This window comes from Gracilinanus agilis, chromosome 5 (assembly GCF_016433145.1).
Source record: "Gracilinanus agilis isolate LMUSP501 chromosome 5, AgileGrace, whole genome shotgun sequence".
Taxonomy (NCBI): Eukaryota; Metazoa; Chordata; class Mammalia; order Didelphimorphia; family Didelphidae; genus Gracilinanus; species Gracilinanus agilis.
Genome location: NC_058134.1, coordinates 90799371 through 90871459, shown reverse-complemented (window position 1 = coordinate 90871459; position 72089 = coordinate 90799371).

The window sequence follows — 72089 nt, the reverse complement described above, 5'->3', positions numbered from 1 at the left end:
TTTTGTTCACGTACCAATAACTCTTTGGTCTCTATCTTGATATACAAAGACATTTGCACTTACTAAATCAAATTAATATTTTTATAACATTAGAATTAGATTCAATGAAATTAAGATCTAGTTATTAATATGTTTTTCAATGGAACTACATATAATATATTATGTAATATGTTTATTTATATAAAATGTCATTCATATACATCAATATTTTGGTTTGACTCACTCTTTAAATTGGAATTGTACTTAGTTCTATTTAGGGAAAATGATAATGAGTTCATAGCTATACAAAAACATAATGGACTTATACTATAGCTCTGAGAAAAATTAATATTTTATATTAATTGTTCTTGACATTATTGTGTAGGTGTCATGTTTTAAATAGAGAATTATTTTCCATGTGGAAATCAAATACCAATGTTCTTTCTGTATTTAGGTCTATTTTATAAAATTATTATATATGAAGAAGCCATAAGTATGGAACTGAATTAAATGTTTTGTGATGATGAATAATGGAAGAAGAAGTATTATGGTGCTTTCAGGTGGCTTGTTCAATAATTATCAAATAGATAATAAATTGACTCTTTGGTATACCCTTTCATTCCTTAGTCAATACATAGATTTCTTATGTGTGTGTATATACACCTTTTGATGGTAAGTATGTGATGCCTCTTGTAAAGAAATACAGACTCAGACTTGTGTGAGGGACCTTGGTAAAAATCTTTGCTATTAATTTGTAGATTGTTCAAAATAATTATGGATTTTATCTGAGCCCTTCTCCTTTCCAGTTGCTTAGAGAGCATGAATTTCAGTCATTTCTATCCTGTTGGGCTTCTTACAACTATATAGATGACTAAAATTTTTCCATGTATTTCTTTGTGAGTTCCCTTTCTCCTCTTATTTTTTGCTCCTCATACCTCTTATTAATATTTTTCTCTTACTTTGTTATCAATAGCCTCCCTGCCATGGCATGAGCCATGGATTTGACTTTGAAGAATCTAATTATTGTTATTATTCAACTGTTTTTGTATAGCTTTGTTCAAAGATGCAACAAGAACCTAAAGGTTGATGTTAGAATTATATTAATATGACTGTCATTATTTCTTTTTCAATTTATAGCTTTTGCCTAATACTTTTATTAAGTATACATCTAAACCCAAAAGGACCCGTTTTAAACATTATTCATTGAAATCACTTTCATTTTAAGGGTAGTCTACATTTATGGGGCATCTATATTATGACTTTAATTTCTATGGTATTTTTAATTGTCTGGTCTAGTGAAAAGACTATTGAAATCAGAGTCAGGAAACTTGAGTCTTCTTGGCTCAGATATAAATCATTTGAAAGATTTAGGGCAAGTCAGTTATCTCCTTTGAGCCTCAATTGCCTCTTTTTAAAAATGGACATAAAGATACTTTGGTGATTTACCTCCCAGTATTTGATGTAATGATTAATGGCAAAATAAAAAGATTAACACTCTGGAGCATGGTGCTTTGTGCAGAGTAGATTCTCAACAGATATTTGTTGAAAGAATGAATTCTTAGAAAAGTAAAACTCTCTATAGAATTGAAAAATATAATTTTATTAACATTATTCCTATATAATTATTGACTGTCTTGAACTCTTTTTTTTAACATTTGCTTTTCGCTTCTTTGGAATGTCTTTCTTCCTTAGATTTTTATCATTATTCTCTTACGAAGACATTTTGATTTCTGGTTCTTCCCTGCTTCCCCTCCCTCCCTGCCCTCAAATGTAGGTGTAATTGGTTCTGTGATGATTAGCATGTCTTTTGGGATTCTTTACCTAATTCCAGAGTGAACTGATTTTATTCCTTCTTCCCATTACAGCAGGCTCATTAGGCTTTGGAATTTCTCAGGGTTTGTTTTGAGTGACAAGCACTTTGTACTGACACACCTTTATAATGAAGGCTTACCTCATCACGAAGAAGTATATAACTGGGCTGAGCACCTATGAGAACAAATCTACTTCCTGCCCTTTCCTCAGTTTATCCAGGCTCTCCTTAATCACCCATGTACTTTCCCTCTTCCACAGCATTGCTGAAGAGTTAATTCCTCTAAGAAACCTTCTTAAACTAATCCCACCTGACTCTGATTATTCCAGATATTCCCTTGGTCTTTGTACACAAATATTTATAATTGGCTGTGTACATTTTCTTTAATATAGTTCAGGAAGCATTTATTAGTTACTGACTATGGGCCAGACACAGTGCTGGGTTAGGAATATACAAGACAAAAACAAAACAATCTTTGTCTTTGAGGAGCTTCTTAGCATGACACAATATAAGCAAAGAAGCTAATATAAAGCACATACAAAGTAGTTTCGAGAGAGAGAAAGTATTTATTTGTCCTTATTTGTCAAAATGTTATCTGGCCGCCTTCTTTGTCTTTGATTAGCAAATTCTATAAAAGTAAAGACTAGATCCACTGTTTCCTCTATATTTCCCCATAATTACATATTTTGTGGGGACTCCACTGGTGTTTAGCGACTAATCAAATTAGTTAGGATTTCAAGTTTTGCCTTTCTTGACTTTATTACTTTGGACAAGGCACTTAACTTAAACTAGGGGCATAATTACAGGAGGCTTCTGATTATTTATATTAAAAAAAAACTAGAGGAAGACCCTGAGTGCCTTGGATAGAAGCTCTTTGAAGGTCTATTAGGATGATTCCAAGAAACTGTAGCTTGGGCAGTGGCCACACCCTGGCAAAACCATCTTGTCAAACAAACTAAACCAGATTGAGGGTAATTGATGGGCCAAATATCTGTCAGTGAGTTAGGAGAGGTATCTATCCCTCTGTGAAAAATTCCCTCAGTGGGAATGAGTGGATGAAAGCAATTTGTTCCAATGGTCATGGAAGTGGCAGAAGCAGGTTTTGTGGAATGTTTAGAGCATGGTTAGATCTGGAAAAAGGCGAAATCATCCACTGCATCCTGAGCTATGATCAGTTGTCTTGATTTTTGTCTTGCCACTGGACTTTGATGACTCTGGAAGAGAGAGTGAGTGACAATTTTGTGCAACTCTGCTTCCCTTAAATTCAAAATTATGCTTGAGTCAAGACACCTGGTGATATCATTAGTTGTCTTTGAAATCAAAGGCAACCTTTTCCCTTTATCCTCTGTAACTGCCACTTCTCCAAATCTCTTTTGTTGTTGAGGAAGTAATAATTCATGTTATATACTACTTCAGTATTTTCAAAGTTCTTTCCTCCAAACATCCCCAGGGGGTTGGCCATGCAATTATTATGACTATTTCTCTTGAGAAAATGGAATTGGACTGGTGATGGTAACATCACAAGTAATTAAAATCTAGGACTTGAACACAGATCTTTTGACTCCAAGTTCCATGTTCATTCTGCTCCATCACAGCTGCCTCTTAGAGTGGGTCTGATAAAACACGAAGGTGCTAGGAATTTCAAATATAAATAACTAGTTCACAGGGTCATAGACTTGCATTTGGAAGGAACTTTAAAGATCAATGAATTTAGCCCCCTAATTTTACATATGAGGAAACAGAGTTCCTGAGGGATGAAGTGTTTTGTCCATATGTATCTCCTTGCAATAACATTCGTGTATTGAAAGAGAGCCCTAGTGAAGGAATCAATCACTGAGTAGAATTTTAATTATGTTACTTGGATGAGAATGATTTTGGGAGTTGGTAGGAAAGGAATTTCCTGACCCACCTCCATTTCAAGGGTCTGCACTTTTATTGATGGAATCCTTTCTTTACTGATTAGTAAATTACATAGAGGGATTATATTCTTTCTATGACTTGGCAGATGGTCTTCTAAAATTGTGATAATCCAAAAAAATTATCGATCTGCAACCTGGTTTCAATGACACAGCTAGTTCTAAAAAATAGATATGAATGAAATCTTGGGAAGGCATCATTGTATAGAGTAAAGAACACTAGTTTTGGAATCAGAAGACCTGATAAACCAATATTTAATAAATGCCTACTTTGATCTGCAGGGCTCTGTCCTAGGTATTAGGAGGAAGATCAATGCATCATAAAATCACCGTGATGATTGTATCCATTACAGATTTATGTGATCCAATCATAGATGGGCTATCATGGCAACAAGGTAATCTTTCTACTCCTTCCCAAGTAATTCCTTATCCTAGTTACCAGAGCATCTGTTATAAACCTAATGATTACTTCTCCAGTCTCCCATAGCACCCTCTTGACACTTTCTCAGTTGAGGACCTCACAAAAAAAATGATCAATCATCTGTCAAGAATTCCCTTTTATATCCTTTTCCCCCTCACATGTTCTATCACCATCTCTTTCTTCACTCTAGTCTCCAATGAAGTGCAGGAATTCCATCCTGCCATCTTCTACATTACACCTTTTAACTTGCCAAGTCTAACCCACCCCTCTACATTCATCCCCTTCTATCTTCTCTAGTGGATTGCCTCTATCATCATCTGCACTCTTTCACTAATCTTCTAACTCTATCTACTCTGCTCCTTCTCTGTTACTTACAAATATGTCTTTTTCATACAGAAAACAAATTTGATCTTACCATACCTGCTCACTACCATTCTAAATCTTTTTCCATATTCCTTGAAAAATCATCTATACTTAGTGCTTCTATTTCCCCTCTTCTCTCTCTTTCCTAATCACTCTGCAGTATCATTTCTGACTTAATCATTTAATTAAAATTGTTCTCCCTAAAATTATCAATCATCATTTAATTGCTGAATCTGATGGCCTTTTCTAAATCCTCATTCTTCTTTCTGAAGCATTTGGCACTGTTGTCTACATTTTATATTATTTTACTCACCTCTATGGGTTTTCTTGATACTATTCCCTCTTTGTTCTCTTCTACCTATCCAACTGCTCCTCCATTTCCTTTGCTGGATCTTCAACCTTGTCTAACTGTTCTGTGTTTTCTTCTTTTTTCTTTTCCTAACCTCTTGCTTGGTGACCTTGTCAGTTCTAATGTGTTCAATTATCTTCTGTAAGTAGAGGATTCCCAGACCTGTATATCTAGTAAAAGCTTGATGGCCACTTGTGGATGCTTTTGAGAGGATTCTCAGTCAGATATGGGTTAGACTACATGATATCTTAGTTAATTCAATAATTACCATATAATTCTGAGGGTCTGTAATCTTTGCTAAAACTGGTGATGTTTCCTTTAAGACCTCTGTCTGTGCTAGACCCATTGAATGATCATGATCTTCTGCCTAGAGCTCCTCTAGAAGCAGAAACTAAGTCCCAGATAGAATAAGGGATTTGTCCAAAGTCACCCAGTAACTGACAGAGGTAGAATTTGAACCCATATCTTCTCATTCCAGAGTCAACAGTCTATATGCGTATATTATAAAGTAGCTGTCCAAAATGTACCTTCTTCTTCACCTGTTATTCAAGGACCAGATTAATTAGCTTTCGAGAAACTTGTTACCAGATGGCTGGTTACCAAGTGATGATTAAAAAAACAACAACATTCTATTCAAAACTATTAGGGGAAGAAGTATGGTACAATGGAGATAGCATTGGTTTTGTAGTTATAGAACTTGGATTCAAATCCTACCTCTGACTCTATGTGGCATTGGATGAATCACTTAGTCTCCATGATCCTTATTTTTCTTACTTGTAAATGAAGCAGTGGGACCAGAGGGCTTCTGAGGTCCCTTCAAACTCTTACTCTGAAATCCTCTGATGCCATAAACTTGTAATGATCATCTTCTCAGGTGAGGATGGATTGTGGTCTGAATCAGTGAAGTGGTTTCCTACATATGAAATCATGACTTCAAGGAGTGAAAGCCATGGGAGGAGGCAAACGGGCCATTTGAACTCACAATAACTGCTATGGAATGCCTCTCGAAAAGTGCTTTTTATTCCTCTAAAAACATTCTCCTACAAATGATACTGCCAGACCACTCAAGAATAACTGCAAGATGACAAAATATGAATAAGCTACTAAATCGAACAGAATAAAATCCACAGGGGGAATCTGCCAGTAATCCAATTCTGACACCAGAGACAGTAAATGACTAAAAATTCTAAATGAACAGAGGAAACGTCTGTCATGTCAGATAGCTTGACTGCGACAGTCCAATATATGTACTTAATTAAAATAATGAAACCATCTGTCCAAAAGAAAACTTTAATTAGTTGTCTTATTTATTTATGTGACAGAAAGAGAGACCCAGGAATCTTCCTCTGAAGATTTAAGAGATAAGATGGTGAAAATGAATAGCTTGTTGTTTTTTTTAAATGACATTTTAAGAAACAGAATAGAGGTTAGATATGTGACATTATGGTATGTCTTGATGCCATTAGAAAGCCATCTTGAATGGCAAAATCATCCAATGGACCATTTTTATAATGCTGGTATCAGGAGATGGATCTAACACCTGTCTTCAGAGCCATGTCTCCTAAGACCGTGGTGGTGCATAGTTCTTGGATTTGAGAAATCAATATGATGTAGTGAAAAGATCACCAGATTTAGAATCAGAGGGATTGGGATTAAGTCCTAGCTCTGCTAGTCAGAATTAATAAACGTTTATTAAGTACCTACTATGTACCAGGCTTTTCTAGGGATACAAATATGAAATTTAATGTTACTTTTCCCTATGTAAATTTTACCTCTCTGAGCTTTGATTTCCATATCTACAAAATTAGAGGATTAGGCAGGTTATCTCTAAGGTTCTTTTTAGTTCTAAATTCATGAGGCTATGATTATTTCACTTATGTGATAGCAAGCTATGATTGGTTCTTACTATATTTACCTAAAAAAAATCCACTATGGACCTTGAAAATTTTTGATATATCCAAAATTATGTAAAAATGAACTGCCTTACATGTTATTAAGAGATTGCCTCGGGTAGCATTTGAGAAGGAAAATCGAATTTTTAAAGTATAGTAGAAATTGTATTTTGGGGACTGTTAGTCTTCTGTAACTTTAGGCAAGTCACTTAATCTCTATTATGTCATTAATTAAAAGTTAATTAAATTTATTAAGTAAGTATTACACTATAATGTATGTAGCATAAATACTAGCAGATCTAGAATCAGGAGAAATGAATTCATATCCTGATTGTGCTATTAATTATCTTTTCTGCTTTGCGTAAATTATCTTACTTTTTCTATCCTCAGTTTCCTCATTTGTAAAATGAAAGAGTTGACAAAATCCTAGAGACCTGAGGGCCATTTAGTATTGTGCTTTATAGAGTTCCTTTCAGCTCTAAATCCTATCATTCCTCAATCCTTTAGGATTCTTTCCAGCTCAAAAGTTTCTTTGAAAGTTACCTTGAATTAAAAACAGTCAACAAACCATGATCACATCATGTTAATGGATATTAACTGTATATTAAAATGGATAAAACTGGATATTAAAAGAACAATCAGGAAAATTAGAAACAAGGATATCTGAGGTAGGAGAAAAACTAAAGTAGCTAGAAATTTCTAATCCAAACATTCCTAAATTCTTGCTACCATGTGCTTTAGCTAACATTAACTTCCCAATGAGTTCTGACATTATATGAGCAATCAAGAAAGTGAGACCCAGCATGACCTAGGTCCAGAAACATTAATTCCTAGCCAGCAGATACCCAAGTATGAAAATGGGAACAGTTGTTGAAGCTACTTTCATGGTGTTGCATAGTATTGAGATTATTCTAGCCAAGTTAGTATCCAAGAATTATTTTCCTCCATTAGTGTGGGATTGGAAAATTCCTCAAGCCAGTTTCAATTTTCCATTTGCGTAAATAATCCATTTGCCTTTTGTCAAAGCCATCAAGACTCATTTTTTTGGCATTTGCTGGAATATTTATCCTATTTCCGACACTTTTATGCATTGCCGAAGGGAGTCCCTGTTGGTTTTTGGGACAGTAGTAATAACCCAAACTTCTTGTTCCAATACTTGAAAATTGTGTGATCCCAGAAATGGGAGCCGTGGGATGGATTGGAAAAGTGTAGATGAATGACACTGGACTCTTACTGTACTAGGATGTACTAGGACATTATGTAATCATTCCAGATCCCAGTGATATTTATATAACATCTAATTTTGAAAGAAATCTTTTGGGCAACGAATTGGAGCTAAGTTGGCTATTTAAGAAAAAGTCCTTTTATTCTTTCATAGATTCAAAAAAAAAGTTAAAATGTCCTTTTCTTCCAAAGATCTAGATTTTTTAAGTCAACTCCTCTATTGAAATTGATGCCTGCCTAAGAACTGCTGACTTGTGCTATTACATACAAGTAGTCGAATTAAGACACCTAAGATTTATTTTTTTATTTTATTTTTTAAAATCCTTACTTTCCACCTTAGAATCAATACTATGTTATTGGTCCCAAGGCAGAAGAGTGGTAAGGGCTAGGCAATGGGGATTAGATGACTTGCCTAGGGTGACACAGCTAGGAAGTGTCTGAGGCAAGATTTGAGTCTAGAACCTCCCCTCTCTAGGCCTGGCAGTTTGTTTCTTATATGGTATCTATAGCCATCTTTAAACAATTCTGAATTTGATAATCATTAGCAGACAAATATTTCAATCTACAAAGAAAAACCAGAGGATTGTATATGAGCTCATATACTTGTCATACTGTTTATTTTTTAAAGTGTAGATGAAATTTCACAAAATAACAAATTGTCTTATTTGTCACTTTATTAACTTTTTGTTTTCTTTGGTGTATTTTTAATATTTTATTGATGTTCTTACATTTATTTGTATCCCTAACATCCACTAACTCATCATTCCTTCCATTTAGCTTTTCCTAGTAACATAAGGATAGTTGAGCAAAACACACCAACACACTGGTGATGGCAGAAGATATGATTCACATTCTTCTTCTCTATCTATTCTCTCCAGCATTTCTGTCAAGAGTCTCTATCTTTTTTGATAAAATGTTCATCACAGCAAACTCATTTTTATCTTGAATGATTGAGGAATGGCATATCTTGTTAACCAGAATGCTGTGGTTGAATGAGAATAAATATATGTAAATGTATATAATAGAATTATATGTAATTGTGAATTATATATATTTCATATTTATATATTGGTTATATTTATATACATTTGATATTTATTAGATATCTTTATATATTAGATATATTGCTTATTTATATGTTTTGAGCACACATATATTGAATATATATATAATAAACACATATAAAGAGTCAATTAAAATCATATAAATGATATTGAATCATGGTGGTATATATGACATTTCTATAATGTTTTATGATTTACAGAGTCTTTTAAATATATGATATGCCCTTAGGGCTATATCCTAAACTTGCACACAGAGCATGTAGGTCCTCCAGAGGTGTGGCCACCCTCAGGTTCAAGCTGGACTTGTTCCCCTAAAACTAAATCAAACTCCTTTTGGTGTGCTCACTCTTACTAGTCAGTTAATAGATATAATTAGCTTAAAGCAAAAGCATTTGCTGATATAGGATCATAAGAACAATGATAACAGATATTCTTCTAATCATTCTTTGGTACACTCTCCTACAGATATACGCATAGTTTTAGGAGGAGTGGGCGCATACATCCTAGACAGGCATACATGTAGAGAACACATGCGATCTGTACAACTTACACTTCCAGCAATGAAGGGTTCCAGTGTTCTTTCTCTTCTTCCAGTGTCCTCATGTTGCTCTCTTAGGTACAGAATTTTTCCTAAGCCACTCAGTTGGACATTCTGGACCTGCTCTTTGCAGCAACTTAACTTGGAAGAGTCAGAGTGGCTTCTTTTTAACTCATGATCAATCTCCTCGAAATTGTTTCCTGCTCTGACTGGACTGATTTTTTATTAGAGTATGTCTTGTTCTTTAAAAGACTTCCAAGGGTATGGCTGGGTTCTTATCCAACCAATGACTCCTTGCTCTCTAGTTTCATTAAGGAGAACTATATACCTCTTAAAGGGATAACATCATGAAAATATTTCTTTGCATTTCCTTTCAGACCTCTTTGTCCCTGTTACCTATTCCTTATGTGCTTGATTGGGGAGAAATTTGTTATCGTGGGCAAACTTGCTTCCCCATCATCCCCCTTCCATCTACATTTGTTTTATTTCATTGAGTCTCAGAACAACCTTATATAGTAGGTGTCATTGTTAGCTCCATTTTATAGTTGAAGAAAAAAGACTGAATTAAGTTAAGGAATTTCCCAGGGTCATATAGCGTCTGAGGCAAAATTTGAATCTAGGCAATTTTTATCCCTTGCCCTCTGTGTCAACTTCAAGCATCCAACTTCCAGGCTAGTGCCCTGAGACCAATTATATTGCTGCCTTTTTTTCTTACTCATGACCACGATGATAAGGATAACCATCAGCATTTACATGGAGGTGACTAAAATGTTTAATATAGGACCACTGTTCCTTCTTTCCATACCATTGATTTGTAGAGAGAGTTCTGTGGTTTATAGCAGGAATGCTTATGGTGTTTGGAGTGGTCTAATGCTTTTATTTAAAAATCTGAGGGAGCTGTTACTAGAGAGCATTCTTATCATAAAATATCTAGGGGTTTTAGTGGCCCACAAGCATATTGAGTCATCAGTCTAAAATTAAATTAGGCTTAGGCTGCACAGAGAGAAGTATAGTGTTCAGAGTAAGAGAGAGACCACACATAAGATATCTTGTCCAGTTCTGGCCACCACATTTAGGACAGAACACTGATGGGATTTAGAACCTCTAGACAAGGGTAATCAAGATGTTAAGGGGCCTCAAGGCTATAACATATAAGGATGGAAGGGTTTATGGTTGTTTAGCCTTAAAAAATAGGGCTTAATGAGCCTATGATTACTGCCTTCACATATATAAAAAGACCATCTTTTGAAAAGAATAATTAAAATTGCTCTTGTCTTCAATTAGCAAAACATAAGTAATGAATGGAGTTTAAGCTACATCTAGGTAGATTTTGGTTTAATGTAAAAGTAAACTTTAGAGTTAAATGGCCAATTAGAGCTAACTAAAAATGAAATGAAATGCCCTATGAAATAATAAGGTCTCTATCATTGAGAATTACCAAGCAGAGTCAGAGTTATTGAAGAGAGTGATAGTTGATATGGAACTTAGACAAGATGATTCCTGAGATCCCTGCAAATTTCCATATTTGGTTCTAGGGGCCAGAGCTTAGATGGCAGAGTGAACCAGAGCTTCTCCATGTCACCATGAGAATCCTCTCTGACCAAGATTAAAACATTACCACAAAATGAATATAACATAAAGAGGCATGAAAAATAATTATAGAGAGGGGGGAATAAGGGTGGTGATAGGCAATGCTTAAACTTTACTGGCTCAGAGAGGGAAAAACAAATATACTCAGTGGGATATAGAATTCTATCTTACCCTACCAAAAAGTGGAAGGGGAATAAGACAAGGGAAGAGGGATGTAATCAGAGGGAGGAGAAGTGGGGGGTGACAAAAGCAAAATACTGGTGAGGAGGAACAGAGAGAAAGGGAATAGAGCAGGACCTAAAAGGGATAATATGATGGAGGGCAATACAAAGTTAGTGATCATATTGCTGAATGTGATTGGAATGAACTCACCTAATAAACAGAGTGGATTAAAAAACAGAATCCTACTATATGTTGTTTGCAATAAACACATTTGAGGCAGGGTGACACATACAGATTCAAGGTAAAAGGCGGGAGCAGAATTTATTATGCATCATTTAAAGTAAATAAACCAGGAGAAGCAATCATGATACCAGACAAAGCTAAAGTAGAAATTGATCTGATTAAAAGAGATAAGGAATGAAATTACATTTTGCTGAAAGGTACTATAAACAATGAAGTGATATCATTGCTAAACATTTATGCACCAAATGGTTTAGCATCTGGATTTCTAAAGGAGAAATTAAAGGAGCTTAAGGAGGAAATAAATAGTAAGACCATATTAGTGGGGGATCTCAACCTTTCCCTTTCAGAATTAGATAAATCAAACCAAAAAATAAATAAGAAAGAAGCAAGGGAAATGAATGAAATGTTAGAAAAATTAGTTTATAGATATCTGGAGAAAACTGAACATGGATAAAAAGGAATATACCTTCCTCTCAGCAGTACATGATACATATACAAAGATCAACCAAGATATACTAGGGCATAGAAATATTGCAAACAAATGCAAAAAAGCAGAAATAATAAATGCACCTTTTCCAGATCATAATGTGGTAAAAATTGTAATTAGCAAGGGTCAATGGAAAGGCAAATTTAAAATTAATTTAAAACTAAATAATTTAATTCTTTTAAATTCGTGGGTCAAAAAAGAAATCATAGAAACAATTACAGACTTCATTAAAGAGAATGACATTGAGGAGACAACATATCAACGTCTATGGGATACAGCCAAAGCAGTACCCAGGGGAAATTTTATATCTCTGAGTGCTTATATCAGCTATACAGAGAGGGAGGAGATCAATGAATTGGGCTTGCAACTTAAAAAATTAGGGAAAAAACCAAATTAAAAATCCCCAGATAAAAACTAAGTTAGAAATCAAATTCTCAGATTCGGTTTTATGGTTAATGAAGATCAAAGGCAGCCTTGGAGAAAGATTTGTCTTTGAAATATTTGATATAAATAGGAAGGAGCAGTTCATAATTATGATGGTGGTGAAAATTGCTTGTAGACTGTATACAAATATGAATTTCATATATACATACATACATATAAATTATTAGAGCAACTTCCCTCGCCTTTTCTGGTTGTTTCCCTGAATCATTCACTAGTTGCCAAGCAGTGATAGAGGGAAAGAAGCACAAGGTAATGAAACTTGGGTTAATCTTCTCAATTTACCTTGTTGAATTGAGACCCTGATTCATACTGATTACCTGACTCATTTTTCTTAAGTCAGAATGACCAAATATGTCATGTATCGTCACCAATTGAATTTTAATGCCATGATTGAATGCATTTAGTTCTAAAACCAAGTAGAACACAAGAAAATCTTTCTCTTATGATTCAGAATTTACTCTGTATTTTGCAGTGACTTTGGCCATCATTATAAGCATCTATTCAATTAATGAATAGAAGTACCAATGACAAGAGTGTTTCAAACAGGAGAATCTGGATAGGTTTTTTTATATTTTTATAGAACACAGAATTTATCTGGTCATTTGAAATTTGCCTCACCTATATTTTTACTATCTATGTGGAAGCAGACAAAAAGTGTTTTCTGCTTCTGAGACTACTTTATCCCCAGGCCAATAACAAGGTAGTTTATAGAGCCATTTCAGTTTCATACCATTCTAGTTTAAAATGTATGATGCTGTGCCTTGGAAGTAAGATGGTAGATCTAGATCAGTGATTCCCAAAGTGGGTGTTACCACCCTCTGGTGGGTGCTCCAGCTATCCAGGAAGTTGTTGATGGCCAGAGGTGCATTTATCTTTCCTATTAATTGCTATTAAAATTTTAAAAAATTAATTTCCAGGGAGCTAAGTAATATTTTTTCTGGAAAGGGGGCAGTAGGTCAAAAAAGTTTGGGAACCACTGGTCTAGATCTAATTTAGATCTGGCTCTATAGGCTATCCTACTCTGAATCCATCACAGTACTTTATAGTTATTCCTGAAAGAGTAAGTTATCCTTTTGCCTGCTTCTCTAAAGGCACTAGGCTCATGACAAGAGAAATCCTTTTTTCTCATATTTTGCTAAATTTTGGCTATTATAAATAACTTGAATGGACATAAGTTATGTGTACAGTCTAGAAAAGAAGAAGATAACTAATAAACAGGGTTTAAAATTATTTCATTTTACAATTTATCACTTTATGCAAAGCCTTAGTCTACTCCACCAACAACCACCTCTACCCTAAGGATTATTTATCAGAGAGACATGGTGTTGTAACTAAATTCATCTTATTCAACCAGATTCCCAAGTGTCTGCTTAATAAAGAACTAACCAAACCTGTCATCTCCCTAAAGGCTTCATCAATAAAGGTGAAAAAAAATCCTACCAAAACATGAAGCTAGAGCTTATTTGAAATAGTTAACATATAAATAATGAAATAAATCCACAATTCTGAAGGTTGAGCATGAGCTTGTTTTGTTAACAGACTTAAAGCTCATTTTAATTGTTTATTGGAAGTAACTATCCTGTAAGAATTTTTAAAAGTTGAAGAAAGAGAATCTTTTGAAGCTAGAAGTCTTATATGAAATAGAAAATGAGATAAGATAGGATTAAGATAAGAACTAACAGAATGGAATAAAATATGAGAATTTATGACCTAGGCAATAAGATTTATGAGGGATTAAAGAAGGAGAGAGATTACTGTTTCTTGGAATTACTGGAGAAGGCTTGAATTCTATCTTAAAAGTTTGATAGGAAGTAGAAACCCCATAGAAGGTAGAAAGGACAAATGGAATTTCTTTATCTTTCCCTTCTTTCTCTTTCACTCATTCCCTTGATTCCCTTACCAAGTTCAAAATGTCAGATGGGTGGAACAGCATGATCAGAGATGAGAGAATGTGGCTATGTTAGTAAGTGTAATCATTCTCATGGCCATATTAGTAGGTGGGGTCATTTTAGTACCTTTTTTCTTCTGGTTTCTATCTACATTAATACCATAAAATTATCTTGCTTTCTCCAGTCATATTATAAACCTGTTAAGGATGGAAATCACCTTATTATACTTCCATTTTCCCCATGCCAGAAGTGTCAAAAACATGGGCTACATTGCTGCTGCCAATAGTCTATAAGCCAGTTTAAAATGTACTTGGGAAATATTTACCAAAATAAATAAAAATACATCAGAACATAGACAATGTTAATTTGTATTTTTCTAAGTCAATATGCAACCTATAGAAGTCCTTACATACAGTTTAGTGGCATCCATTTCTATTTGAGTTTGACACCACTATCCCATAGCACCTAAAAGGAATGAACATCACATAGCAGGTGTTCAATCAATATTCACTTGAATGAAATTTGTGTGAAAAAGAGAGTGTCTTTTATAATCTTGGGTGTGAAATGAGTGACAGGTCAAATTATTCTTTCTGCTGGATGAGGTGTAAATATAATAAATATATATTTTAGGACTCCTTCACTGCAGAAGACAACCTCAGCCATGAATTAGAAAATGCTTGCATCTTGGAAGGAAAACCATGACAGCTAGACATCACCTTGCTGACAAAGGTCCATAGAGTCAAAGCTTTGGTTTTTCCAGTAGCAATGTATGGCTGTGAGAGCTGTACTGTAAGGAAAGCTGAGTGCCACAGAATCAACACTTTCAAATTATGTTGTTGGAGAAGACTTTTGAGAGTCCTTTGGACATGAAAGGGGCCAAATCAGTCAATGTTCAAAATGATTAATTCAGATTATTTATTGGAAACCAAATACTGGAGGTGAAGCTTAAATATTTTGACCACATAATGAGAAGACAGAATTGGAAAAGACCCTGCTGTTCAGAAAGATTAATGGCAAAAGGAGAAGAGGATGGAAGAGGATGAGATGGATAGAAAGTGTCATGGAAGCAACAAACATGAGCTTGGACAGATTTTGGGGGAGAGTGGAGTATAGAAGGTCCTGGAATGCTATGGTCCATGGCTTCATGAGGAGTTGGACACTACTGAATAACAACAACAAACAACAAACAACAAACAACAAACAAACAAACAACAACAAGTTAAAAATGTTGGTAGAACACCAAAAAGCCACACGCAATCAGGAATCATCCCAATTGGTTAAGAATGGGCTGAAATTGTCAAATGAAGGAATGTGTGTACCCCTGTAGTGACTAGATAAGTTATTTTAAAAACTCACACTCAAGATTATAAAAGACACTCTTTTTCACACAAATTTCATTCAAGCGAATATTGATTGAACACCTGCTTTGTGATGTTCTTTCCTTTTAGATGCTATGGGATAACTCAAATAGAAATGGATGCCACTAAACTGTATGTAAGGACTTCTATAGGCTGCATATTGACTTAGAAAACTACAAATTAACATTATCTATGTTCTGATGTAGAAGGCACAGTTCTTAGAAACTAGAATGGTGATAGTTGAGGAAGAAATATTTATAGTATCTATCTGACAGCATTGTTGTAAAGAAAACGGTTTGCAAACTTTAAAATGTTTTGCAAATGGATGTTTTTGTGAGTTGGCATTATCTGCATTATAATCGCTTCAAAAATCTTCTCACTGCCTTGCTTCTAATTTGCTGGGAAACCAGTTAACCAGTCTTAAAAATCATGTCAAGTCCTAGTGTGTAGGAATCTGAGTGAAACCCTCAGATGTGAAATATATGGCTTTAGGGGAGGAACTTTGGGACCTATTTTGAATATGCTGAGGTCTTTTTAAGTTAATTAAAGTAAAGGCTATATTGTCAGAAGACTGGTTAAGTGGGCTTATTGCTCTAACGCTAAAAATCAATTCAACATTTGATATGCATTTTTGTTCACTTCAAGAAAGCACTCTATGTATGAAGGGAGAATTGGAGAATAATAAATCACTTATATAGTCCTTTTAAGATTCACAAAATATATATCACACAGTAACCCAGTGAGACAGGGCAAATGTTATTACTCCCATTTTATAGATAACTAATTGAGACTTTGGGGATCTAATCCTCAACTTAGGGCTCTTTCTGTTACTTCATACTAATATCCTGTCTCTACCCTCAAGAAACATACTCTCTCATGATTTTCAGAGTATTTTCACATCTATGACCTAATTTCAAAGATATCACATGTGTGTGTCCTGAAGAAAGTACGTTAGAAAATTTGGTTTGAGGCATTTGTCTAGGAAGCATCGGGTTGGAGTTAGTGTTCGAAGATCTGGGTTTGAATCGTGGTTCTAGTCCAGGGGTCGGCAACGTATGGCTCTCAAGCCATATCTGGCTCTTTTGAGGGCCAGATATGGCTCTTTCTGCAGGAGCCATGAAGTCCATTTTTTTTTCAGGCACCGTTACAGGAGCGGCACTGTGAGCACTGTATGGCTCTCATGAAATTACATTTTTAAAAATGTGGCGTTTATGGATCTCATGGCCAAAAAGGTTGCCAATCCCTGTTCTAGACACTTACCAGTTTGATCTTTGGCAAATTTCTTTACTTCTCTGGGCCTCATTTTCCTCATGTGTAAAATGAAGGGTTGAGTAAGATTATCTCTAACCTCTGTTATCCAATAACACAGGAATAGCCAGGTCTGCTTTATATATACATATGAAAATACAGTTCTTCATATGTCATCATAAAGAGACCTGAGGAAGGTGTTCTTAACACTTTATCTTCTTCCAAAACACCTTTTTGACTTGCCCACCGATGCCTGAACTTCAGCTTTTATAGATTTTTTTCCTTATTTATCCTGGGTTATTAATTCAGAACTTAGCAGAGGGCCTGGCACATGTTAATAAATGCTTATTGATTGTTTGTGTTAAAATATAAGTATCTCTAGGAGGGCTAACACATTAAGTCTCATCAGTTATTAATACGTTAGAAAGAAAGCAATGGCTGGATTTTTTTCAAGAGCAAGTTTTAGAGGGGAGAAAGGGAAAAAGATGCCAAGGACAATGAAGAGATTGGGTGGAAATTTAAAAAAAAAGTGTCATCAGTCTTGGGAGTGGGTTAGGGAAGATGCATAAAAGAGAAGATTGAGGCTGAAGATATATTTTATCTTTTAAACAATTTTGTTATTGGCCAGTCCTGGGTAAAATTATGGGGCTTCCTATAGGGACCAAGTTCTTCAGAGAAGTTGGTGAGAAGAGTCTTGAATTCAGGCCATGTATCACAATATGCCTTAGGCAGGTGGCAACGATTTATTTTCTCCTTGACTGATTCCTCTCTCTTCTCAGAAAAGTGTTGAAGCCTGAGAGTTCATCCCATTGCTACTTGGCATGACCCAGAGAGCAGAGCTCTTAAGTCCCTTTCTTATCAGAGGTGCCTTAAATTATCTCTGGCTGAATTGGAGGGCTAGAGAGAAAAATGAAGGGAAAAAGGAAATCCTCTCTTCTCTACATAGTTACTTTCCCCCTAATTTAGTCACTCAGGCAAGTGTTACAGTGGGGGGCCCTATTAGAGAGAGATTGGTCTGCTGACTTAGCCCATTTTGTCAAGTGACCCCTTCACAGCTCTGGCTCCAGAGAGAGTTAAGTGAGGCTCTTTGACTTGTATCTGATAAAAGCCAAAGGCTAAAACTAAAAAGCCATAGCTCACTTTTAATTTAGTGCTTTTACTTAGTAAGGTCAAAATTTTCTTCTTTACCTGGCATTTAAGACTTTCATTGGCTGCTTTTCCATTCCTTCCTTTCATTCAGATAGTATGCCACAATAAAACTAGGCTATTTGCTATTTCCTGAATGTGACTTACTCTGTTTTTTTTTGGTTTTTTTTTGCTTCCATGGGTTTGTATATAAACAAATTCACTATTTCCCTTCAAATCTACTATTTCCACCCTAAATCCACCTGCCAAGATCTTTTGGACCATCTTTCAAGGTCCAGATCAGATGACACGCCTTTCATGATTCTCTCAGTGGGACATATTCTCTCCCTCCTCTGTACACTCACATTCTTATACTTGGAACTTTCCTCTTAAACCCTGTGTTTCCATTATTTCAAGAACATTTTATATTTTCTTTTAGATTATAAGCTTCATAAGGCCAGGGGCCAGGTCTTTTTTTCTCTGAATCCTTAGCATTGAGCAGAGTGTCTTGCAGTTATTGATGCATCAACGAACACTTGTGGAATAAATGAAAATTTTTCAACCCATCCGTACCACCCATTTCTGTCACATATACTCTAGAAAACTAAAATTCACAGGTGTCTTAAAAATAGCAAGGCCAGTGAGACACCAGTCTAGGGTATCAAAACAGAGAGAGCAGAGGAAAAACAAAATAGGCATTTATCATCTCAAGTATCTATGTCATTAGGCTAGAAAAATATGATTTTATATTTTTGCCTCTGGGACAAAATTAGCTTTTCACAGTACTTTTAGAATGCTGTGCATTCTGTAGAATCTTGAAGAATTCCATCAGTTTCCTCTTACTTGACTTCCACTTGCCTTAGAGTGGTTACATTCCCAAAATTCCATCTCATTACTTCCTCGTGAATTCATGGGGAAAGAGGGAAAGTTGCTCTTAGTGGTAGTGAGTGAGAAGCTCAGAGTAAGGAAAGAGATAACTAGGCTAGATTTCCTCTCTCATGTGTATGAGCCAATTGCAGAAATCATTGTTGCTTCAGAGGAGGCTGTTAAAGTCCTAACTGGGCTTATGGTACTAGAATTATGATTATGAGCCATATTCAGGTTTTATATAAGCCCAGTGAGGCATAATTAAATACTTCTTATTTGATGCAACCTCCCTCTCTCCCTCTGTGCCTAACCAAGTCGTGCACTTATTAAGTACTGACTAATGCCTGGCACTACATGAGGAGCTGGGGTTACAGAAATGAAGAAGTCCTTGCCCAAATTCATTGGACATTCTATTGGGGGAGGGCCAACACAGGCAACTAACTACTATCTATACTATATGTACTATAACTAACTAATAAATAAAACAAATGAACACAGATAAATATGAGAAAGTAAATGCAAAGTGATTTCTGGAGGAGGGTGGGATACTAGCAACTGGGATTGGAAGAAGGGGAAGATCAGTGTAGGAGGGAACACTTGAACTGAAGAAGCTAGGGATTCTTTGAGGTGGAGGTGAGGAAGGGGGTCATGGAAATGGCATGGAGATAGTCTTGCAAGGAGATAGGAGGCGGAATATTACATTACTAAAATTTGAAAGTATGGCTAAATAAATTGTAGCTTAAGACACACACATAAACAATCAAGAGCTATTTGATTCTGCATGGATAACAGAGAATAGGTAGTACTTGGTTTAGTGAAAAGTCGATTCCCCCTTCTAGCTTCCTGATTTCAGTCAAGTCCCACTTAAAATCATACCTTCTAGAGGAAGCCTTTTTTAAAGTCCCGTAAGTCTAATACCTTTTTCCTATTTGTTATTTCCAGCTTTTTCCTGTATAGAGCTTGTTTATACTTAGTTGTTTTGCAAGTTGTCTTCCCTCTTTAGACTGAGCTCCATGAGAGCAGAGATTGTCTTTTACTTTTCCTGGTAACCTCATTGCTTAACACAGTGCCCGATATACAGTAGGCACTTAATAAATGTTGATTGATTCAATGATCCACTGAATGTGGGATCTAGTTCTGGTTTTTCCATTAACAATGTGACTTTAGCAAGTGTCTTTATGTTCCAGTTTGTTCTATTGTCAGATAGAGACATGATTTATAATAGATCATTTTAAAAAAAGACTATTCTAGCTTTTGAAACTCTGTAATTCTAGATCTAAGTAGACACTTTCAAACTCCACAGTGTTATATATGATGGGCCATACACTACATTGATTCAACAAAGATTGAAGAGCAGAAGTTTGTGGTCACCTCATGCACTGCTAGCCTGACCATGAAAAGGCTACATCAGACAGGGGTTGAGAAGGGAGCAGATTAAACTGTTCAATTGGGACAGCATACCAGCATTCTCATCCAAGCTGGGCTTGTGATTAGCCAGCATATGAAAGTAGAGAAGGGTAACACTGATTCTGGTCCATAATGATAAAGCTGATCCACATAATTCTGTAGATAGCAGAGCAAAGGAATACCAAGGCTGTTATGGAAAGAAATAGGTAGGAATCTTGTTGCATTGAGAGTCATCATAGCTTTCTTTCCATGTATGCCAGAATGTCCTATTGATGTACTTTTCTTTTTGGAATAGAGCCAGGTAGACCTGGAAGTATCTGATGTGCCTGGATTTATATTGTCTAACTAGCAAAAAGTCTGGGAATATCTAATATAACTAACTATAGAGTGGGTCTGAGATGATTTCTTTTTACAGGTTCACCAATTGCGACATATCTGATGCTCTTTTTCTGAGACAACTTTTTTCTTTAAATTCAATTTTATTTTATTTTCATTTCTGAATTCTCTCCCTCTCCCTCTCTTTTACTTTCCATTGAGAGAGCAAGAAAACAAAGCATATTATAAAAATATATAGTCAAATAAAAACAAATTCCTGCATGTCTAAAAACAATACAGATATATATGCTTCAATCTACACTCTGACTCCATCACCTCTCAAAAAATAGAAAGGAGATTTCAACATGAGTCCTTTTGAATCATGGTTATTGTGTTGATGAGAGTTATAAATGCTATTATGTAAATTGCTCTCTTGATTTTGCTCATCTCATAAAAGTCTTCCTAGATTTCTATGAAGCAGTCCCCTTTATCATTTCTTATAACACAGAAATATTTCATCACATTCATATATCATAACTTGTTCAGCCATTCGGTTCATTTCCCAGTTGATACATACTTCCTTTTTGTTAAACCCTTAACTTCTACGTATTGGCTCCTTGGTGGAAGATTGGTAAGGGTGGGCAATGGGGATCAAGTGACTTGCCCAGGGTCACACAGCTGGGAAGTGTCTGAGGCCAGATTTGAACCTAGGACCTCCTGTTTCTAGGCTTGGCTCTCAATCCACTGAGCTACCCAGCTGCCCAATATGTACTTCCTCAATCTAATTCTTTGTCCCAACAAAAGGACTTCTCTAAGTATCTTTATATGCTTATATAAATACTTCAATATTTATGGAATAAATACATAGCTACTTATAGAAATATATATATATATATAAAGATCATATATATGTATATATATATACATATACATACATACACACATATATATATAGTAATGTATATGTCCTTTTCCTTTTCCTTTTATCTCTTTGGAGTAAAAATCCAGTAGTGATATTGCTAGATGAAAGGATATGCACAGAATAGCTTTTTAGTTCCAAATTGCTCTCAAGAATGCTATACCAGTTCATAGTCCTAAAAACAGAATATTAATGGAGTAATACATTAATAGTCTCTCTAACATTTTTCTTTTTCCTTTTTTTCTTTTTGGCTAACTTTGCCAATCTGAAAGGTATGAATTAATTCAGAGTTGTTTTAATTTGCATTTCTCTAATTATTAATGATTTAAATCAATTTTTTCATATAGTTATTGATAGTTTGGATTTCTTCCTCTGAAAACTCCCTATTCATATCATTTGACCATTTTTCCATTGGGTAATGGCTCTTATTCTTATAAATTTGAATTGATTTCTTATATATTTTAAAAATGACACCTGTATCAGAGAAACTTTTGAAGATTATACCCCAATAGTTTCCTGCTTCTTTCCTAATTTTAGCTGCATTGGTTTTGTTTATGTTATCAAATTTCATATTATTAAAATTGTTCATTTATCTCCTGCAAACCTTTCTATTTCATGTTTGGTCAAGAATAACTTTGTTTTCCACAAGGTGTGGCTATTCAGGGGCTAAGGAATCTGTTGCAAGTAATGGGTAGCAATGTAGATAGGGATTCTAAAAAGTAGAAGTTGATGGGGAAAGAATATTTTAGACAGAATAACAGTTTCTGTAAAATCATGGAGGTAGTATATAGATGATATGTCATATAAAAGGCATAGTGAGTAGATCAGCTTAACCAGAAAATTGATTGCATGATATGGAATCAGTCTTGGAAGATAGGTTGGAACCACATTATGAAGAGTTTTAAATACCAGACAATGGAACTTGTATTTTGTCCTATAAGCAATAAAGAACCACTTTTTATTGTGGAAGGAGTCCTCAATCTGATGAATTCACTGATCTTTCAATGATAATCTAAAATATCATTTTCAAGGAAGCTAGTGTTTAAATTATTATGAAAGCTGTAATAGCTAAATATAAATCAATGAAATATTTGGGCATTTGTTGTTAGTCTTTTTGACTTGAAGTGTCTGGAAGACATATCCAATTTAATGGATTGTCTCAGTCTACAAAAACCAATCATTTGACCTCCTTTTAGCTATTGAAAAAGCTATTACTTTTATGCAAAGTTTGGAAAACTAAGCCTCTGTGGCCAATATTGCAGTCAAACTTGCCAGGTTTGGAAGAACCAGGATTCATCAAGCAATAAGACCCAAGCAATTGCAAGAAAGAAAAATGGACCAGAGAAAGAACATGGTTAAGATCCCGTGTTCCAGAGGGATAATGTCTAGATCAGATTGCTGTCTTTTCCCTCTGATATTATACCCCATTTCTCAGAAAAAGCCATTTTACTCAGCTAAAGATGAAATGCACCACCAATGACATACCCATACAAGGAATCCTGAAGCTTTTCAAAAGAGGACTGTAGATATGAGTCTGGGTAAGACGACAATGAGAGGAATGGTATAATTGTCAGAAGATCTGGCCTCAGTTTTGATGTGTGCAATTTACTTGCTATATAAATAATCTTCAACTCTTGAATCCCATACCTAAAATGCTGATAATTCCTACTTTGAGTATCACTTTTGAAAATATATGTGGAAAGCTTTGAGCAACAATCAACCTCATCTGTGAAGTGGGGATAATCATAACTGGAGAACCTACTTTACAGGGTGATTATGAGACTCAAATGAAAAGATGAATGTAAAACATCTTGCAAATTTGGAAATTATGAATGCCAGTTATTTTTCTTGCTACTAGGGAATAATTTATCATTAGGACCATCCGCATGATATTTTCCTACAGGTAAAGTGTGGGATTACTGCCTTTTGTAGAACAAAACTCAAATATATCAAGTGAAATTGCTGTGAGTCCACGTACTATTTTCTCTTCCTCTTGTACATCCTCCATAGCTGTTGGAGATCATGTCTGGACAAGTTCTTCTAAAATCCTACAATGTAATTTGTTTGGGGCTGGGCACTTAAACCAACCAGAGGCATCTAGGCCCTTTCTTATGATTTCCCCAATTAACTTGGGTTTTCGTTCTCTAGCAGCCATTTTTGTTCTGTCCTTTCAAATTCATTTGCTCCATCAATCAATAAGTATATCAAATGCCTACTATTTGTTAATAACCAAAATTGGTAATAGGAAAAGAAAGACAAACATGAAATAGGTCCTGTTCTCAAAAAACTTGCATTTAAGGGGAAAATAACATGTATATATATATATATACATACATATATATGTATGTGTATATATATATATATATATATGTATATATAAAACACAAGGTGTTTTCTGAGTAGGAGAGGCATTAACAGCTTGAAGGATCCAGAAGAAACTTCAAGGGAAGTGATGTGTGAATTGAACATGGAAGCTCATTGGTGTCTAGATAACAGCTGCCTTTAGAGGTGACTTTTCTTTGACTCAAGAACCACGAGACTGACAGAATAGGTTATGTAGGCTGGATCCAGATTGGAGTAATAAACTTCTTGGGGGACTCACTGCAGGTAAGAGATCATCTTAAAGACCATGCCTCCCATCTTTGCTGGGCTTTGGTCATGATACATTTGCTTAGGCCAACTACCTAGTACACATTTGTTTTCAAATTCCTCTCCCTCTCTTTCCCCTACCCCACAAGCCTCTAGTACTTTCTTCTTCTTTTTTTTCTGGCAGAGAATGAATTCATTCACCTTTATCACCTTATCAGTGCCTCAATGTGCTATTATCTTCTTTTCTCTTCTCTTGATTCCCTAGTATTTGAATTGGGCTGGGATAAAATTAAAAAAAAAACAACTTGGATAGAGAAACTCAAGACTGTCAAATTTAGGGAAGTGTGAAGAAATTCCATTTAACATGTCTAACTCTGGAATTCTTGCCAAAACCTTTCCTGGGGTCCAAATGGTTGCCCTGTTTATACTCCCTTTCATTTTGGGAACCAAAAAAGTAGGCTTTTCCATACAACCCCAAAGTCAGTGAATATTCTGTTTCTCATTTGGGAGAATGAGTTTTGAAAAGGTTAATGGGTAATCCCAGGGCCAGAAAGCTTGAGGTATATAAGCATATCAATCAGCAATGCAGGCCTCAACTAAAAAGAGAATAATCACTTTAATTTCATACCTAGATGAGAAAAGTTATTCTTTCTTTCCAGCTCTAACCAGAATTGAATTTCTCCTAAGTGGAGGACCCTTCCTCTAAGGATAATTAAGCCACCAAGTACATAAGAATACAAACTGTCTTTATATTTCCTAAAAACCCATTTCTATCAATTCTTTTGCCTAGTCAACATGCCATGGCCGTATACCATCTCAAGTCTCAACTCTTCTTCTTTGCCATTCAAGGTCCTGCCCTTCTTACTCAACCTATCAAGTCAGGCCAGTCTCTTCATTGTTCCCCATGTACAAACCATGCTTATTTTGGCATCCACATATTTTAAAATGTTGTTTACCCAGGCTGAAATATCCTCCATATTCTTATTTTCTATCTAACTTATCTTCACGAGTTGGCTGAAAGAAGAGAACACAATGTTGGTAGAGTGGGAAAAAGTAGAGCTCTTATGATTTGAAGTCATAAGACTTGGATTCATATCTTGAATTTGTAATTTTTTACTGGCTCTGTGACTGTACAAATCATTTGACAACTATCCATTACCTATAAAGGGAGGGGATTGAGTTAGATGATCTTTCTAGCTCAAATTCATTCCTGTGAGCCTCATATATGTCACTTCTTTCTTGAAGGTTTCTTTTCCAGTGATCCTAGTAATGGCAGGAGAAGCACTAAGTTCAAAGGTAGTCTAATAAAGAAATAAAGTAAGTAGCATTCATAGAGTGCCTTTTATGTGTCAGGTACTATGCTAAGTGCTTTACAAATACTTCATTTGTAAAAATGTATCATTTGAAAAGAAAATCATTTGATTCTTTCAGCAACTCTGGGAGGTAACTACTGTTATTATCCCCATGTTACAGTTAAAGAAATGGATACAAATAGGTTAAGGGGCTTGCCTAGGGTGGCACAGCTAATAAGTGTCCCAGGCTGGATTGGAAATGAGATCTTTTTTACTCTAGGCTCAGCACCTAAAAATGCATAGTAAGACCTCTCCTCCTTTACCCATTTAAGAAAAAAATGACAATTTTTCATTTTGGGAATTCCATATTTCCATTATTGAAGACACACACACACTTCATCACCATTTACTTCCTCTCCCTATCTTGGAACCCAGTGCTCATGCTGCCATCATTCTTGTTGAACCCATTCTTTTTTAAATATAATAAATAATATAATAAATAAACTTTCTCTTATTTTAAGGATATACTTTTTTAACTTCTCCCAAACATGAGTGACCAGACATTAAGAATAAGGATGCACATTTCCTTAGTGCTTCAAGGTACATATAAAACACTTTGCTCACAACAGCTATGTGAATGAAGGCATGGGTATTTTATTATCCACATTGTGCATAGGAGTAAACTGAAGCCCAGGTTGCACAGCCAATAAGGCAAGAGAAGAGAGTCAAACCTTTTATTTCCATGACTTTGTTTGAACCACTCAAGTTTTTTTAACCCTTATCTTCTCTCTTAGAATCAAATACTGGGTATTGGTTCTTAGACAGAAGAGTGGTAAAGGCTAGGCAATGGAGGTTAAGTGATTTGCTCAGGGTTCACACAGTTAAAGAAATGTCTGATGCCATATTTGAACCCAGGACCTCCTTCTCTGGGTCTGGCTCTCAGTCCAATGAGCCACCTAGGTGTCCCCCAGTTAATATTTCTGAGCCCCCATTCCCATATCTGTAAAATGAAGAGTATTGGACCATATAGTCTCTCAGGTCCCTTTTAGCTCAAAATCCTATGATGTAAAATAGAGATATTTAGTATATTCTCTTTTGATCATTTTAAGAGTTGGGCCTGATACACTCTCAGATCCTTCTGAAAGTGATGTGGGTCACAGAAGTCTGTAATACATCCTCTATTATGTCTTCCCAATTCCTACTTGGCATTAGCCCTACCCCTCTCTTCTCTCCATCCACCCAGGAAGGAATTGTAATTTACACTTCTAAACTGGGTTTGGATTTAAAAAAAATCTTCTCTCCTCTTCTATAGTTTATTCTCAGGCCTGAAACCTAGCTGACAATGGTCTCTTTTTATTTTTATTTTTTCCTCAAGATCTCAGATGCCTTTATATTTCATTTGCTGACAAAGTCAGACTTTTAGCACTCTTTTCTTTGAAAAGTCCAGTAAGAGAAATTTCAGAAAGAAGAATTAATTTTCAGAACCTAAAGCTGGACTGAAGAGAATGGTAATATTTATTAATTTAATCAAGAGAGGAAAATAATTATCTGTTGATAACTGTTATTCTACAGTTAGGTTAATTATGCATATTTTTAAAATAGGAAACATTTAAAAGAGGTATATGAATTTTTTCAAAAAGATGGTTCTGAAAGATTATGTGCATCTGAATCATCTGGAAGTTCTATGAATCATATTTGTGAATATCAATAATTATTTTCATATTAATATAATTAAACATTACATTCAGATCTATCCATCAGCCTAGGAGAAACATAGTGAGTAAATAAATCTTCCAATTATCTTCACTTTCCAGTCCCTCTTTCTTCTTCTCTCTCTCTTTTTTCAAAATATCTCTAATTATCACTCTTGCTACAAGTATAATCAACTTGCATAAATTAGATTCTATTCTTAGCTTTGGTTTAGCCATCTCCCTCATCTTTTTTCTAGCACTTTGTATGTTATGGTGACAAATTTCTAAGCTAACACGTCTATTCAACACGCAACCCAAACTTAAAGGACCAAACTAAAATGACATATTTACATACAGTTTCTCTGGAAATAGTCTAAACACATAGAAGAACAATGAGTCCTCGTTTTGCCCATTTCTTCCTATGTCCCTGAGTGTTGAATTATGTTAATTATCCATGCTTAGTTGTATTTCTCACTTTCACCACTGACTGACCCCCAACAATTTCAACACAGGCTAAGCTAGGATCTAGTCTTGTGAACCCACCCTCTCCAAACACCAATCAATCAATAACAATTACTGATTGCTGACAGCGCATATTACCAGCAATGTACCAGGTGCTATGTAAGATACAAGTGAAGTAAATGAGATCCCTGCCCTCAAGGTCCTTATAATCCATTTGAGAGGCCATGATATAGGGTGAAATAATAAAAAATTGTAAGTCCTATGCAATTCAGCTTAAGGATTTCATGGAATCCAGAATACAGAGTCCCAAAAGGTTTTGTGTTGGAGGTGGAAACTTGGGATGGGTATGAAGGATGTAAGCCTGGGTTAGGTGTGGATAGGTGGAGAGGAAGGAGAGATAGATTTCAGGCTAAAAGAAGAGTCTAGTACAGATAATTTTTGTATTATATGATGAACAAGCTAGACTTGAGCATAATTATTTTACTACTTTCACGTCCTATTAAGACAATTTGTTGAATTCATTGATCTTCAATTAATCTGTAATTCAATCAAAAGAAGAATCTACAGGTCAAACATTATAACCTTCATATAGATTCTAGATTGCTGGTGCTTTTTCCAGGCATAGAATAGTGGGAGATAGCTTGCTTTAGAGTCAGTGTGACCTAGGTTTTAGTTCTTCTTCTGCCTAGTCTCACAGCATAGATTAGGACCCTGGAGAAGCCACCTTTCAGGGCCCTTACTATAAATATTCTCTAATATTATTTGTAATATATGATATATATACATGCATATACACATAAAATGCTAATAATTTCCTAATAATATAAATCACAAAGAAGCTATTGATATGATCTGAATTGGTAGAGGAAATTCCTTACATAGTAGTAATGAAAACTTTACTGATGAAATCATAGATTTGCATCTTCCCCCCCCCCCCCAAATCTAAACACTACAACCTAATGGTCTCATGGCAAATAGGATCTCAATCTTATATGGTATCAAAGAGGGCTGTTTCCTACCACCACTTCTTTTTCAACCTATATCTTAACTTGAAAGAACTAAAAGGTTAATTGGATACATGTCATCCTGCTAGAGAAAACAAGATATGCAACCCATTTTATTCTGACAACATTTTTTGACCAAAAGCTATCTTAAGAAACAGTTTAGATGTTTATTAATTGGCTATTGTCAAACCCACCATCTCAGCATTAATTAGTGGAAAGCTAATATTATTGTATTTGGTGGGCATTCACAAACATCTACACAATTAATCTTGCTCCTATCCAATAGGTTATTTCATTCATTATTTTGTGGGCTCGTGTTGCTACAAACTCTTCCTGACTGGCAATCAGAGTCCACTTCTTAGAATTAGAACAGGTCAAGAATGAGCTGCTTTTGTGGACTGGGATGGTAGCTAGTAACACTAACCCCAAAAATGTTTAGGCTAAAGTTGTCTCTTTTTTCCTTCCCTTCTTACAGCTATAAACACCAAACATTTTTTATCATGCGTTATCAATAATATGTTTGTGTGTGTGTGTGTGCGTGTGTATTTTCTTGTGGGCATTTTGAGTGTAGAGGAGGGAGAAATTTTTCCCAATGGTACCTGTATATCTGCTGTTGGAGGTGTCCAAGTTGGAGTTAGGTTTTTTCAGCCCTGAAAGGTCACTGCCTCATCAGAAGGAGGGCCAAAAGCTTTTACAGGGGCAGGAATGGGGTAGGAAAGGGAAGTGTTGTAATAGATTATAAACGGTAGGAATATTTGGGTTGGAGACAAGTGTCATGATTGGCCAACAGATTAATCACTTCCTTGGAGTCATGACCGTGAAGTCTCTACTTACAACTGCTCTTATATAGCATAAAATATTTGTCTTTTTTTTTTTAAACCCTTACCTTCCATCTTGGAGTCAATATTGTGAATTGGCTCCAAGGCAGAAGAGTGGTAAGGACTAGGCAATGGGGATCAAGTGACTTGCCCAGGGTCACACTGGGAAGTGTCTGAGGCCAGATTTGAACCTAGGGCCTCCTGTCTCTAGGCCTGGATCTCCATCCACTGAGCTATCCAGATGCCCCCAAAATATTTGTCTTAATTAAATAGTCGAATAAGTTCTTGAGAAGATCCCATACTTCTTCTTGGAGAAAATACTGACTTTACCTACTGGTTCCCTTCCATGCTGGACACACTTGTGTCAAAATGGGTTGGTTTTCTGTTTTGGTGGGAATTGTAGGGGTCTCCAACATTATACTCTTAGGGTCCTTCAATCTTTTACAAAACCAAAGAGAACAGATAAAGATTCAGAAGAATGTCACTGTTAGAAAACAATTCACTGAAATTTGGGCACAGAATCATCCCTCAAACCCTGAGGCAGCTCTCAGCACAACCCAATACATATAACTCCCCCAGAGGTACACACAGAGAAACAGCAACACCAGCCTAGCCTCCAGGAGCAAAGTAGTCTTAGCAAATACTCTGGTTCTCTCTTCTTCTAGTGCAAATGGCTCCACAACTGCAGTCCCACAAACTAGCTGTCAAACACAATAGCTCAGAGATCCTGGGCCTCTTTGCTTTTGCCTATTGTCTTATTAAGTTCAGCCTCAGATTGGGCAGAGGCGGATGAAGCCCTTCCTGGAATTGCCCATAGCTGCTACCTTTTTCATGCCCCACAATTTATCTGCTCTGGCTCCTGTAAAGTAACAAAAACACTAGTCTGACTCAAGCTCCTAGCAAAATGACAGCCGTTCCCCTCTCTATTCTGGTATCTGCAGAATATGTCTATCACTTTAACTAATAAAACAGAATGTCTGCATGATAGGTACTTATGTGGGTAATTCGGTCAAGCAATGACTATGGTTCAGCACCTGCCAAAGGCTCACTTAAGACATCTGATATTTGAGAGAGGCAGTTTGTCTAATGGACATGCCAACTAGTCGATCTTCTAGAGTCTCCAACATCTATGTCTGTATTAAATTAAATAATCAGAAAGCAAAGTATCTGGACCTCATGATGTCAGCTCTCTGAAGAAATGCCTTCACTGACTTAGGAAGAAGTATTACACCTTCGGCCTTTTGAAAGAGTAGAATATTTTAAAAAAACACATTTTTTATCAGTTGTGTCTGATTCTTTGTGTCCCCGTTTGGGTTTTTTGGGGGGAAAAGACAAAAAGGCCTTTCCTTTTCCAGCTTAGTTTACAGATGAGGAAACCGAGGCCAACAAAATTAAGTGACTTGCCCAGAGTCACATATATCTGATTCTGTTTTTGAACTGAGGTCCTTCTGACTCCAGGTCTGGCACCTATCCACGGTGCCACCCAGCTGCCAATTCACTTCTCTGTAAAATGAGAGATGATCTCTGACTGTAAGAAGTGCTAAATCTGTGAAACTTCTCTATACCTCAAGCATGGAGAATCCCGGGGGTTTATTATCGCTGAAATCATAAGTGGGCTGCCATATGTGTTGGTAGAAGGAATTCCCAGTGTGGGAATGTCTGTGTCTCCTTGCCTTATTTGTTTACTGTCTTATTAAGGGGCAGTGTGGGAACTCTCTAAAATGAAATCAGTGATCCTTTGGCTATCTGTCCACATTGTGCTTGACTCTGGAGAAACTGTGGTACGACTCTAAACACAGGGTTCTTCCATTGCCTTCCTAGGATCACACATGGAACAGTTGTGAGATGGGATCGAGTCCAAGCCCTCTCCTGATGTCTTACCTCTGTAGCTTTTTATTTGCCTTGCCCAAAGTGGATCCTTAAAAATGTTTGCAGAATAATTGTCTGTCTCATCTTTATTTCTTTTTCTGGAAGAGTGAATAACAATTCAGTGTCAACTAGCCTATAAAATTGCTTCCAATAACAGGAAGGATGTCATTCGGGAGGCGACTGTACTTGGGGCGAGGGTAGAGGGATAGGGGCCAGGAAAGGTAGATAAACTTTACCTGCCCCACATTTTTGCTCAGGCCCAGCCCCAGTGGGTCATAAAAATAAGCCTTGGCCCTCCCCTACCCAGGGTCTAAGCACAGGTGGGGCAGTTTGCTCTCTGGCTTCTCTTTGTTGACCTGATTGTCCTCTGGGGGAAATACTAAGAACAGCGTTAGCCAGGGGGTGCAGAATGTAAGATTCTCTTCCCCTCTTATTGGAGGATAGGAATTTTTTTTTAACATACTAATCTTAAACTCAGAAAATATATTTACTCAAGTGTTTCTGACCTTAATCAAACTCATCAAATCCGGCCAATCCTTTGTAAATATGAAACTGGCCCAGTATTCTAGGGATTTTCAAATGCCTCCTTTTCCTTTTAAAATTGGTGGTGTCCCTGGCTTAGACATTTAAATCCTATGCAAATAGTGATGGCAAAGGTATGAATCAGAAAATATGCCCTTTGAGTCCCGCTGGCCACTCCTTTCAGTATCTCCTTCTTTTTGAACGTAGGTAAACAGAGAAGGAGCTCTCTATTTGCTTTCTCTGCTGAATATTTTAATGGTTTGTTCTGTCTGAGAAAACCTGCTGTTTAGCTAAAGTTGACACAAACCACAAGTGGACGTGTCAAAACAAGCCAGGGAGAGTTACTTTTGATGTGTTTTATTAAGATATCTGTGGTACTTTCCAATTACTTTATGCCAGAGAAGGTAGTTCTGCTCAAAAATGATTTCTTTTGAAAACCACCAAGTGCAACTTGACAGACCTTAAATATCATTTAAATATATCACAGGAGAAAAGTTCTAAGGCAGTGCAGTCCTGCTTCTGGCAAGAAGAAGAAAGAACAAGGAATTAGGACAGTTAGTTCAGTCACCTGAATTTGTGTGCATGTGCGTGTGCGTGTGTGTGTGTGTATGTGCGTGTGTGTGTACTTTATGTGTCTCTATGGGTTCAGACAGTGAGACACACACACAGGAAGAAAGAGAAAATATGCTAGAAGCAGAGATTTTAGGATTAGAAGGGACATTAGAGACCCTTCTAGTCTACTCCCCTTTTTTGAAACCTTTACCTTCCATCTTATAATCAATACTGAGTACTGGTTCCAAAGCAGAAGTGCAGTGGGGGCTTAATGTTATTAATATTATTATTAATTAATATTAATATTAATGCTTAATAGGCAATGGGGGTTAAGTGATTTGCCAAAGGTCAAACAGTTAGGAAGTGTCTGAGACCAGATTTGAACTCAGGACTTCCCAACTAGAGACCTAACTTAATCCCCTTATTTTAAAGATGTCCTGGTTGACACCAAGGGAGGGTTAATGGCTTATCTTTCATCCCATGGATGATAAGGAGCTAAGATTCAAACTTGAGTCTCTGAAGATCGAATCAAACACCCTCTCTAGTACTCCACACTGTTCTTCCATTGTTTAATTGGCAATGCTCAGCATCTTCACCAGCAGCATGGCTGGTCCTCCCTTACCTGGGGAGAGTAACGTTCTTCAGCTCTCACAGGCAGAGGGACCCTCAGAGGCCAGCTGGTTTTCCTGGAACCTGAATAGTAACCTAAGAATTCCCTCTGTGGTAGCCTTGTCTTTGTATCCCTAGTGCCTGGCCTTGAATGGGTGCTTGAACAGTTTTGGTTGAGTTGAATGGAATTGCCCAGCCTTCCTTTGCTTGCCTATCTCTTGGGACAGGTTGCTTGCCACCTCCCTGGGCAATTTGTTTCACTTTGGGCCAGTTTTACGTGTTAGGAATTGTTTCCTCACAACCCTGTATTTGCTTCTTAGTAGGTGAAAGCAAAAGGAACATTCGATCCTTTGACCTAATGAAGAAAATCCATTTGGCTAAGACAGGGAACAAAATGAAACATAAAGGGTACCATTTTTTATATGGTCCCTTATCTCCTCAGGACTTGTGTGATCTTCAGTTCCAATCTATGCAGGAATTCCTGTGAGGGCTTTAAGCATGGAGGACTAAATGTCTAATTGTGATCTTGACCAAGTTTTCTCTGTCCCTCAGTTTCCTCATCTGTAAAATGAAAGGTTAGGACTAGAGGGTCACTGAGGGACCATTCAGTTATTAAAATGTGTTCTTATGATTTCCTTTTCTCAGAGAGAGAGAGAGAGAGAGAGAGAGAGAGAGAGAGAGAGAGAGAGAGCTCTCTTCAAAAATGATGCTTGTGTTGTTCTTGTCCCCCTGTCCCCATACCCATAAGTTAAATAATTGAGACTGTAGCCACTAAAGCTCATTCAAATTATAGTTGCTCTCAAAGTTCTACGTGGAAAATTAATTGTTCTCCTCGGGCTCAAAAAGGTAATGAACAAATGAGGCCAGTGAGAGAAGTAAAATCCTGGCACTGATTTTTTTAAAAAGGTGACTTAAGACACACACACACACACACACACACACACACACATCCCCAAGAAGCATACCAAGAAACAGCCCACAGAGATGATGTGTTCAGGTTATAATGAAACTAGATGAAAGCCTTTCTGAACAAGGAGCAGAGTTTAAACTTGACTCTTAAGTGGGTGGGAAACCAATGATGGAGTCACTTAGAACCTACGCTTCTTAGAATGCATAGTGACTAGGCTTTATTTCAATTCAGTTCAATTAAAAAATAACCATTTATTAAGTGTCAATTATGTGCAAAGTTAGAGGCAGCCTGAAACGGTGGATGGAGGGCTAGCTTTGGAATTAGGATGGCTAGAGTTCATGTCTTGCCTCTGATGCTTGCTGACTGTGTGATCTTAGGCAAGTCTTTTGACTTCTCATTGAACCAAAACTATAAATTATAGGTTACTCACCTATCTGCAAATGGAGAGAGTTTTCTGATCACATATTTTCCGCATTGGTGAAATCCCAGCTCCAGAACCTTCCCTTGCCCATCCACACCTCCAAATGTGAAAGCCACTGTCAAGCACTAGGGAAGTAATGATGAAAACATTAACATCGTTCCTATTCTCAAAGGGTCTCCGCTTGGATGCGAGGCAGGAGATAGAGGGTAGGCAAAAATCAACGGTAACGACATTACAGATTATAAAATGGCTAGGAGAGTGAGCATGATATAATGGCTAGAAAGCTGACCTGGAACCCAGGAAGATCTGGGTTCAAAGTCTTGCTTCTAGCACATACTGACTGTGGGACTTCGGGCAAGTCACTTAACTTAAGCCTTCTGGCCAGAGAAGATAACCTGAAGTGGCAGAAGGAATTTTCACATCAACAAGTTCCCTATGCCAGGGAAATCACAGGTCTAAGTCCACTATATTCCTTAGAAAATTTCTAAAGGTCTAGACAAGATAAAGTAGACTTGCCTCAGTGATTCAAGGAGCAACTCTTTTAACTGAGCAGATCACTTAAGGGAGGAGTTGATATCTGAATGAGGTATTATGGTGGGGGAAACATGTTATTAGGCAGATTTTGAGGTACAGAAGGGAAGTCTGAGCCAGTGGGTTAGCCCATTTCCCCTATGACCTGGAGAGAGATTCAGGATTTAATGGGAGACAGTGATGGGTACTTAAGTTAGGAATTCATTAATCTAATGAAAGGACTCCCCAGAAAGGAAATTCTTACTTCAAATGCAGGTCAGCTTCTTCTTTATAATTTATCATTTTAGAGAATTACCTAGATCATGGAAGAGATTAAGTGACTTGTCCAAGGTGACACAGCTGAGAGAACAGACATTAAGAATAAGAATTAGCTATCAAGAGTGCAAAGCACTTTTTACACATCATCTGTGAGGCAGATAGTCTAGGTATTATTATTGCCATTTTGCAGAGGAAGAAACCAGGGTCCTGAAAGATGGATTAGATATCTAGCTCCTAGTCACATGGACAATAAGTAATGGAGTTGGGATGTGAACCTAGATCTTCCGACCCCAACACTAGCACAACTATATCAAACCACCTCTAGAAGTCCAGTTTGCCAAGAATATAGAATACACGAAGGGGTGGAGTGTTAAATGAGCCTGGGAAAGCATATGGCCCATCCTGGGACTGCCATTGAGAAGTCTAGCTCTTGGAAGGCTATTTGGATGGACATATCAGGAAATAAAACAAGAGGAATAGGCAATTATAATCCTGGGAAAAATTCTAAAGTATATACACCCTCTCATCCATCTTTAGTTTTAACATCTTTTTTGGGGGGATCTAGTAAGGTCAGAGAATGATATAATGTTAAATATTGAAGGCAACTTAAAGATTTTCCCAGCCAGAAGTGAAATCTGTCTTCTTGGTCCATTATGGACATTTACTACTTTCAAATTTGTGTGATAGTGATTTATATGGACCTTTCTGTTCCCTATTAAATGTATATGCAAAATAAATACAAGATGAGAGGATAATGTGTGGAACATTTATGCTCAAGTTCAAGGCACATGGGTACGTGCATTCTAATTTTTTAGGAATAAATAGAGCAACTGGTAGTTTCCAAGTGGATGAAAGTAGGGATTCAGGTGGGAATTAACCAGGGAGATGCACAGAGACCCTTCAAGAAGATATTATACAAGCATATGTCACATATTGGTCTTCTATCTATTCGTACAAATACCATGCTAGTTCATGATTTCACCAAGTCTTTCTTGAACTATTGAAATAACCCTAACCTCCTTGCCTCTAGTCCCTCCTCTGCCAATCCTTCCTCTTCACAGCTGCCAAGTTCATCTTCCTAAAGAATAGGTCCCTGTCTATGTCATTGTCCTGCCCAGGAATCATAGACTGTTAGGATCAAGAAACTCCTTTGCCTTTGGATAAAATATAAGCTCTTCTATTGGCATTTAACCTTTTCAGTGATGTAGAAGTTTATTGCATGGTGTTTTCCTTCATGTGCTCTTTGGTCCAGCCAAAATGATCTCCTTACTCTTCCCCATAGATAGCCCTACATGGCTCATCACTACCTCTTTGCCTAGGTTGATCTCTAGTTCTGGGATGTATTTCCTCTTCCCTCTTAGAATTGTTAGCATCTTTCAAAGTTCAGCTCAAGTACCTCTTCCTACAGGAGTTCTATCAATGGGAAGAAAATTGGCCCATTGATAGTACCCTGAGCCATTCTGCCTGCTACTCCTGATACTATTTGGCTTGAACATATTGTGCTTGTGATTCCCCCATCCTTCCCCCAATGGAATGTAAGATAACAAGAACAAGGACTGGCTAGTATTTTTTGTTGTATCCTCAGTGGTTAGTGTAGTACCTGACACACAGCTGGAATTTAGTAATACTTTTTGGATGAATAAATAAATGCCTTCCCCCACCCTGGTTCTCTGGAGTCTTTCACTGAATTCTTCTTCTTCAGCATATCCTTTCTAGAGAGAGCCAAGTACTTTGGCTAATCTCAGCCCTTTCCTCCCATTCATCCCCACCATATTAAAACTTATTTATTCTGTTTCCCATTGCTCCAGGGTCCAGAGAAGTATATACAACTGATCTGATAAGCATTTACAGAAAGGTAAGGTATTAATGGTTAATATTGTTTGATATATTATCTTTCCCAGACACTCACCTCTGACATTAATATACCTTCAGCCACTTTATTTTGAAAAATTTTGTCTGGAATGAGAGAAGGGATATTCTGTGGTAGTCTGCTGCCCTTGTCAAATCTTGTTGTGAAGTGTCTTGTTCACTTTGGGGCATCATATTTTGAGACATAAATTAGTGGAAGATAGGTGGCTTAGGGTATAGAGTACCAGTCCTAGATATGGGACGTCTTAGGTTCAAATCTAGTCTCAAATACTTCCTAACTGTGTGACCCTGGGCAAATCACTTATCCTCAGTTGCTTAGCCCTTACCACTCTTCTGCCTTGGAACCAATACTCAGTATTAATTCTAGGACAGAAGGTAAGGGTTTGTTTTTTTTTAAGAGACATATGGACAACCTGGAGTTATGTCTAAATGGGTCATCAGAATGATGACTTGAAATCATGACAATATGGGTGGAAAGAACTGGAATGGTTAGGCTATGGAAGAAAATACTTGATTGAAAGTGGGGCAATAATGATTATTAAAATGCTTGAAATATTATTTGGATGAAAAACATATTAGAATTCTTCTATTTGGTCTCGAAGGGCAATATTAAGACTAAAGGATGGAGGTTACAAGGAAGCAGATCAGTTGACTCAATTTTTAAACAATGAGCACTACCCAATAATGAATTGCTCAGTTCTGAAAAACAATCAGCTCCATTTTCACTGAAATTGTCCAAACAGAGGCTGGATTAACAGTGGTCAGTGGGGGCAGCTGGGTAGCTCAGTGGATTGAGAGCCAGGACTAGAGATGGGAGGTCCTAGGTTCAAATCTGACCTCAGACACTTCCCAGCTGTGTGACCCTGGGCAAGTCACTTGTCCCCTATTGCCCACCCTTACCACTCTTCCACCTATGAGCCAATACACAGAAGTTAAGGGTCTAAAAAAAAAAGTGGTCAGTGATGTAGAAGTGAAGGACTTCCTGTATGAGGCAGGAGGTTGGACTTAATTATCTCTCAGAGAGTCCTTCCAAGTCTGAGATTCTATGATTCTATGACTAAGTAATAGAAGAATTCAAAGAAGGGGAGATGGTTGAAGACCTAGCATCAGGGAAAAAATGAATGAAAAACGTAAGGACTTGAATTGAGTCTTGAAGCATGGGCTTAATTTGTATAAACAGAAGAAAAAGCTTTCTTGGTGAAAGGAATGATATCAGTGAAGGCAGGAAGGTGGAGATGACCTTTGTGTGTTGTTGAGAGAATAAGGGGACTGGTCTCTCTGTAGCCCAGAACACATATCAGGTAATAGTGAGAAATAAAATTGTATGTGTAGAGATGAGGCTAGGATGTGAAGAACCCTGAAAGCTGCCATTGGTAAGTATTTAAGGGAAGGAGGGACAAGTGTATAAATATTAAGCATCTACTAGGTGCTAGACACTGTATAGGACCTAGGAACACAGATGAAATCTCTGACATTAAGGAATTTAGGGTCTATAAGAGAGGAGACATTTCAGAGGAAGCTGGGTGGTGCAGTAGTTAGAGAACTATTCCTAGAATTAAAAAGATCTTGGTTCAAGTTTGGTCTCAGACACTATTAGCTGTGTGACCCTGGGCAGTCACTTGACCTATTTGCCTTAGTTTTCCCATCTATAAAATGAGAATAATAATAGCACCTACCTTTTAGGTTAAAAGTGCTCACATTTTAGGTTTTATGTTTTCCAAATATTATCTCATTTGATCCTCACAATAATCCTGGAAGGTAGGTACTATTATTAGAGGAAGACAGAGGTTAAGTGACTTGTCCAGCAAATAGTTGTCTGAGATAGTATTTGAACTCAGTTCTTCCTCATTCCAATTTTAGGGTTCACTGTCCATCATGCCACCGAGCTACCTATTGCTAGTCATTAGATATTGTTAAGCAGGGAAAGGGGCCACATGAGGATGGGTTTCTTGGGGTGGCACTTGGACTGACCTTTAAGAGAGAGAGCAAATTGTTCCATGAGGCAGGGGGAAGAGGGAGAGCATTTTAGGCAAGAGGATACTCTCTTTGAAAGGAACTCAGGGACCCAGAAGGGAGAGAAGGTGGTACAAGTTGAGGGAAACATCTGAGTTCCGAAGATTGCTTTTGGTGGAATCAGTAAGTGTTTGTTAAAGTTGTGGTTGTTCCCTGAACATAGAAAACTGGAAATATCTTTTTATGGCCCAAAGTTAGTCAAGAAATAAACACGTGTTTATGGCCCCCAGTGTCTCAAAGCAGGGTCAGGACTCTCGGTGAAATTGACTTTAAATAGTAAAAGGTTTTAAGGGGAAGGTGAATAAATAGCAGAATTTTGAACAAGAAGGCACCTTAGAGAGCATAAAGACCCAGAGTCCCTGACTTGGGTGGGAGGTGGTCCATGGGTAGATTTCAGAGGGTCTGTGAATCTGAATGGCAAAAATTCTCTCTATTTTTACTAAACTCAAACTAATATTTAGTAATTCCATCCATTGTCTTAAAGACATTATTCTGGGAATGGATCCATAGGTTTAATCAGATTACCAAAGGAGCCTGTGACCAAAAGAAAAAAAAAAGGTTAGGAACTCTTGACCTAGTTCCTTTATCTTATAAATGAGAAAAATGACCCACAGTCACACAATTAATAAGTAGCAGAACCAGAGTTTGAATCTAATTCAAAATCTATTGCTCTTTCCATGATACTTGAGACGCCAAAGGCAGATGCTGTCTAGAGGTTGTGCAGTTTTGGTAAAAGACTTTGGATCAGAAGGAAGGAAACCTGCATTTTACCTCTGATTCTCATTGTCTAGATCAGTGATGGGCAAACTACAGCCCACGGGCCAGATATGGCCCCCTGAAATGTTCTATTTGGCCACACGACATTATTCCTAATCTGACGAATACAATGAGTAGGATACAATACAATGAAAGAGTTGCCTTAGAAACAGACTGACAGATGAGTATTTCTTTTCCTTTGGCCCCCTCTTTAAAAAGTTGGCCCATCACTGGTCTAGAAGGATGAATTCAGGCAGACCACTTACTTGTCTGAGCCTTAGTTTTATAAACTATAAAATGATGATTGCACACTAAATGAGTTCTAGGATTCTGTTTAGCCATTTGATTATATGGTATCTTCCTTGATCTCTCTGTACATCCCCTGCACCTTTCTTCATCCTGGCTCCCCATGACCCCCACCCCAGCTCCTATCCACCTGGAGACTTCCAGTCACCTCGTTTCTTTCTAGAGAAATATGCCACGTCCTGGGAACTTGATCATAATCATTTCATATGTTATCTTCTCCTCGTCTTCTCCCTTTTATCAGCTTCTTTGTAGCTTTATCCCCTTGTTACTGTTCTGTGATTTCTAGATGATGTGTAGTTCAGCTGGTGGACCCCTAAATCTGACTTTCAAAAAAGTTCCAGTTAAAGCTGTTATGATGGGATTAAGGTTGCTCTCTTCTCTTTCATATAATCATTCATTAAAATACTTTTCAGCTAAATTATACCATGCATTTCGCCAAATATGCCTCTCACCTGGAACTCTGGTATTTGCCACTTAAGTCACATTACCTGTGTGATTAGCTGCTGTCCATGCATATAGGTTGGGCTGAGACACATCATAGAAACAATGCGAACAAGGCTACCAGCTTCCTGTCATTCCCACACGATTTTTCTGAGAAAGCTTGGTTTGTGTGGAACATGTGCAGCCATCATCTGATTTCATACCAAAAGAAGGTAGCCATGAATTGGTCACCTCCAGTAAAATAAGAAAATAGAATTCATTTCACTAATGGTTAGAGACCACAGAAGTGCCTAGATGTACTTCTCTGTGGACATGCAGCTGAGATATGTGGATGGACTTGTTCCTCAATGTGGAATTCACTGATTAAAATTCATCAACCAAAAGCAACGGTGGACCATGGATGCAGAATGCCGCCTACTGTGTCAGACACCATGACTGTTAACTTTTCTTAATTCCTTTTTTTTTTCATCGTTGCTATTCAAGGGATGCTTTTATAGAGGGCATTATATTGGAAGTTTATGATGTTAAAAGAAAGAGAGGAAACTTAAAAACTAAAACATACAACCAAATCATTTGAGGGGAAGGCTGGACCAGCTGCTTGTCTGGACTATCAAGTAGGCAGAGGATGCCATGAGAAATGGAGATGATATTGGGAAACTGGATTCCTATTTAACCTCCCAGGGAAGGAAGGAGAACAAGCTCATAGAAGTCAAAAGAATTTTAGAGTCCGACTGGAACTTAGCGATTATCTGGTACAGTTCATTCATTTTATATATTGAAAAAAAATTAGACCAGGAAGCCTTGTTCACAGTGCCAATGAAGAGCTAAGTTGAAGCTAGAACCTCTAGGCTCCTTGATCTAGCTGTTAGCATGAGATAGGGATACCTGAGGGTAAAGAGAACCTCATGTGTGGCTTGATCAGATTCCCTTGGTCAAGTAGGGTTAGACTTTATCGAAGGCAATGGCCCACTGAATCTCACTTCCTCTAGCCTCAGTTGCTTTAGAGTAGAATTGTCAGGGACTCCATCTAAGAAGGTTGATTGACTTGTCCCCAAAGACCCTCGTTCCATGATGCAGTGCCATGTTCCTGACTCGGATGACCATGGTATCACCGAGCCCAGTGTCCTTCCTCATTTGTAGATCCCAAAGCACTGACATTCAAGAATTTTCAGTCATCTCCTTCTCTGACAACTTTTTGTGAAAACTGCAGATTTACTGTTTGCCTACAGGCAGGGATCAATACTGTACTTGACAGATAGCCTTTGGAGCTCTCTTCTAGTCCAGCTGAGAGATTCTGCCATTAGAACTCTGTGTCCTCCAGATTATATATACAGGTGAGTCCATCAGATTTCACTAGCTAGTGATACATTTTCCCTGAATATTTACTATTACCTATAATAAGGTCTACTGTTTGCTTGGCTATTTGAGGCAAACATTTTGAGTTTTGGCCTGCATTTTCCAGTAATTTAAATTAGTAAATATTTCCATCTGAAAAACATTAAAAAGAAAAAAAAAACCTTTACCTTCTTAGCATCTATTCTAAGACAGAAAAGTGGCAAGAGCTAGTTAGTTGGGGTTAAGTGACTTGACCATGGTCACACACCTAGGAAGGTTCTGAGGTCAGATTTGAACTCAAGACCCTTCTTGTCTCCAGGCCTCATGCTCTTTCTGCTGTGCCACCCAGCTGCCCCTCAAAAACATTTTCTTTTTTCTTTTATTTTTTAATCCTTTATCTTCCATCTTCAAAACGGTGTGTCAGTTCCAAGGCAGAAGAATGGCAAGGGCTAGGAAATGGGGGTTAAATGAATTGCCCAGGGTCACACAGCCAGGAACTCTCTGAGGTCAAATCTGAACCTAGGACCTCCTGTCTGTAAGCGTGGCTCTCAATCCACTTGGCCACCTAGCTGCTTCCCCTAGCCTCCACCTCCTAAAAAGCATTTTCAAAGGATCAAGGAACTTCCAGAGGGGACTGATCTTTGAGATCATTTAATCCATCTCATTCTAGCAAGGAAATCACATTGCTAATGTTTCAGGAATGGTAAGTAAGAGGATTTGAACCCAGGTTTATTGCCTCCAAATTCAGTAATCTTTCTACTATGATATACTCTCTCACATTTCAGGGACATCTGTGTTTAAGAAGCAAAATATGATAATTGCCTCTTTTTTCTCATTATCACTGCAATATTAAACATTTGTTAACGACCTCAAATGAACTGAATACTGAATTTTAAGTAGAAGAGACATATTCTTGCTTTTTCAGGAAGCCTCCACTACTTCATGCCTCCTCTTCCCTCATCCCCCAGCCTCCCTTCCCCCTTTCCCCACGCTTCTGCCTTGCACTTTTCTAATCCATTTGGGAAAGGCTCTCATTGTTTTTGGTAAGAGGGTAGCCTAGTAACTCCCCATAGTGCCTTACCAGTTGACCCTCTGGGATTCTCACTCTTATAAAACTTGTTCTTACTCATTTTATTGACATTCTTATCAAAAAGCACCGCCCACCCAACCTTAACTTCCTAGACAGGATCATTTTGTTTGTTTGTTTTTTCCCCTCCTAAAGTGAAAGACTTTATCCTCTAAAGGCAGGGACATTTTTATGGCTCATATTGGAACCAAAATTTATTATTTAGATTTATAAGAACATAGCCAGTGCCAAACCCTCAGGGCACATGTACAAGACAAGGGAGGGGGGGAATGATTAACAAGCAGAATCCATCTCGAACCAACTGCAGAATTCAGTTCCCCTCCTCTTCATATACTGGAAAGGCCAAGTCAGATGAAAACAGTCAACTTTCTTGGAAAATACCCGACCTTTGGTTTTGGAAGCCCATTACATGGGCTTCTGAATAATGAAGTCAGCAGAGTTCTTGAGTTCGTCTGAGCTGCTATGTGGGAAGACTGGGTGAGAAGTTATTTCTAATATAACACTTATTCTACTTGGCTTTGGAATGCTGTATCACTTGGGTATCATGTGGGAGTATTTCTTGGATAATAATAATTTTCACTACATAACTAAAACCCCCATCCAGTACTGACTTTACTAACAGGCTAGGCAGAAACCAAAAATCAGAAGCATAGAGATTAGTTGGGATGGATTTACAAAGTAACGGAGAAAGGTCAAACACTGGAATCGTTCTTAGTCCCCTTTACAAATATGAATCCATTCTCCCAAAGGGGGAAAAGTTTAGGGGCTCCCCTCCAAATAAATGCCTGGGAATCTCGTGCCAAGATGTGGTTTAGGATGATTATAGATTGAACACTCCTGCCTGAATACTCATGCCATAGCTACTCGCTGTGTCTCACAGCATCCCAGTCGGTCTACCTGTGGGAACTTCTTAGGCTAGCCTCAAAGCTCCCTTGCTATAGCTGCTCTCTTCCTGGTGAGGTTTGGGACTTGGAAACCCACTGCGTTGTACCCTATTTCCATCACTGGCCTTTGCCGGGGGACCATCCTGGCTGCTGCTTCCTGCGTTGGCTACTGCTTAGTGAATTGTCATCACTGAGATCGGGCTCATGTGTTTCATGTCCAGTTCCAACCCTTGCCACTCCATCATTAAAGCGGTCTCACTGCCTCATCTCTACGGCATACCAAAAGGTCATTTAGACACCTGGAAGAATTTGCTCACACGTCTTTCTTCGTCTTAGGTTCTTAGCCCTTACCAAGATAGGAAGACTGAATTTTTTTTTTTCATCTTTTCCATGGCTCTTGGTACAAATAGTGTTCCTCTCCCATTCCCACTATGGTTATCAACTTCTACTAAATTTTTCTGAGGTTGGACATAACTATTCCTATTTGACTTTTTAATCCACTTTCCCTTGCCCCCATTAACTATTGTACAAGCCAAGCAAATTGTGCCATAACTCAGTCTAACAAGTCTCCTGATGACATTGAGAACACGAGGTTGGAGGTGAGGAGAAGGGGAAGCTATTGGTCCTCTCCAAGATTCTAACTGCCATGACAAAGCCCATATCCTGCAGAATGTTTTCAACATTAAATTGTATTCTTGCACAATACTGTTTGATGAGAAGTCTTTAATGTCTTCTGGAGATAAATATGAGTACTATTTTGCCCAGGATCAAGGGGAGAAGCAGCTGCTGAAGAATGTTTATAATTAGAGTAGCCTAGGTGGTGATGCTAATATATACTTAGAGCTGAGTTGGTCTTTGCGGTGTCAATATTTCAGGTCTCCAAAGAAACCCTATAAACCCCAACTGAGATCAGCATTTGTATTGTGGTTGTTTGGAATTTTTGGTTGTTTGGAAGGCAGCCAGGCACCTTCAGACTTTCCATGGTTTTTTTTTTTTTACTGGAGTTTTAGGATTATAAGGGAATTCAAGGATAATTTATGTTGGTCCACATTTTAATTTTACAAATGAGGAAGTTGAGACTTGAAGAGATAGATTTTCCCCAAGTCACAGAGCCATCAAGCTAACCGAGCTGGGAGGCAAAGGCAGCCTCCTAATTTCAGGAGCTTTAGGGAATAATAATGGCAAAATGAAATTTTTTAAAGCTTTGAGAGCATTTAAAAAATTTTGACTTTCAAGTTTGAAGAGTTTTTTTGTTTTTGTTTTTTAACCTCCTCATATAGGTCACTCCTTTGGAAAGGTGCTAATAGCAAGTAAAGTAAATCTCTAATAATTCATAAAGTAGAGGAATAGTGAGTGGAAAGGGGGCAGAATAAGGTTTGGAAATTACCATAATTCAAAGGATTAGGATTAATAAAATGGAAAAAGTGATTTCTGTTATCTCCCTACTGAATATACATTTTGGGAATAATATGACAAATTGTATCAACTATCCAATCAATCAATGATCAATCAAACATTTATTGTGCACCTACTATGTGCCAGTCACTGTCCTAAGCATTGGAAATTCAGTAGGAAATACAAAGGGTGAGTTCTTACTCGAAGCCCCACATAGTGGATATCATATTGGTTGGTGGGTGTCAATAAGGCCTGTATTCAGATCTCACTTTTTATATACAACAACTCTAAGGCTCAATTTTATCAACTGAAATTTGGAAACAATATGACCTTTAGTCCTTAACCTTATAGGGTTTTGGTGAGACATGAATAAAAGTATTTAAAAAATTTGAAGTGCTCTATAGGATATTATTGAGAGGACCTGTGATTTCAACTCAATTCAGTTCAGTAAATATTTAAGAGACTACTATGTATGGGAAGCTGGATGGCACAGCAGATAGGAGGTCTTGGTTCAAATCAGCCTTCAGACACTTGCTAGCTGTGTGACCCTGGGCAAATGATTTAACCCCCATTGCCTAGTCCTTACTTTTCTTCTACGTTGGAACTGATAAATTGATTAGTATCAATTCTGAAACAGAATTCTGAAACAGAAGGAGTTAAAAAAAGGAAAAGAAAGAGAAAATATGTGCCAAGTACTTTACTAAGGGAACTCTCAGGTGAGGATTCCTCTTTTACTAATAGAAATCATCATTTCTGTTTAACATAGAGTTAGAGAACATTTATGTCAAACACAAATAGAAAGGAGACCCACTAAGTATATATAAAAATCCCTGCAGGCCATTTATTGACTAAAAAACAAAACCTCCCCTCTTGTACTACTGTAATACCATAGCCCCCACTGAGCTGACAAACTCTTGGAACCATATCCATCTTGATTTTCTTGTTATAAATGAAATCAAAGGCCATAAAGAACTTGTAGATAAATGGAAGAATGGCTCAAAGATTTAGCTCAGAAAGACAAATAATTAATTTTGGGAAGACATGGGAAGACCTTCATGAAATTATGAAGAGTGAAACGAGGAGAATCAAGAGAACATTATATACAGCAACAGAAATATTGTTTGAAGAATGACTTTTTATGTCCCCCTCCAGACAAAGAACTGATAAATAGAACTGACATAGTTTTATATATACATATATCTTTCTGTCAAATAATGCCCTCTATAATGGGAGGAGGAAAAGAGGGAGGGAATTAACTGGATATTATAATGTAACAAATACATAAATTGAAATAACTAATCTCAAGCTCACCTTTATATTATAATGAGGCATTGTAATAGACCTTCAAGTGGAGCATCCTGAGATAAAATATGATGCAAATAAATTATTTTATTTTTAAATAGAAAAGAATAGAATTGATTTGATTTTACTCAATGCTTCAGAGCAACAAGAAACCTCATTTCATAGCATATTTGGTCATTTCACTTTGTAGTGTTAATGATGAACACTACAGAATGGCAGATAGGCTACTATGAAGATAAATTCAGTACACATACTAGCAATTGTTAACAGAAAATTTAAAAAGTGGAAAGGTTCTACAAATCTTCCAAGCCAAGTGAACATATACCTTGTTAGTCAGTGATTTCAGTCCAAAGTAGGCAAAGGGGACCCGTTCCCTCTTCTTTTTCTCAATGGAAATCTATATAACTGGATCTATGATTTGATTGGTGTATGGGACTCCTGGTGAAGAAATATCTCCTACCAATGCAGATTCATATCTATAGAGAACCAGTATGTGTTAAAACTTAGGTCCTCCTGGCATCAAAGCCAGCTCTGTTGTCTGCTATATCAAGCTGCCTCTCATGCATACCTCCATGCATGCATACAGAAGAGAAAAATATACTTCATTCATCAATTATATTTCTTAAGCCCAAATAGTATTTTCATGTGGTTTAAGAAATGAAAAAGGTCAATGACTTGTAAATTACTCAAAAGCCTCATACTTGTATATTATGAAAATATTCTCTTTCTTCAAGAAGAGAATTGGAGAGTGATGGACATAAAAATGCTAAACATCATTTAAAAGAAGAATATGACTAGATATCAACAGAGACCTCCTGATAAGAATTGCATAGAATATTTTTAGGGCATCTAGATGATAGTGGTGTTCTTAAAGCAGTATTTCTTAGTGAGTACCAACAGTTCAAGTACTGTTCATAAAGAGTCTAAGATCTCTGTGATTCTTAAGATCTTGGATGTTCTGAAATTTAGATTCTTTTGCTTTTCCACGGAATGGAAAAATATTGCGAAGCACTTTACAGTTTCTTTGTGATTTTATATTATTATGTTTTTAGAAACTATGTGGCTTTTGAAAAATCATTTTACAAACATCTGTCTTCATGTAGTTAGATGTCTGTGTAGAGCAAAAAGTCAAAATTAGTGTGACAGTGGCACAGGCTGATTATGCACTAGGTGGGTATCTCAGGCAATAATAGCACTGGCGCTATAGTGGAAATAGCAACCTATATGAGTTTATTATTTATTTTTCCAAGCTAATAGAAAAGCAGGCTGTCACTTAACTAACTGCTTAATTAATTAAATAATTAATTAAGCAGCAATAGTACATCACTTATACTTTGTCCACCAGGTGGCATTAACTCAAGCCACCAGACAAATGGCTTGGTCAACATTCAGGGCTCCTATCTGGGGCTTTTTGCAAAGGTTTTAGTATTTCCACTGCACACTTGAGGGTGTTCAGTCTACAAACTTTGAATCTCTCTCTCTCTCTCTCTCTCTCTCTCTCTCTCTCTCTCTCTCTCTCTCAGTTTCTGTCTGTCTGTCTGTTTGTCTGTCTGTCTCTGACTCTCTCTCTCTGTCTCTCATTGTTCCTAGTATGTATGGTTCTTCACAATGTGGTCTGTATTCTTCAAAAATTTTATAGTGATCTAGAAAAATGGAAATGATATATGACTCCAAATATTAAAAAAAAAACCAGGATGATCTTTAGCTCTACTACCTCCATTCTTTAAATTTGGAAAATCTCCAGTTATCTATTAACTAACTTCATTCATAAGAATTAGGCAATTGATTTTGAAGCTGTCACATGGTTTATTAAAACACAATAATATAAGATCATGAAAATCATAAGAGTCCATGAAAAAGTGGGTCAGCTTTAACACATTTCTAATGAAGATTTATTTGCATGTGAGAAATGAAGAGAAAAAAGGCCTCATTAAAGACATTTATGTATTTCTGACCAAAAAAGAAAGTAGCATCATCATGTGGCAGGAGAAAGAGAGAGCAAATAGACAGTCAAAGGGTTGTGTTAATTTTTGCAAAATAGGAAAATACATAGAAGAAATCCTCTAGAATGTTGAATAAAGTTTTTGTAGGGGTTTCATGGAAGGCTATGGAAAAGTATTACATAGGGTAATTATATTGGTTTTGTTGGATTGTATCGAATTTTTGAAATACTAGAGCTATTCAAATGTTAGAATACACATATTTATTTCTCTAGTAATAATTTGTCTATTCCTTTTTTTGCTAAAATACTCAAATGATTTATTGTAATCCTCTTCCATGTTTTCTTACATCTATATATCTCACCTTTCATTTTAAAATGCTATAACTTGTCTCATGTCTAAGAGCTATAACTTTCTCTTCTCAACAAACTGAACAAGTATATCAATAGTCTTTATTTCTACTTTGCTTTAGTTCTCACTCCTCATTCACCCCCTCAAAGACCACAGCAACCTCAAAGGAGATTTTTGAATCTTGAGTATCATTCCAAGTCCAGTGCCCTCCAGGTCACTTGGACTTGTCTTCATTTTGCTGAGAAAAGCACTAACAGGATTCAGCTATACGAGTGGGAAGGATTTGGGGAGAACCACTTAGGTCCAATTTAGTACAAAGCAACCATGTAAATTAAAAGGGAAGGGTTGGAGTTGTCTTTGTCTTCTATTATATAAGTGTGAATTGTTGTTGCTTGGTCATTTCAATTATGTCTGACTCTTTGTGACCTCACTAGGGATCACCTTGTATATGACTTTACCATATGAAAATTGTTACCTTGGCTAAGTCTATAACTACTGATACCAGGGAGGCTAAGACTAGCAGACTTTTTGAGTTTGGGAGTTTAAGCTTCAGTAAGCTATGCCAATTAGTTGTCCATATTAAGATCAGTATTAATATGATGAACCCCTAATATTGGGGGGCACCAAATTATGTAGGAGGAATTGAACCTGCCCAGGTCAGAAATGGGGCAGGTCAAAACTCCCATTCCAATCTATTAGGATTAAGCTGTTGAGTGGTCACTTTCTTTCCATCCTGGGGAAAAATATGTCTATAGGTACATACTCACATATATACACATGTATGTATATACACATCACAATATATGTATACATATGTAAAATCAAAAGCTATCATGTTTTTTCTAAAGAAGCCCTAGAAGTTTTCCCAGTAAATACAAAGGTAAAGCAAGGATGCCCCCTCTCCCTTATTTTACTTTACATATATATATATATACATATATATATATATATATGCTTTATATATATTTACTTTATATACACACACATACATATATATATATATATCCATCATATTGGTCAGCAGATATTCATTATGTATTTACTACATGTCAAGTACTGTGCTAAGTATTGAAGTTACAAAAACAAAAATGAGCCCATCTCTGATTTCAGTGAATTTTATATTCTACTCTATTTGTTGGAGAAGAGATCTTTCTTTAGCCTTTGATACTATTCATCTTCTTCTAGATACTCTCTCATCTCTAGGATTTTATGACACTTCTCTTGATTCCCCACTTACCTGGCCCCTTTGCTTCATCTTTATCCAGGTTACCTGTACCAATCCTGGATGTCCTCTACTTGAGTGATCTTATCAGCTCCCATTGGTTCAATTATCTTACTTATAGAGATAATTCACAAATGACCTCTAAGATCCCTTCCAGCATCTTATGATACTGCAACAAAAGAAAGAACTAGTCAACCCAGGATTCTTCAAGAATTCAGGCATGCTATATACCATTGATTATTGATATAACTTCTATGAACAAATTCCAAAAACAATTTGGAATTATGCAAAAAAAAGCTACCCTGGTCAGTCCCTTTGACACTGTTAGACATATACTCCAAAGAAGTCAAGTATAAAAAGAAACATCTTCTATATACCAAAATATTCATAATAGCTGTTTTTTGTGATAGCAAAGAACTAGAAACATAGTCAGAACTCACAGTTGAGGAATGGCTAAACAAACTATTGCATATGAAGGAATATGATATTAATGTATCTTAATAAATGACAAATATGAAGTTTTGTAAGAAACCCAGGAATGCCTATAAATTGATCAAAAGTGAAATGTGCAGAACCAAGAGAATATATATGCAATGTTTATATTGGAAGGTAAAGAAAAGAATAGTAAAATAAAACCAAACATTGTTTAGTAAAAATAACTGATCTTGACCTCAGAGACAAGATGATAAATTGTATCTCTCTCATTTTGCTGGCGAGGTGGGGAAATATGAGTGTGGAATGTTGTATATGTGTTCAGATGCAATTTACATGTTATTTGGTTTTATTTAAATTTTTTCTGTTATAAGGAAAGATAATTTAGTAAATGATAATGATAGGTTATATTTTAAAATGGCAGAAGTAAAAACAAAAGGTATTAGCAAAACTTTAAAAAAGAATGGGATGGGGGGAAGTAGGTCATTCAGTGACTAGAGAAACCAAGCCTGGAGACAGGAAGGTGGTCCTGAGTTAAAATCTGACCTCAGACACTTCCTAGCTGTGCGATCCTGGGTAGATACTTAACTCCCTTGTTTCATTCTTACCACTCTTCTGCCTTGGAACAAATACTTAATATTAATTCTAAGGTGGAAGGTAAGGTTTATATTATAAAAGAATAGAGATATTTTCATATGAATAAATTATTATATGAATTAATATGACTCTATTATTCTCTGATTCAAGTATTACACTCCCCTTTTTTAAGTTGTGTATAGACTTTAATATTTTTATATTCATTCAAGAAATAATCAGTAGGTACTTAATATATGCAGAGGTCCAAATTGCACAATGAGGATGGGGAAACAAATGTAAGGGAGGGACTCAGAATCTTATCATATCAGGTGGTAAGTCTAAGAGAGAAGATGTGATTGCCTTCTCCATCTTTGTCAATGTGGTCATACATGATGAGGCTTTAATGTGTAAACAAAATATATCTATTCACTACAATCCCTTTATGAGGTACATACCCATTTCATTGGATTAAAACATTAATGACATAATTGGCTGACTAAATAAGCTAACCACAACTCTGGGGGCTTTAAAGAGTTGGATGAATTTCAACAGAGGAAGTTTGAGAATTGAATCCAGAAGTAGAGGAAGAACCATGCTCCTAAGAGAGAATTGCTCCTGAAGGAAAGGAGGGAACTTTCTCTGTTCTTCTCTGCCTTTTCCTCTCCACGTTGGCCATGCATTGGAGTTACTAGACCAGTAGGAGAGAATGTATCCAGAAATCTAACAGACACAAACCGGAGGACAGATAAATCTAGAAACATGATTGACTGAGGGAGGAAACAGCTTCAAGGAGCATGCCCCCTTGAAGCAGAAGTCTGAACCAACTTAGGACTAAAGATAAGAATAACCCAGCTGAGCAGCCCACCCAGTAGAGATGCTGCAACCAAGGGATTGTGAATAAGGACTCTGCAATGAGAGAAGGGACTTCCAGGCTCTGAAGAACCAAGAGTTGAGAGTTAACTTTCACCATACTACATCCTATATGTTTGCCTCAATACTATTGCATTCTAATTTTTTAGCTTACTCTCCCCATAGACAATGTGTATATTTGTGGGAGAATATATCCTTTGGGAATGTTTTGTAGCAACTGTCATTATATCATCTTAGTAAATGCCTTCACCAAAAGACAATTAAGTCTACTGACCGTAGCTTTCCGGCGAAGGCTCATGAACTCTAATCGTATTAGTAGTAAGGCACAATACAGATACTCCTAGAATTCAAGGAAGCAGCCACCCTGCATGGACCCAATCTTTAAAAGCAATTGCAAGTTGGGAAGTAGATCCAGGGCAGGGGGAGCGATGCAAGGATTAGATATGATCCCTGCCCTCACAGAGCTTATAACCAGCATTTAAATATGATGCATATACAAATACAAATAACACAAAATAATATGTGATAAATATATTAGAAAAATGTAAATGAAAGTTTTATAGATGATACAGTGTTTAAAAATTAGTGATAGAACTTCTCCTTGGAGATTAAATGGTCATACTTTTTTTTATTAATGAACACTGAGTATCAGAAACTTGTCAGGTAAATCCAGTGGGAATCAGTACTTGTAGAAATTGCACAACAAATGACACAAAGCATTTAGAAAATGCCAGAAGACTCTAGTAGACTCTGCATGTGATTAGTGGAGTCAGATGATCTATATTCTAGTCCGATGTCTGCCACTCATTATGATTTTTGGGAAGACTTTTAACTCATCTAGTCCTTAATTTTTTTATCTGATAGAGGAAGCCCTTAGACAGATGCTCTTCCAGATTTCTTCCTTACTGAAAATTCTAAGATGTTCACTTGTATCTGAATTGACTTCTCTAAGATGTCAGACTCCTCTGGTGGGGTCCAAATGATCGGTTCATTTTTGTTGGAAAGAAAAGTTGTAGGTAGCAAAATGTGGGGGAAAATCAAATCTCCATCAGTCTTATGTTGAAATGTTTGCTGCTCAGTAGAAGGAAGAGTAGTACATTAATCTGTTTGAATTGCTAATTGGGGATTTAGTTGGCTAGATAGAGAGTTATAAGATGAAAGCCTGGGTTTTTGTTCTTTTCCAAAGGTAGAATTCTCTATCAGTCCTTGCTCTTGGGAATCTAATGACTTTGTAAGCAAAATGTAGGAATTGTAGAGAAGGCATTGCAGCCCTGTGCCCCTTAGTCATAGTATTCTGGATCTCTATTATAGTCCTTTAAAGATATAGAAGAGAGCCATTCTTTTACTTTATATTAGTGAGGTATGCTTCTAATCTGGATATTAAAGATTTTCCGGTATGATTTTTTCATTTTATAGAGCAAGAAAATGAGATTTAGAGAGAGGAGATGACTAGCCTAAGGTCACCCAGAGAAGGTGTAGCAGAATCAGAATTTAATTCCGGGTCCTCTGATTAGGGAGCTGGTACTCTTTCTACTATTCTACACTGCTGTACTGTCCACTGATTGAAATGGTGCTCTTCTTCATAGGGTCATTGTAAAGAAAGCGATTCATAAGCAGCAAGGACATGTGCAAATATGGGTTATTATTATGATTATTACCTAGAATGTCAATGGATGAGAACCGAGAGATGAGGACATATAAACAAAGTAAAGAGTAGGATCTATGGTTAGACTTGGATGCTCTCTAATGATTACAGGCATTCCAAGAAGTCCCTCTTTCCTCAAAACTTGATCTTTACTGACCTGTCACAATATCTGAAATCTTACTCTTAGAGCTTCCTCACTAAAATGCAAATGTCCTTTGGGAAAGAAAACACAACATTTTCTATCAATTATTTGTCAAATAATATGAATATGTTTGTTTAACCTTTCCTAATAAAACTAGCTGAAAATAGATTTTGTTTCAGGACTTGGAAAACTTTTGGGAGGACTATCCTCTCCTGCCCAAGAGAGGGGGTAGGGGCTGATGAAAAATTTCTTGAGTTTTTTTTGCTCATTATGTGAAGATATACATTTGGGCTCTTCACTATAGATTCGAAGAGATTAACACTAACAGCCTTTGTAAGAATTCTGAAGGTGAAAATTTCTTTATAAAAATGAAAATTGGAAAAGTTCTTAACTATGATAAAACTACAGAATTATGGAGTAGGGAACAGACTTAGAGATCATCTAGTTGAATGCAGGTAAGCATAGAGAAATTTTGCAGTGGTCAGAATACAGCGCAAAAAAAGATTTTGTTATTGATAGGTATATATAGTAGAGTCAGGGATATGGGCCCATAAGATAGAGGGTAATGACGCTGCCTTCATTGCTTATGTTTGACTTCATTTTCATGATAGTTAGAAGGAATCTTGGCAGTAATGTGGACTTTAGCCTGGACCTCTAACAAATGCCTGTGTGTGTGTGTGTGTGTGTGTGTGTGTGTGTATTTTAGAAAGAACCCTGAATTGGGCTTAGATTCCCACTAGGGATTAAAGAGGACATGGAATGAGTTTTGTCACCTGAAGTCTAATAGGGAGACCAGAAACTTCAAAGTAGCAGTAGACAAAGGCAGTTCCATAGCTCTGGGGCCATCTTTTGTTGGCTTCTCTTAGTTGAATGTAGTGTCTTATAGTCTTAGATATGGATAAAGGAGTTGTTAAGTCTTCCTCTTTCCAGAAGAGGCTTTCTAATCACAGCATCTCACAATTACCCCTGAATGCCTGGCAGTTGACCTTGAAGAGCTAATGTTCAGAAAGTGGTGACAAAGAAAAGCTTGATGGCCACAAGACCAGCAGAGATGACACCTCTTACAGACAGTAGTTGAGTGATGAGGTATTTGCTGCCTTGAAGTGGCATAGGTATGTTTCCCTAGCTGTGCATGTGGCCAGGTCATAGGTGCTTCCTATATGGATGCTCGTCTTGTGTGTTTTGGCTACCTTGAGGCTACAGAGCTTCCCTATATGTGTACTCTCCATATAGGCTCATCAATCATGTCTGCTCTTTGTGGCTGCCTTCCTCTATTGGTGGTGTGGTAAAAACTGGGAGAGTAAAACCCATGGGCTTGTGGAGGCTGGGGGACGATTCCTCTTCCTCCCCCCAATTTTATTTACTATAATATTTGATTAAATGTTGTTTTTTTAAATAAATGTGTCCTGTTTGATTGAAATAAACACGTTTGTGGAAGCTTACAAAATATGGCTCTGAGTGAGTGCTAAACCTTGGCACCTTGCCTTGAACTTTGGATAGCCTTTCTGGTAACCCATGCACGAGAAGACATATTCTAGTTGCTACACAAATTAGCAGAAATGAAAACCTAGAGAGGTGAAGGGATTTGCTCAAGATCACAAAATAGCAGAGTTGGGGTGGATGTACTGGAATGAGTAAGATCTAAAGTTTGAAAGCTATTGAATTGGCTCAGGACTTAGGCTGGTTCAATAGGAATATGAAGTAGACCAGTATGAAAGAAATATAATGTGGAGAATGTATAATGAACCATATGTAAGAAAGGAAGGTAGATTCAAAGATAACATCGAGGTTTTAAACATGGGATTTTGAGCAAATGGTAGTGCCACTTCCAGAAATAGTGAAGATATAAGAAGGAAAAAGGTTTGGGGGAAAAGAGAGTAAGTTTTGTTCTGGATGGTCTGTGACCAACCAAACTTCCAGGTTTCACATTTCGTGGTTTTCAAGGCTCTCTCTACCCAGTCAGGTAGGCTGAGAATTTAATTAAGGTGTTATTGATTCAACGTGTTTTCCTTTCTGGATGACAACAGAGGGGTTTTAATTTTACAAAGTATTTTTCACATCTCTTGCCTTGTTCAAACCTCACAACTCCCCAGATATGACCTTCCCAGGGTTACGGGACTAAGAGCAGAATCCAGCTTGCCCCTCAAACAGCCTTCTTTCTATCACATCATCCTGTGAAAGTCATTCATTTGCATTATCAATAGTTTTTAATTTCTTAACACAAAAGTAAAATATTAATGAATGAAATCCAATACCCATAGGATATATGGAAAATATACTTTTGCCTAAGGAGGTCCTCCCTAGAGCCATTGAAATATTAAGATAATATTAGTGATCAGGAGAATGAGGAATCAAAGTTAACATCAGAATGTGGGAAACTGAGGAAATCATGTTGTTTTAGTGCATAAAATAAAACATGATTATAAGGGACACAAATTAAATTGAATAAATTGATTTGAATTGAATCATTTGAAAATGAATAAAAATATAATTATTTTCTATCTGTGTTAAAGAACCCACTGAAATATAAGCACGGATCTCTCTGGAAGAACATGTATCTCTTGTTAGAAAGAACTTAAACTTAGACTATTCTTGGCCACAAAATCATTTGATCCTATTCTGAGATAACAAGAGGAAGCAGCATCCAGCCCAGATTGAGCACATAATAGGTGCTTCATGAATATCTGTTGACTGGTTGATTACACTTTCCTTCCACTAAAAAAAAAATCCTCTCTTCCCCCCACCTCCCAAACAACCTATGTTTAGTTTGGTGCTTTGAGAAAATGTTTTCTCGACTTAAAAAATGTCGGTTCCTCCTGCTATGGGGATCCTTTCTTCAGTCACATCCTCTGAAACTTCAATAAGGCAAAAAACAGTATGTTGATACATTCCTCACCCCTAAAAAATTCTTCCCAGTGGGAACCTTAATACTCACAGGAAATTTATGTCAACTCTACCTCCCTTGAGCCCAAATCTGAGTAAACAAAAGAGGTTGTTGGTTTTTTTTTTTTACTTGGTATAAAGACCAGCAAAGTTAGGGATTTTTTTGGTTAATAGGGACACTGGCTTTCTGAGTTGAGAGCCCTCTGATAAGAACATGCCATTGCCAACCCCCCCAGAGTTTCAACCTAGATCAGCAAAGTCCCAAAGGGGAGGCAAGGTCGAGACCACATGGAGCCTCCTGGATTAACACAGTCTCCTAGAATTGCACCCAGAAGCATGCTAGGGGTGAGCGCAGCTGGTGCACTGGGTTCCCTTTGGCAAAAAAGAGGAAGTACATGACACTAATGGTGAACCTTGAACACTTTATACCTCAGTGAAGATACTGACTCACCTTCAGGGACCTTCATGGGACTCAAGTTTGTAAATGTTTTTATTTTTCCAATTTTTATTTATCTAATTCTGGTTATGTCCTGATGCATCTATGCTCTCTGTGTCCCTTCCAAGGTACATATTTGTGAGATGACTGACTGATGTGAGGGGGGACAATTTTTAGCCAAGAGATAGAGAAAAACTCATCAACATTGCTCTTTCCAGACAGAGTCCTGGGTGATAGTGGCTTTATTGCTATAATCATCTGATCTAAACTGCCAATGCATATTCTATACAGCTTCCAATTGATATTGGGTAAGTGAGCAAACTTATTAAATGCCTATTATAAGATGTGGACATAAAGAGTGCTATCTTAATCAAATCAGGAGAGTATGGAATAGTTCACCTGTCAGATCTATGGAGAAGGGAAGAATTCATGATCAAACAAGAGACAGAGAGCATGATGAGAGTGAAAACTGACAATTTCGATTACATAAAAAATTAAAAAGTTTTTGCATAAACAAAACCAATGCAACAAAGATTGGAAGGAAAATAGAAAACTGGGAAAAATTTTACAGCAAGAATCTCTCACAAAAGTCTCATTTCTCAAATGTATAAAAACTTGGCCAAAAGATTACTAGTCATTCCCTAACTGATGGTCAAATGATAAGAACAGGCAATTTTCAGACAAAGAAATCAAAACTACCTATAAACATATGAAAAATGCTCCAAATCATTATTGATTAGAGAAATACAAATTCAAACAACTCTGAGGTGCTACTTCACACCTACAATATTGACTAATATAAGATATAATATGATAGAATAGGATAGAATAGGATAGAAACGGAAAACGATAAATATTGGAGGGATATGGAAAATCGCGACACTAACACACTCCTGTTGAGGTTGTGAACTGATCTAGTCATTCAAGAGCAAAATTTGGAACTGTGCTTAAAGGATTATAAAATTGTGTATACTCTTTGATCCAATAACACCACTACTAGGTGTGTATCCCAAAGAGATTTTAAAAAGGGGGAAGGAATATTTTTATGCAAAAATATTTATAGCAGCTCTTTCTGTGGTGGCAAAGAATTCAAAACTGAGGGGATGGTCATCAATTGGGGAATGACTAAACAAGTTGTAGTATATGATTGTGATGGAGTACTGTTGTCCTATAAGAAATGACAAGCAGGATGGTTTCAGAAAAACTGGGAAAGACTTAACAGAAACTGATAAAGAATGAAGTGAGCAGAACCAGCACAGTAATAACAATACTGTATGATGAACTTCTGTGAATAATTTAGCTATTCTCAGCACCAAAATGATCTAAGACAATCCCAAAGGACTCATGATGAAAAATGCTACTCACCTATAACAAAAGAATAGGTGGAGTCTGACTGCAGATTGAAGCATAGCATTTTTCACTTTATTTCCTTCATTTTTTAAATATGTGTTTTCTTCCACAACATGATGAATATGGAAGGGATATGTCTATTAAATGCTAATCACATAGAAAATTTTATGGAATAAAAAGAAAGTCAAATGACAGTCTCTGCCCATAAGGAGGCATAAACTAAATTCATAACGCACAGTTCTGACCAGGTTACTTCCCTGCTTAAGAGATGTGGTAAGAGTATAGAAAAGGGCCAACTATGAACTTTTGGGCATTTCTGAGATTTGCCAGTTTCCACTGTGCTACACTGCTGCCTAGTCAATGCTGAAGTTGCGAGGAGGAGGGTCATTGGGACCTACTGTTTTGAGCATAAAATTTGGATTCTTTTGTTTGGCATCAAAAGTTCAGATTTCACTTTACTCATCATGTACTTCACGCCCCATCCAAACTGGTATAAGTAAGGTTCCTCATAAGCAACTTTCTATTTCTCATCTTTCTGCCTTTCTCCTCTAAAATGAATCCTCTCTTTCTCTTGGCTTCTTGGTGTACCTTAATCCCTGTAAAGCTCAGCTCATACCCAAAGTACTTCCTGACAACTTGTCTCCTCTTGTTCCTTTGGTAGCACTTCTCCCCTCCTCAAAAACTTTTTTTGTATCTGAATACATATTATTTCCCCCAAATAGAATATAAACTTCTTGAGGGCAAGGACTGTCTTGCATATATTGTTTTTGTAGTCTCCCTCGTACCTAGTTTGTTCAATTGAATTGAATTCTGGAGAATTAAGACATCTTACCAGGGAGTAAAGGCTAAATATCTCTGCTGCATTATGACATGGTCACAGTGTTTCAGAAAATGGCTAGGGATTTCCAGAGGGGAAAAATGGAGGAGTCTCTATCACCCTCTTTAGAATAGATTTTTAGAGCTATGAAGAAGCTAGGTCCTGTAGTCAAACTCCTTTTTCATCTTAGACCCCTCAATTTATAGATGAAAGTAACAGAGGACATGGCAGGCAACATGGCAGAGAAGAGATTTCAATGATGTGGTGAAGAAGCAGGCTTTTTATGGTCAAGTTCTGTGTTGTTTGCTCATTTCTCCAGGCTATTTCTTCACCTAGAACTTTGTTAAAGATGGGCTCTGCACACTGTGCCAAGCTGTAGGCTTTTTCTTGCTGCTGTTTTCAGGGGTAGTTCTGGGAGTCTGCAAGGTTTTAGCGTTTCCCAGGTTATCCAGCGAGAGGTATGGTCACTGCTCTCCTAGTCAGCACTTTGGTCTTTACCTAAGAAAGTCTACTCCTTTGCAGCCACAAATGCTTATACTCCTCTTGGCCTTGGAACTCTGATCAGGGTCCCGGTTCCTTTGTGACCCTTTACAAGTGTGCCTCGCTCCTGGAGCTCTGACTCAAAACTGCAATAGAGTTGCCAAATAGTGCCAGCTACACCTTGTGCCAACAAAGGGTACCTGTAGTCTCTTTTTGTCCAACTGTCCAATTCCCTTCTCCTCTCTTGGCTAAGAGCTTCTGAAGCTGTTGCTGCTGTTAAGGCTGCCTCAAAGATGCATTCTTGGTGCTCCTATCACATCCCAGTCCACTTCAGTGTTATAGACCTCTCCTACAGACCTATTAAGTTGTCTGAGACTAGAAAAATGTCCCCCTCTGGCCTTTTGTGGCTCTGATGCTCCAAAATTTGATTTGAGGAGTTATTTTAAAGTTGTTTAGAGAATGTTTCGGCTAGGTCCCAGCTTATCCTTTGCCATCTTCTCTCCCCCATCTTGTATAAGAGACAGTTTTATGTAGCAGTTAGAAAACTGGATTCAGAGGAAAAGCTGGGCCCTACCTCCTATACTTACTGACTATGTGACTCCAACCAAGTTACTAATTACTTAACCACTATGAAAGATGATAAATTGCAGAGTGAGCATTGGTGTGCATCAATGTAGGAAGTTCATCCCCCACCCTAAAGAAATTGCAAGTCCAGTAAAAAAATTGTTTATACTTTCATATTTTGTCCTCCTCCAATGTAATGTGCTCTTTGAGGGCAAAGGCTGCTTTATTTCTCTCCTGATATCCCCAGCATTTAGCTTAAAGCTGTATACAAAACAAATTCTTGTTAGTTGGCCAACTAATTTATTTCCCCTCAGAAAAATGAAAGTTCCACGAAGATAGGAGTGGTTTTGTTTCTATCTTTGTATCTTCAGTGTCTATCATAGTATATTCATTGGGTACCCAGAGAGCAGCTGCTTAATAAATGTTTGCTCAATTGAATCAAATTGACAAATAATTCAAAATATTTCTCTTATTATAGATTTAGAGCTAGAAGAGACCTTAAAGACAATGGATTACAACACCCTCATTTTACAGATGAGAAAACTGAGACCCAGAAAAGTTTTCGTAGGATTATAGTATTTAGATCAAGAAGAGACTTTAGGGAATCATTCAGTCTCACCTCCTCATTCTACAGGTGAGAAAATTGAAGGTCTGATAAGTAAATTCATTTGTTTTGGCCCTTTTATATTTGGTCAGCATGATGTTAATTCCAGAAGTCAACAGTTATTATCATTGCAAGAAGGCTAGATCTGAAGCTGACGATTCTAGGTTTGAATCTTGCCTTTCTTAATATCTGTGTGTTGGTGGACAAATACTTTAACTTCTCTGGGCCTTAGTTTACTTTTCTATAAAAATGCAGGGGTGGGAGGAATTAGAGATAACCCCTCAAGTCTCCAACAGTTCTAGATTTATGGTCTTGTGATCAAGGGGCTGATTATCTGATTATCAATGAAAAAAGTCATTGAAGAGAAATGCCACCTGGAGAACTGGTGCTGTACTTCTAGGTGAGAAATCCTAATTTTACTTCCATATTGTTCCTTGCATTTCCTGATCCTCATTTTTTAGTAAGTCCTTTCAAAGTGCCTCCTTGCTTACTCAGCTGTTCCCTGGTGTAATTCCCACTTCTTGCTGCCATTGTGAAGATTTAAAAGGCTTCCCATTCTTTCCTTTGAAATGGAGGGAATAAGTCTCATTTTGGTTTTTTTTTCTTCAGAGTGAGCAATCAACCCTTTTCAATAATGTAGGAAAAACTTTCAATAGAAGAGTTAAGCCAGATGAAAGTTCTGTATTTAAAATGTTGTTTTTGGTGTTAGGCTTCTGGAAATCCAGGGGCCATTTTCATTGTATCAAGAAAAGAAATATATTCTCCAAAGGGGATGAGAAAATGTTTACTTGATTCAACCAAGTTTTCAGTGGGGAGGACTTCAGTGGGGATTTCTGGCACCAATCTGCTGAGGTCTTGCTTCCCAGAGTGAAAATGAATGGTGCTTGGAATCTTGTGCCCAGTATCTTCCAAGTGAACCAGGAGGAGGGGGATGAGGAAGAAGTCATCTTTATTTGGGGGGGGGAGTGGGTAGCACAAATTCTATTTTGAAAATAATTCTTTGATTTTTAGAAAATAAAAGATACGTCATCTCTGAGATTTGCTGAGATCTGTACTCCTAAAGGAGGGTTTTTTTTTTTCTGAGTGTTTATTAAACTGCATGAGTGGACTAATTAGGTGATTGGACAATGGATTAGGCACACCTTTGCAGAATGGGATCTAGTGTCAATCAATTGATTAATCAAAATTTAATATATGGATCAAGATGGTACCTAGCTCTTTGCTAAATGTGAGATATGGAAGAAGTATGGACCTTCAACCTTGAGGAGTTTATAATTAGAAGTTTAGAGGCATAGTGGGAAAAGACCAAAGTCTTTTTATTTTGTTTGTTTTATTCTCTTGTTTCTGGTATCATTTATTGCATCAGAACCATAGATTCATGGAATATTAGGTCTGAAAGAGGCCTTAGAGATCATCTAGTAAAGTAATCCCTTCATTTTACAAATGGAGAAACTGAGTTTCAGAGAGGTTAATGACTTATTCAAAGTCTCATAGATCCTGGCATGTGGTTCTAAGACCAGTATTCTTTCTTTTTAACTTTCTTTTTCTAAATATGATAGACTTTCTTATTGATATCTTTTGTTTTGAGCTGGATTTGAATCCCTCAAGGCATTTACTAGTTGTGCAATGGCAGGCGAGTCAATTTGTCTTTCTGAAACTTTAGTTTTCTCATCTGTAACAAAAGGATAAAATAATGTCTTCATAGAGTGACCATGCTAATCAAATATAATTATACATGTAAATACTTGGTAAGCCTTAAAATGTTATACTGGAAAAGTTTGAGATATAATAATTATACAAGACTTTCAAGTTTCCAAAACACTTTCCTCACAAAACTCTGTAAAATAATTAGTGTGAATTTTGACCTCATTTTTCCAATGAGGAAATCAAAGCCCAGAGATGTAAAATGATTGATCCATGGTCTTGCAGGTAGGGAAATGGCAGAGCGGGGATTTGAACTCAAGTTTCCTGATTCCAAAGTCAGTACCCCATCTGTTTTTTTTTTAAACATTTTTAAACCCTTCACTTCTGTGTATTGGCTCCTAGGTGGAGAGTGGTATGGGTGGGCAATGGGGGTCAAGTGACTTGCCCAAGGTCACACAGCTGGGAAGTGTCTGAGGCCGGATTTGAACCTAGGACCTCCGGTCTCTAGGCCTGACTCTCAATCCACTGAGCTACCCAGCTGCCCCCACCCCATCTGTTTTTGTTGGGGAAAGAGAACAGAAGTTGGGCAGAAGAGAGAGAAGGCCATTCCAGGCAACAGCTGCCACATGAGGGAAGGCACAGAGGGGATGGAACATTTGAGGAGTGTAGTGAGGGATAGAATTGGATAGGTAGGGTGGTGTCTGATAACACATAAAAAGACATTCTGTTGTGTTTTTTTTTAATTCCCTTTTAAGTGACTGCAAGAGTGTCTCTTTTTTTCTTCAGAAGTGATTTTTAATACCTGTTATATTATATTGCTTAGGGAAATTTCTCCCAGTACTAAGGCTTATTTTTCAATCTCATTCTCTTGCTTCTGATATTGTTCTGAGTATAATTTTAGACCCATAGACTCATGGAATATTAGAACTGGAAGAAGATTTAGATATACTTTAGTGTACCTTCTTCATTTTACAAAGGAGGAAACTGAGGCCATAATAAAGGCTAAGTGGTTTGCCCAAGGTCGCTTAGATAAGTGAATGTCAGGGCTCAGAATGAAGCCAAGATTTTCTCATTCCAAGTCCAGTGCTCTCTTGATGGCTTAATAACCATCTTTCATATTTTGAATCTCATTTTGCCTAGATTATTATAGCAAAGTCTTTTTATATTTTCCATGTGGGCCAGTTCCCCCTGACAACTTATCACTCTTATTCTCCAAACAGTATTATAGAAATGTGCTAGATAGATATGGAGTCTGAAGACCTAGGTTCAACTCTCATCTTTGAGACTGACTACCTGTGTGACCTTGGGCAAATCCCTGGCCTCAGGTTTTTCATCTGGAAAATGAAAGTATTGGATTAGATTGACCTCTGAGGTCCTTTTTAGTTCTAAATCTATGATCCTGTGACACCTTTCAGATTCATTTTTATCATTGAACAGTAAAAAGGCAAGACAGTATCCATTCTATTTCTTTTTTTATCCCTCACTTTTTTCACTATCTTTTGTATAGAGAAAAATCTATTAAGCTATTTCTAAATGATAACAAAACATCTAGTGAATTCCATTACCAATCTTGTGGATGAATATCTTTTCTTCAAAAAAAATCATATCAGGAATTGATTGAATTTTCTCCTGAATCAGCCAGTTACTTTGGAAATATATATATATATAATCTTGATCTGGGCATGGAAGATGAGTGGGATGGGATTTGGGAAGGAACAGAGGAGAATGAAGGGCATTCTAGAAAAGGGCAATAACATAAGGGAAGGCACATAAACTCTCTGATTCATAACTTGGTCTGGGACATCTTCAGCTTCTCTCATTAAGATTATTTCCTAATTCATGTCTAAATGTCAACTTACCATACCCTCTAGAGATTCTTTCCAAGCAACTTCTTCCCATTAAATATCTGTGTTTCAGGTCACTTGTCCTTTGATGAATCACTGGGCATCTTCAAGGGTAAAACTCTGTTTATTTCCTGGTGATGGGCCAAATGCTCATCCCTCTGTCACTCTATGGCATAGTTCCCAGAGAATTATCGAAGATGGGACTCTGGCCCAGCATTACTAACCTCTTGTGTTTCTTTCACATTATGACTTTATCCTCATGGATGTTCCAAGGGCATCATGGATGTTCAGAAAACCACCCCACTTAGTGTTATCATAGAGTTTACTTTACACTTTATTTTTCTTCCCTCTGAGATTGTTAATCAAGATGCCCTGTCCTGGAGACCTGGGTCTTAGTTCTGACTCTACCACTAACTAGCCATGTGAACTTGGGAAAGTCACTTGACTTTTTTGGGGTCTCAGTTTCTTCAATTATAAAATGAAGCAATTGGACTAAGTGATCTTTAATGTCACTTCAAGTCAATTCCACTTAACTAATGGTATTAACCGTGGGGAGAGAGAGTTCTGGAGGAGGAGGTAAAGGGCTGGCCTTGGACCCAGGAAGACAAATTCTGTCTCTTAAAATTTTGGCACATAACCATGAGTGAATCACTTCAACTTGCAGAAACTCAGGCAGTTTATCTGATGAATTAATAATCTGCAAGTAGAGGGAGTTTCCATTCTGAGAATTCCCAATGTGAATAAAACAGATTAAACACAATTAAGCAAATATTGTGTGCAAAATATTGTGCTAGGTACTGGGGTTACAAAACATGAAAAAAGTGTAATTGTTTCTGCCTTTGTAGAGCTAACAATCGAATGGGAAGAATACAAAATGAATAAGGATGATTCACTCATTTATTTGTTTAGCATTTATGGTGTTCCTATTTATGTAGGGCATTGAGTTAGGCTGTTGGGAGATACAAAGTGTAGATAATATAGAAGCTCTGTGTACTCATAGAACTTATAGTTCAATAGGAAGGGGAATGAATGAATGAATGAATGAAAAAAGTTAATTTTTTACTACGTACTAACACATACATAAATAACTATAAATTATGATGAAGTCTAACAAGAAGATCATTATTGACAGGGGCGACCAAGGAGGGAGTCATGTAATAAGTAGAATTTGAGTTAGACTTTAAAGAATTGATCTTTAGTCAGCAAATGAAGAAAGAGAGGAAAGTATAAACAATGAGGGAAAATTGAAAAATAGAATGGCAGAAACTAAGCCTAGGCCAGTTATTCATGCCATATATATACCAAGGTAAAATAAAAATGGATACATGATTTAGAAATAAAAGGTGGTACCCAAAACAAATAAGGAGAGCACAAAATAGTTTACCCATCAGACATGTGGATAAGGGAAGAAGAGTTTATGCCCAAATAAGACATGGAGAACATTCCAAGATATAAAATAGATAGTTATGACTACATTAAATTAAAAAAAGATTTTGCACGAATGAAATCAATGTAACCATGGTTAAAAGGACGACAACAACAAACTGGAGAAAAATCTTTATAGCAAATATCTCTAACAGAGACCTCATTTCTCAAATATGTAGAGAAGCAAGTCAGATTTATAAGAATACAAAGTATTCTATTCTTCAATTAACAAATGGTCAAAGGATATGAATAGGCATTTCTTAGATGAAGAGATTAAAACTATTTTTGATCATATAGAGAAATGCTCCCAATCACTCTTAATTAGAGAAATGCAAATTAAAACAACTCTGAGGTACCACTTCACACTCATCAGACTAGCTAACATGGCAAAAAAAGAAAATGATGAATATTGAAGGGGCTATAGAAAAATTGGAACCCTGGTACACTGTTGAGCTATGAATTGATATAAGGCTTCTGGAGAGCAATCTGGAACTGTGCCCAAAGGACCATGAAACTGTGCTTGCCCTTGGAATTAACATCACCACTACTAAGTCTGTATTTCAAAGGGATTAAAGAAAAGGGAAAAGGACCCACCTGTAAAAAAACATTTATAGCAGCTGTTTTTGTGGTGGCAAAGACATAGAAACTGAAGGGATGTCCATCAATTGGGGAATTTCTGAACAAGTTGTGGTATATGCTTGTAATGGAATACTATTGTTCCATAAGAAATGACAAACAAGATGATGACAAAAAGACCTGGAAAGACTGACATGAAGTAATACAAAGTGAAATGAGTAGAACCAGGAGAACACTGAAAACAGATAAAACGATAGTGTGTCATGATCAACTGTGAATGACTTAACTATTGTCAACAAGGCAGGGATTCAGGATGACTCTAAGGGACTCGTGACAAAAAAAGGATATCTATCTCCACAGAAGGAACGGGTGGAGTCTAAATGCAGACGGAAGCATGCCATCCTTCACTTTATTTCCTCCATGAATTTTTCTCTTATATAAACAATATGTATCTTATTTCACAACATGACAAACATGCAAATATGTATTTTGTGGTAAAATATGTACAACCTATCTCATATTACCTAGTTGTGTGTGGGGGAGATGAGAGGGAAGAATAGAATATGAATTGCAAAATGTCAGAAAATGAATATTAAAAATCATAACAACATATAATCTGAAAAATAAAATAATTTTAAAATTCCTGAAATAAGAAATAACAAACGAGTATATGCAATGGTGTGTACAATGGTGAGAAAATGTTAGTGGGAGTTAATTCTTGTTGATTAATATCTCTTCTCAGTGGGCTCTACCCTTGGGTTCACTATGATGTGACTGGTCAGATTGAGCCTTTTTTGCCTACATCCTTGATTCCACAGTACTTCCAGCCATTTCCATGTCATACCTCTACAAATTAACCCCTCCCCCAATGTCCTCTCCTCTTTCCAGCTTTATTTTGTTTGTTGTCTTTTCCTATGAGGATGTAAGCTCCTTAAGGGCAGAGGTTATGATGCTTGTTTTTATTTGTATCCCCAGTGCCTGGCACATAGCACTTAATAAATGCTTGATCTATCTTTCTCTCCATCTATGTTCATATCTAGCATGTGGGTAAGAATAATTAAGAATGGCTCAAAAAGAAGTGTGTTAGCAAATTGTATTTCCAAATGCCAGGGAAGAATGTTTACATTTTACTTAGTAAGCGATAGAGAATTACTGAAGATTTCTGAGCAGAAGAGTGATACGGCTTTTCCTATGCACATGGAAGATTGGTCAAGCAATGATATGAAGGATGAAATCAATCCTACCTTCCATTTTCATAGTATGTATTTCTTATATACAGTTGTTCACAGTTCCCTCCACTAGAATGAATGAACTCACGAGGTAAGGAGCCACATCTTTGTCTATCTTTGTATCCTAAGCATTTAATATAGTATCTAGTAGATAGTAAACATTTAATAAATGCTGCATCCTTCAGCCAATGGCAGATTGGCAATTCATCCATTATAGTTTTAGAGAGTTGCCTAGATCATCATAAGCTTAAGTGATTTACTCATAGTTGCAAGTCAATATTTTAAGAAATAGAACTTATCACCAGGTCTTCCTGGATCCAAGGCCAGTCTTCTGCCCTTATTTCACACTCCTACATATGTTTAATATCATTGGTTAAGTGGATTTGACTTGAAGAAGTATTAATAGATGGATATAATAGAGCCTAGATTGTGTTAAGGAAAAGAGAAATCCAAATTATTCTAGGAAAATCTCTCTCCCATCTTCTCGACCCTTTTCCCCTTTAACTCCCAGAGCTTTTTTCTCTTCAAACTGTAATTACTGCTCTATTAACAATGCAGCAATAACTCTTTATGGAATCACACAATTATAGAATTTTAATGTTGGAAGGGACTTCAACAGTGACCTAATCCAACTCACACTTGAAAGGAATGCCTACTATAACACCCCTGACAATTGAATTTTTCAATTTTTGCTTGAAGACCCTTAAGGACAGGTCACTTATTCCTTCCTGAGATATTCCATTCTGCTTCTTGACAATAGTTAGGAAAGTTTTCCTGAAAACAAGCTTAATTTTTCTTCCTTAAAGTTTCCATTCATTCATCTTTAGATTGCCCTTTGGGTACAAGTAGAACAAATTTAACCTCTTTTCCACACAGCAATCCTTTAGATACTTCAAGTCAACTATGCCAGACCTCTGTGAGCCTTTTCTAGATGGAACATCTCCAGTCTCTTCAATATATCTTCATATGACTTCCCTCAGGGTCCTCCACTATCTTGGTTGCCCTCTTCTCTGTATGCTCTCCAGCTTATTAATGCCATTTTAAACTGTAGTACCTACAACTAACCATAGTACTCCAGTTGTGATCTGACTAGAGGAGAATAGAGAAGCACTATCCCCTTTGTGTCTCTCAAAGATATGATTCTTTTAATGTGGCCTAAGGTCACATTAGTTTTTTTTTTTTTTTTGACTGCCACATTGCATATTGAATTTGTAGCCCATAAAATCCCTCAGATATTTTGGCAGACAACTACTATCCATTCAACCATGCTTCCTCCATCATATATTTGTGAAATTAGTTATTTGATCTCAATTACAAAGCTAACCTTATTGAACTTAATCTTATTAGAGATGAGGAGATAGTCAGTAGAGACTCCTGATTGTTCTAGTGCCTGGTACTTTATCTGGCAATGGAAAAGAGGACAGTCTCTCTCTTTTTCTCTGCCAGGACAACATCCCCTCTGCTCCTCCAGAAAACTGGAGAAAGGACTTTATAGGTATTGGCTTATGTCACTCTCCCTAGTTTCTTAGGGTCTTGAGAAGGTGAGTTCTTGAGAAAGCGGGTTCTTGCTGTCCCTCTGGGTACTAAGAAACCATGAGGGCAAATCTCAAGAAACTCCCCTCCAATAGTGCTTGACATTGGAGTGATTAGGATGGAGTTGAGTAGGTCAGGAAGAGGGTTGTGCTAATCTTGTTTCCTGCTATTCTCCAAATTCTAAGTCTTAGGCATTGTAACTAAGGTATTGGTTTGATGATGGTAAAACACAATCTAAAATTAGCATCGGTTTGTGAAGGTGACCCCAAGTTCTTTAAATATTTTTAAATATCCTTTAATTTTTTTCCTTTTATATCAACTACAGTTACCATTGTATCTTCCCTAAGCTTAATCTTATAGTAAAGAATTAAAAAGAGAAAAAAAGGGTTCATTAAACTCGACATTGAAAAAGTTTCATGTTATTTGTAATATTCTCCACTTATAGTTCCCCATCTCCACAAAGAAGGGAGAGAGGTGGGTCTCATACCTCCTTTTGTGGCCAGCCTTAGTCAGTATAGTTTCATGTTATTCAGTTAGAGTTGTTTTACATTATTATTCTTTCCATTTACAATATTCAAGCCACTGGGTATAGCCTTTTCCTGGTCTGCTTATTTTACTTTATTTCAGTTCATTTAAGTCCTCTTGTGATTGTCATTTCTTTTAGGACAGTAATATTATATTAATATACCACAACTTTAGCCATTTCCCAACATCTGCTTGTTTTCCTATTCTTTGTTATTACAAAAAACGTTGCTATAAATATTTTGCTGTAAATGGAGCCTTTCTTCTTATCATTTATTTCTTCTATAACTAGCAGTAGAATCTCTGGGTAAAAGGGTATGGATACTTTTATAATTTTCGTCTTACTATTTCAAATTACTTTTCAAAATGGTTGAACTAATTCACATTTCCACCAGCAGTGTATTTAATGTGCCTGTCTTTCCATAACCCTTCCAACACTGGTTTGTCCCAACTTCTGTCTTCTTTTCCAGTTTGCTAGGTATACGGTGAAATCTTAGAGTTGTTTTGATTTACATTTCTTTTAGCATTTAGTGAAATGGAACAGTCTTTCACGTAGTTGTTAATAGGTTGTAATTCTTTTGAGAACTTTTTGTTTATGTCTTTTGGTCTTATATATTTCTATTCCTTGTCTATGTATATTTTACATCAGAGTCTTCTTAAAGATCAGAGATATTTGATGTTGTTTTTTTCAGAGTTGAACTCTTCCTTTCTTATTCTAGTTATATTTTGACTCTGAGTTCTTGAAGATATTCAGATGGATTTTGAGTTCAAGAAAATCAGGGAGATCCTTTTTGAGCTCTAAATACCAGGATCCTTTGTCTTTCTTGAGAAATCAGTCTCCTAGTCCATTGCTATCACTGCCTCCCTTTTACCACCTCCCAATGTCCAAAATTTGTTGTAATATGGTGTCAGTGCTTTTTCATCAAATGATCCCAAGCGTTTGGGAAAGAAAATAGTAGATTATCTTCAGAAAAAGTTGTGAACTACTGATTAGTATGATCCCCTCCTCCCCCAATCATTTTATACATAGGGACTCTACAGCCCAGAGAGATGAAGTGATTTTCCCAAGTTAATTATTTAATTAACTGACTCACCATTCATTTAACCACCCTTTATTAAGTGCCAATAGAAAGCATCATGGTTTAGTGGGAAGAACATTAAATTTGATGTCAGCAGAAATATGGTTAAGGGGATTAGACTAGATGGTCTCTAAATTCCCTCCTACCTCTGGATCTTTATGATCCCATGAATCCCAGTTCTGCCCTTTTCTAGATGAATGACTTTAGGCAAAGTGTCTCATATCTATCAGCTGCAGTTTCTTCAGCAACAAAATGGAGATAAAAATTCTTACCTCAATGCCCTCAAAAGGCTCCTATGAAAATCCAAATAAGATCATCTGTTTGAGTATTTTGTAAACTCAGAGAGGTTATGTGAATATCACTCCTCCAAGCTCCAAGCTTTAAATTGTCGTAAGATCATAGATTTAAAAATAGGATCCACTTTGGGGAGAATTATAACCAACCTCTTCATTTTACAGATGAGATACTGAACCCTAGAGAGGTTAAGTGACTTGTCTAAATTCACAAAGGTGAGCAGTAGACCTTGGGTTTGAAACCAGTCAAAAATATCATTAAGACAGAGTCCTGTCTCTTTATGGAACTGCAGCTCTATGTTCTATTCTATAGCTAGAAGTAATAATAGGTCTATACATAAATATGTTAGAGGTATAATAGAAACTGTAGATTATGACAGAATCTTGACAGGCACCGAATTTTATTTAAAAATACAACTATCCACCCCCATAGAAGGAACAACAGATAGCATTCAAATGCAGATTGAACATACCATTCTTCACTTTATTTCCTCCATTAACTGTTTTCTGGTGTAAGAAATATGTGTCTTGTTTCACAACATGATGAAAAGAGAAATATGTATCATATGATATTATATGTACAGCATATATCATATTTCCTGTCTTCTTGGGGAGGGTGGAAGGGTGGGAAGGAGGGGAAAAAAAGAATGAGACACATTTTTGGACGTGGCTAATCTGAGAATGTGTTTCTCTTGGATAAGCATATTTATTATAATTTATTATATATTTATAAAATATTTTATCATATTTATTGGTATATATTATGTTATAAATAAATGGTAACTAACTAGATAAATACCAAAAAAATAATAGTACCTTGATATCAGTGTTTCCATTTCCCCTGGACCTTTTATGTATACAAATATAATATTTTCAAATGTTAATTATTATTTTTTATTTAAGAATTGAAGTTTTTACTTCAAATATAAATCTCTAAGCTTCTTTATAGCTCTAACATTTTATGATTCCATACTTAATATACTAATTCTAATATCTTTGTTTTTCTCCCTCATAGTCTATGGGTATAAAATAATCCCATAGTCAGTTTTCTCCTTAATAATCTATGGCTAACTCTAGCCCTAAAATCATATAATTTTGAATTAAGA